At 41.5% G+C, this 72089-nt stretch overlaps 3 protein-coding genes across 3 annotated transcripts; all 3 read left to right on the top strand.

The window, feature by feature from the left end:
• Nucleotides 1–31688: 31688 nt before the first annotated feature.
• Nucleotides 31689–41529, top strand: LOC130929899 (fibronectin type III domain-containing protein 7-like). Its single transcript, XM_057857518.1, has 9 exons — nt 31689–31926; nt 32004–32261; nt 35172–35432; nt 35510–35770; nt 37795–38064; nt 38162–38419; nt 40720–40980; nt 41052–41307; nt 41388–41529. Exons 1-9 carry the CDS (start codon nt 31740–31742, stop codon nt 41527–41529), a joined length of 2154 nt encoding a protein of 717 aa, XP_057713501.1. The 5' UTR covers nt 31689–31739.
• A 9276-nt stretch (nt 41530–50805) lies between these two features.
• Nucleotides 50806–62345, top strand: LOC130929898 (fibronectin type III domain-containing protein 7-like). The gene is made up of 11 exons (XM_057857517.1): nt 50806–50944; nt 51030–51287; nt 51360–51623; nt 54926–55183; nt 55394–55654; nt 55735–55992; nt 56068–56328; nt 58023–58280; nt 58435–58698; nt 62007–62270; nt 62341–62345. Exons 1-11 carry the CDS (start codon nt 50806–50808, stop codon nt 62343–62345), a joined length of 2490 nt encoding a protein of 829 aa, XP_057713500.1.
• A 3113-nt stretch (nt 62346–65458) lies between these two features.
• Nucleotides 65459–71343, top strand: LOC130929896 (fibronectin type III domain-containing protein 7-like). The gene is made up of 6 exons (XM_057857516.1): nt 65459–65586; nt 65686–65946; nt 69336–69626; nt 70535–70774; nt 70849–70890; nt 70973–71343. Exons 1-6 carry the CDS (start codon nt 65574–65576, stop codon nt 71251–71253), a joined length of 1128 nt encoding a protein of 375 aa, XP_057713499.1. The 5' UTR covers nt 65459–65573; the 3' UTR covers nt 71254–71343.
• The last annotated feature ends 746 nt before the right edge of the window (nt 71344–72089 follow it).

Raw genomic sequence — 72089 nt, 5'->3', positions numbered from 1 at the left:
TTCTTATCATTGTTATTTTTATTCTTATTATTATATTAACTCTACTTTTGATTGAAAATTTTACAAATTTTACGAAATCATGAAGAGGGGTTTTAATATAAAATTACTCTAACTTGTAACTGTAACATCTTTTAATAACTACAAGTCTTTCTATCCGTGGATCACTTTAACAGAAAGAATGTTAATAATGCCATTTGTGGATTTATTGTTATAATAAACAAATACAATACTTATGTAGAGTATGTTGTATGTATATATGCGTCTTGTCTTATCTTTACATTCCAACAATAATTTACAGAAAAATATGGCATATTTTAGAGATGGTTTGAATTACGATTAATTACTATTAATTAATTTTTAAGCTCTGATTAACTCGATTAAAAATTTTAATCGTTTGACAGCCCTAAATAATACCTGACTAGCCGCTACAAACAACGCCCAGTTGCTAGTTGCTACAAACATACGGCCGCATACGGCTACGGTAGATATCACATATATGTAGAACTAGATGCGAAATAACAGACGACAGCGGCGTTAGAACATCTATAGGGAACTAGATGCAAAATGACACACTTGCCGGCGTTAGTAAACAGCCGCCATCATAAAGCAGTAGACTTCTCTAGAAGGCTCTGTTGCAGCGAACTTATTTAACTTTTTATCTAAAATACTCCTAAATCGGAAAAATCTACACTTAAATCTATCTTTAAATGATGAAGCAGTTTTAAAACTGACATGTCGAAAGTAGACAGAATGGAAATTATGGAATAACGGGAGCAATTTTAACAACGTTAACCGTTGATTTACAACATTAAATTAATTGGATGTAGTTTAAAGCTACCGATACAAAATGGGGACTTGAGTTTTATTATTCACTGTTATTAACTGTTAACTTCATACTGAAATAGTAGTTTGGTTTAGCCTGAGAGGATTTTTGAAAAATTTGGGAACTAAAGTACAAAACATTTAAAGCAGAGTGAGGGGGCATCAATAATCGATTTATAATCGAATCGGAGCCTCTGAATCGTAATCCTAATTGAATCGTTAGGTGCCCAAAGATTCCCACCTCTATCTGAGGCCTTCAGAAAGAAGACTGTACACGCTTATGAGTCTGGTAAAGGATTTCAAAAGATCTCAAAAGGATATAAAATCAGCCATTCCACTGTCCGGAAAATAGTCCACACGTGGAGGACATTAAAAAAAAACTGCCAACATGCCCAGGTCTGGCCGTCCAAGCAAGTTCACCCTGAGAGCAGACCACAAGATACTAAAAGAAGTCTTCAAAAACCTTAAAATGTCATCACGGAACTTACAGCAGGCTCTTGCTACTGTTGATGTGAAAGTGCATGCCTCTACAATCCGAAAGAGACTATGCAAGTTTAACCTTCATTAGAGGTGTGCAGGGAGGAAACCTTTGTTCTCCAAGAAGAACATGAAGGCCGGACTGAAGTTTGCCAAAGTGAATGTAGACAAAGACCAGGACTGGAACAATGTTCTTTGGACCGATGAATCTTAAAATTGAATTATTTTGACACCACAACAGAGGACATGTTTGGCGTAAACTGAATACAGCATTCCAAGAAAAGAACATCATACCAACTGTGAAGCATGGAGGTGGAAGTGTCATGGTTTGGGGATGCTTTGCTGCAGCAGGACCTGGCCAGCTCACCATCATAGAACACACCATGAATTCTATCGTGTATCAAAAGGTTCTTGATGAACATGTCAGAGCATCTGTGAAAAAAATTAAAGCTGAAGCGAAACAGCACCCTGCAACATGACAATGACCAAAAACATACCAGTAAATCCACCAAGGACTGGCTGAAATGGAGAGTCCTGGAATGGCCGAATCAAAGCCCAGATCTTAATACCATTGAGATGCTGAAGGGGGACTTGAAACAGGCTGGAAATGCAAGAAACTCCTCCAACATCTCACAACTGAAAGTATTCTACGTTGAGGAGTGGGGCAAACTTTCTTCAGACCGATGTCAAAGACTGGTAGATGGCTACAAAAAGCGTCTCACTTAAGTTATATCAGCCAAAGGGTGTAACACTAGGTGTTAAATGGTAGGGTGTCCTAACGTTTTCCTCAGTTAGAATATGCATTTTTTGTTTATATAATTGCTAATGCTAATTTTTGTTGTTTTCCTGCAATTAAGTCACTTTCTTTTCCAGAGAACAAGAACTGAATATTTCATGGGATGTCCTAAATTTTTCACATGACTGTAGATGTATGTCCACTGTGAGAGACATAATCTAAAAGAAACATCCAGAAATCACAATGTATGATTTTTTTAAACAATATATTTGTGTGATACTGCTGCAAATAAGTATTTGAACACCTGAGAAAACGAATGTTAATATTCGGTATGCTAGCCTTTGTTTGTAATTACAGAGGTCAAACATATCCTGTAGTTTTTCACCAGGTTTGCACACACTGCAGGAGGGATCTTGGCCCACCCATCAGTCAGTTTTCTGGGCTGTTGCTAAGAAACACGGAGTTTGAGCTCCCCCCAAAGGTTTTCTATTGGGTTTAGGTCTGGAGACCGGCTAAACCATGCTAGAACCTTGTTATGCTTCTTACGGAACCACGCCTTGGTTTTCCTGGCTGTGTGCTTCGGGTTACTGTCATGTTGGAAGACCCTGGCACGACCCATTTTCCATTCTCTGACTGAAGGAAGGAGTTTGTTCCCTAAAATCTCACAATACAGAGGCCCAGTCATCCTCTCTTTAATACAGTGGACTTGTCCTGTCCCATGCGCAGAAAAACATGATGCTTCCACGCCCATGCTTCACAGTAGGGATGGTGTTCTTGAGATGGTACTCATCATTCTTTTTCCTCCAAACACAGTTAATGGAGTTATTACCAAAAAGTTCTATTTCCCCTCTCATCTGACCACAAAACCTGCTCCCATGACTCCTCTGCATAATCCAAATGGTCATTGGCAAACTTATGACGGGCCTTGGTTTAAGCAGGGGAACCTTATGCGCCATGCATGATTTCATACTATGACATCTAGTGTAATGCCAACAGTAACCTTGGAAACTGTGGTACCAGCTCTTTTCAGGTCATTGCCGAAGTCCTGTCGTGTAGTTCTGGACTGATTCCCCACCTTTCTTAAGAACATTGAGACCCCAAGATGTGATATCTTACATGGGGCTCCACTCCGATTGAGATTGACCGTCATGTTGAGCTTCTTCCATTTTTTAATGATTGCTCCAACAGTGGACCTTTTTTCACCAAGCTGCTTGGCAATTGCTCCGTAGCCCTTTTCAGCTTTGTGGAGGTGAACAATTTTGTCTCTGGTGTCTTTGGACAGCTATTTGGCCTTGGCCATGTTACTAGTTCGAGTCTTACTGATCGTATGGGGTGGACAGGTGTCTTTATGCAGCTAACGACCTCAAACACAACCATCTGATTCAGGATAATACATAGAGTGGAGGTGGACTTTTTAATAGGCAGACTAACAGGTCTTTCAGGGTCAGAATTATAGCTGATAAACAGGTGCTGAAATACTTATTTGCAGATGTACAGTGGGGCAAATAAGTATTAATCAACAACTAATTGTGCAAGCTCTCCCACTTGAAAATATTAGAGAGGCCTGTAATTGTCAACATGGGTAAACCTCAACCATGAGAGACAGAATGTGGAAAAAAAAAAAACTGAAAATCACATTGTTTGATTTTTAAAGAATTTATTTGCAAATCATGGTGGAAAATAAGTATTTGGTCAATACCAAAATTTCATCTCAATACTTTGTTATGTACCCTTTGTTGGCAATAACGGAGCCCGAACGTTTTCTGTAACTTCACAAGCTTTTCACACACTGTTGCTGGTATTTTGACCCATTCGTCCATGCAGATCTCCTCTAGAGCAGTGATGTTTTGGGGCTGTCGTTGGGCAACACGGACTTTCAACTCCCTCCAAAGATTTTCTATGGGGTTGAGATCTGGAGACAGGCTAGGCCACTCCAGGACCTTGAAATGCTTCTTACGAAGCCACTCCTTTGTTGCCATGGCTGTGTGTTTGGGATCAATGTCATGCTGAAAGACCCAGCCACGTCTCATTTTCTATGCCTTTGCTGATGGAAGGAGATTTTCACTCAAAATCTCTCGATACATGGCCCCATTCATTCTTTCCTTTACACAGATCAGTCGTCCTGGTCCCTTTGCAGAAAAACAGCCCCAAAGCATGATGTTTCCACCCTCATGCTTCACAGTGGGTATGGTGCAATTCAGTATTCTTTTTTCCTCCAAACAAGAGAACCTGTGTTTCTACCAAAAAGTTCTATTTTGGTTTCATCTGACCATAACACATTCTCCCAGTCCTCTTCTGGATCATCCAAATGCTCTCTAGCGAACCGCAGACGGGCCTGGACGTGTACTTTTTTCAGCAGGGGGACACGTCTGGCAGTGCAGGATTTGAGTTCCTGGCGGCGCATTGTGTTACTGATAATAGCCTTTGTTACTGTGGTCCCAGCTCTCTGTAGGTCATTCACCGTTCTTGTTATCGTTTTAACGCCACGGGGTGAGGAGGGAGTTGAAAGTCTGTGTTGCCCAACGATAGCCCCAAAACATCACTGCTCTACAGGGTGACCCAAAAAAAAGTTTACACCCAGTTGACTGCTTGTTTAAAAGCCATTGAAACATATCTAAATAGGTTGTCATGCTTAAGTGATTCATTAAGGTCACTCAATGCAGCTGGTAATCTCTCGTCTCTACAATTCCTGTGCTTCTGCTGAAAATGAAGAAAACTTTTTGCTGTACCTGAATTGCTGCGTGCCGGTCTGACACCTACTGAGATTGCAGCAAATCTGAGAATATCCAAATGTGCAGTCTACAAAGTTAAAAAGAAGCTGAAGGATACTGGAACAGCCTCACGAAAACCTGGGTCTTGAAAACCCGATCTGTGCGGACCAAAAAGTTGATTGACAAGGTGATATGTGGCCAGCCCAGAGTCCAGATCTCAATGCCCTGGATTACAGCATATGGGCAACTGTGGAGGACAGTGCCTGTAAGAAGCCACAAACTTCTGTGGCAGCCTTGGAGAGGTCCATTGTTAGATCTTGGGAAAAGATGACAGCATCCTACATAAAGAAGACCTGTCAAGCGTTCCGCAGGCGCCTGGAGGCTGTTGTGACACTTAAGGGAGGACACATTGAAAAATAGAGTGTACTGTACATGTTCTTTACAATAATGTATAATTTGTGATTAAATTCTAATTCTAAGATGAATAAACATGGCATTTAAGTTGTATTATGGCAGTGTAAACTTTTTTTGGGGTCACTCTGTAGAGGTGAATTGCATGGAGGAATGGGCCAAAATACCAGCAACAGTGTGTGAAAAGCTTGTGAAGAGTTACAGAAAACGTTTGGCCTGTGTTATTGCCAACAAAGGTTACATAACAAAGTATTGAGATGATCTTTTGGTATTGACCAAATACTTATTTTGATTTGCAAATAAATTCTTTAAAAATCAAAGAATGTGATTTTCTGTTTTTTCCACATTCTGTCTCTCATGGTTGAGGTTTACCCATGTTGGCAATTACAGGCCTAATATTTTCAAGTGGGAGAAGTTGCACGATTGGTGGTTGACTAAATACTTATTTGCCGACTGACTGCGTGCACCGAACCGTAATGCCCGTGCCGTGACGGTATGGGACAAATACAAACACTGTTACACTCTTATTGCGCTATTATTCATGATTATTGTTTCACAATGTTGAATAACCATTTTATTTAAATGCAATCTACTTTCATTTTTCTACAGATTGTAGTATTGTGTCGGTGACATCTCCTTCGGCGTCCTCGCTGAACATCCAATGGCGCGATGACATTGGAGGTTCAGTCTATTTACTGGACTTACGAGTGGTCAACTCCACCACTATTGCCCCTGTGGTGGTGATGCCGTATTCCCCCAGCACTATGAGGCTTATTCAGGGTTTACGACCTGGCCACGTGTATCTGGTCACGCTGAAGGTTTTTGAGTATTACAATGTTGTGTGCAATGATACCCTACAAACCATGACAGGTAAACCACATCCATCACCAGACTGTAATATTCTTAAGACAGTTCCTCATATTCAAAGTCTTCTTACCTTCTTACAGTACCCGCGAAATCTCAGATCACATATTCCATGGCTATTTCAAGTACTACTATAATATTTGAGTGGTCAAGTGTATTTGGGGCTGACAGCTACATCCTGTATGTCGAAGAGTTGTTCAGTTCCCCTCTGATAAAATACAACCGGACCTTCACCGTTTTGAACGGGCGAATAGATGATCTGAAATCATCTACAACGTACAACTGTTACATTTACGCCTCCAACCAAGCCGGAATGGGAGCCAGGAGTAACATCAGGACGATCACCACGTGTAAGGTTTTATTGCAAAAGTCTATTTTTATTCACATGTAGTAACGTTTTGATTCTGTTTCCCTAGTGGTGCAACCGCCAACTGGTGTCACTCTCGTCTCGACGGGAATTAACTCGATTCTAGTGTCGTGGGACCTGGTGTATAAGGTTCTACTTTATCAAGTGACTCTGACCGACAACAATCCCAGCAACATGCCTGTCATCAGGAACACTACGTTCACATCCATGGCGATCAGTAATCTGGAGCCCTGCTCCACCTACACGATTGGAGTATCATCGGTCAACGTGTTCTTGGTACCAGGGGAGCCTTCCAATGTCACGCACACAACGACCAGTGAGTATGCAATAACCTCTCGTCATCGTCTTCAAAATCTGTTCAACGACAAAATATTTTCGTTACCGTCTTTGTTGAGGAAAACAGTGTGGCAAACTAATTTAAATTCACAGCAGAAGGATAAAAAAAGCTACAGGATTGTACGTTTTTCGAACTACACAACAGGCTGACTCGGGAGCACCTCTGCTGGTTGTAGCCATTTAACGCACTCTATTTTGCAATGATCAGATAATCACTTCCACATGTTCCATAGACTCCTAAAGACTATGTTCATACATACCGCAGGTCTTAAATCGGATTTTTTTGTCTTTCTGCATGCCTGTTCAGACGACCATTTTCAGTCGCGGCCCAGAAAAGTGTTGCGCATGCGGAGAGTACGAATAATAAATGCATCATAAAATGGTGCAAAGTAAAGTGACCCGCATGAGCAGATGTAGAAAAAAATATGTCACCAGAAAGAAGTGCCAACATGTGCAAGCATAATTAACATGGTGGTCTGTGACATAGCTGTCCATGGATTTAAGGAGAAACTCTTGAGCTAGGAAGTCATTTTTGTCATTTTGTTGAGCAATGGCAGCACTACTTCATCGCACGAATTCACCCGTTGCTAAGTAATACAAATTAACATCATTAGCGGTCGCCCGAATTCTGACTTGGGAGACCTTAGAGTTCAGACCGGAGCCACATTCACAGAAAAATGTGGCCCAGATCGAATTCAAACCCACATATGAAAGTGACCTCAATCGCAGTGGCGCCACCAGGTGGTGGCCAGGGGTGGCCCCGGCCACCCCTATAAATTGGTTGGCCACCCCGCTTGCCAGTATATCATTAGATTGTTATAGCATCAGTTATGCATTCCATCCCAAATAAAGCATTTATTTTGTTTTGTTAAATGTAGGGCTGTCAAATTTATCACGTTAATGGGCGGTAATTAATTTTTTAAAATTAATCACGTGAAAATATTCATTGCAATTAACGCATTCGCTGTACGACTCATTCACGCATTGCCGCAAACAGCCTACAATGGCGCCGTTTTACTTATATACAGAGATAAGAGGCAGAGTGGAGTAGATACAAGCATTCATTGGGGCCGTGCTTTTAACTGGGAAAAGCTTTGTCATCTCTCCCACAGCACCTATAAATATTGTGGGAAACGACGTGGGATGAATGACAGGAGTTGATCTTTTTCTTCATTTAGCATTTGCAGCCACCACACACAGTCATGGTTGCACCACTTCCCATCATGCATTTGGGCAGAACAGTTAAGTCGCTACAGTATAATTTACTGAAAGCTCAACAAATACACTAGATGGCAATATTTAGTCACAATATACAAACTCACATTTATCCTTTAACAATTACAAGTCTTTCTATCCGTGGATCCCTTTCACTGAAAGAATGTTAATAAAGTTAATGCCATCTTGTGCATTTATTGTTATGATAAACAAATACAGTACTTATGTACAGTATGTTGAATGTATATATCCGTCTTGTCTTATCTTTCCATTCCAACAATAATTTACAGAAAAATATGGCATATTTTAGAGATGGTTTGAATTGCGATTAATTACGATTAATTAATTTTTAAGCTGTGACTAACTCGATTAAAAATTTTAATCGTTTGACAGCCCTAGTTAAATGTACACAGTCTGCCTAATTTTTACATAACACAATAAAACAGAATTGTTGTGGAACTCAAAATGTTGACTGGACAGTTATGGACTATGCACATTAAATCATTAGTAACATCAAATATTACACAGTACACCAAAGTATATCAGTAACCGTGACCTTAAGTCTTTCTGATAGTTTTCCCCTGACCTTTTTACTGCAATAATATAATGAAAACCTGAAATTATGGCTTTTAGTTTTGGCCACCCCAATATTTTAAGTGGCCCCATGTGGCCACCCCTATGAAAAATTTCTGGTGGCGCCACTGCTTAATCGGATTTAAAATGGTCCACTTCTATGTGACATGTACCGTTCAGACCGTCAAATTAATGCCTTACTGAAGTCGGAAAAAAAAAATTGCGCATTAAGAAACGCGGTATGAATCTAGCCAAAAATAATCGTCTGATTACAAGTGTTTTACAACCACATTTCTATAAGAAATGCAATGTCTCTAATTGCTTTGAATGCTTTCTAACAGCAATGGCAGAACCCTGCATTTGCAAACCTTGTTTTGCGGATCCATGAAGGATCTTAAATCATGACCTGGTAGTCCTTAAGGCTAAGGGCGCTTTCACAATTGCACTGTTTGGTCCATTTTAAACTAAACTAACTCTAAACTTGTCCAATCAATGAGGGTGCCTTTCGTCCACCTGATTCTACTCGAAAAGTTCGGTTGGCGAAGTGTGAATCCTGACCCTTTTCAACAATGCATATGCAAGAGTTGTTGCGGTGTAGCTCTCCAACTGGACCTGGTCCTCTTGGTCTAATGTGAAAGTGCCCTAAATCTCTGCTGTCCAAGTAGCCAAAGAGGGATTAACCGGTTTCACTCTTCTTGTTTAGCTATAAATCCAGTGACATCTATCGATGTGGACTACAGCTGCGCCAGCGGCATGGTGACCGTAACATGGGATTTGGCATTTGGCGCCAACTTATATCGGGCCACGGCTGTGGACGGCACCGGTGAATCCCTTAACTGCACTTCTGACTCCAACAGCTGCCATATTGTCATGCTCAAGTGCGGAGAGAAGTACCGAGTCCACGTGACAGCAATATCAGACGACTGCGAGAGTACCGCCAACACCTCCACCCTGTTCGAGACAGGTGAGCGCTCCCTTCTCATTTGTTACTTTCGCACGCGTAAAGCAGCAGATTGATTTGATCATCTGATAAGTTGACCCAGTGGGAGGCTCTTTCACTTCCTCCTATTGTATCGTACATTTTTTTCTCACAGACACACCCTCTCGTTCGTTACTAAGAGTAGACACTCAATACCTTCAGAGTTCTTTACAGTAAAGTTGAAGTTAGGGGAATATCTCAAAGGTCGGTTATCCTAAGGACACCATTTTGTCTCCAGTGCCCTGCGCGCCAGCTCACACGACGACGAGCCACGACTGTCCCAGCAATGTGATTCTCTTCAGCTGGGAAAAAACGAATAACACCTTCTTCTACGTGGCAATGGCCGTAGACAACCACGGCGAAATGACAGAGTGCAGGACACAAGACAGCTCCTGCATTTTCACCAATAACGAGTGCGGTCAGTTCTACACGTACACTGTGTATGCTGTAAGCTCGGAGTGCAACAGTGAAGTCAGTCAACCAGAGTTTGTCCGGACGTGTGAGTATGATAAGAGGATGGCTTTAGAACATATTGCCCACTACTTTCTAACTCTATAACCCTTTCTCACAGCTCCTTGTCTTCCCACAAATGTAAAGACTGCGGCAGAGTGTCTCTCTGAAACTCTGATCACTACCTGGGACTCAGCCGCAGGAGCTCTGGCCTACACTATAGAAGCACAGGGCAACACGGGAGACACCTACAACTGCACCTCCTCTTCCAACAGCTGCGCCGTAAGCGGTGTGCCTTGTGGGGAACACCTCAGCGTGTGGATCGTCGCCTCCAATGACAATTGCACCACTGACAGGGTTCTAGGAGAGGTGGCGCAAACTGGTATGTGCTGGCTAGGTGGTATACACAAGATTCTCAATAGGGGTTTGGACTGGACTTTGAATTGGCTGAACCGTGAAATTGCCCTCACACTTTTTGATAAACCTATATGCCATTTGGGACACAGAAACTATGGAACTGAGGTTTTTCAATGACTACGGGTACTCCAAACTCCGCAAACTTTATGCCAACACCCAAACATCTACCTCAGTTCTAATGTTTTAAGAACTTTCTTTAGACCAGAACAAACAAGAGTCCCTTTGCGAATCCCCATTACCAGAATAGATGACAATAAGCAAACAAATGAGTAGCAACTACTGAACACTCCAAATTGTCCAAATGTAACCGGTTTGGCATGGAGCGCAACACGATCCCTACCCCTCATCCAGGTCAGAACTCACACACGCGCCGCACGATGCGTCCAGCATGGCAGGCAACTGTGCTAACCACGAAGCAAAAAGACCAGTTTAGTAGCGTTATCTGCCAGCGCACCCTCTTGAAGGCATCGGGAGGAAGATTTCTGTGCACCGCTCACAACGGACACGCGTGCACCCGTTACACTCTGCCCCCGAAACCTTCACTGCCGATCCGGGTCACGGCACCAATGTAACCGGTTTTGCATGGAGCCGCGCAATGCGATCCTTCCCCCTTGTCTAGGTCAGGACTCGCATCCGTGCTGCACGACGCGTCCAGCATGGAAAGTGAGTGTGCTAACCGCTACACCAAAAGCCCAGTCTAACAGCTTTAGCTGCCAGAGCACCCTCTTGAAGACATTGGGAGGGAGGTTTCTATGCACTGCTTTCAACAGACACGTGTGCCACCGTTACACAAAGGTGTGAGTGCGTGCGTGGATGGTTGTCTGTCTCTTTGGGTGTAGTTACAACTACCCGGTTTGGCCCGGACCACATCAAAAAAGTTTGTGATGCGCACCTTTTGGGCTTGTGTGAATACAAACCAGCGAATTCTGGTCCAGACCAAACCGGCAGTCAGAAACCTGGCTGCAGAGGTGGTCTCAGTTTGCTTTAAAGCACGGGTGGGAAAACCGGTCCTCAAGGGCCACAGCGGGTCCTGGTCTTTGTTACAACTGATCCAGCACAGGCAGTTTAACCAATGAGGGGCCCGGGCAAACAAGCAGCACCTGACACTTGTAAGACACCAGATTGGTGAAAAAAATGTCCTTTTGATGGGTTGTAACGAAAATCCGCAACCACTGGGGCCCTTTATGGAATAGTTTGCCCACTCCTGCTTTAAACCATGGTGCGGTTCGCTATAGGTGTGAAATGGACCAGAAGGTGGTCAGGACCATAGCTGAAATCACATACTTTTTGCACGTAACAGGCTTCTGTAGCAAGGAAATGTTGTTTGGGTAGCATCACAGTCTGACACAAGCCAGGGAACAAACAGACCCATGAACTCAGATCACACACAGTTCTGGAGCTTTATTGTGGTTGATTAACAAGGCAGGAAAAAGTCATGGCATCCAGGGAAGTCTGGAGGGTGTTCGAGCAGGGGGGGTCAGGCAAGGCAGAGGCACGTACTGGGTCCGTTTCCAGTTGCAGGCTGAGAGTCCCTGAGGTGCTGAAACGAGGCAGAGGAATAGACAGGGTATGAGCTAGAGCAGGGGTGGCCAACCCTGGTCCTCAAGAGCCGTAATCTAGCTTGTTTTCCATGTCACCCTCCTCCAACACACCTGAATCAAATTATCAGGATTGTTATCAGGCAACTGCAGAGCTTGCTGATGAGCTGATCATTTGATTCAGGTGTGTTAAAGGAGGGACACATGGAAAACAAGCTGGATTGCGACTCTCGAGGACCAATGTTGGCCACCCCTGAGCTAGAGGCTGAGATCCAAAAAGGTCACAAATTATATCAAGGATCGGGAAGGCAAGACGACAGGTAACGATTGTTAAGTTGCTGAAAGTGCTAATAAAGGCACCGCTCGTAAGTTGCTGAAAGTGCTGACAAACTCGCACTGAGGCAAAGGGCTGAGAGTGTATAAGTAGGGAGGCTTTGATGATGATCAGGTGTCCAGAACAGGTGGGTGGAATGAGGGCTAATGACTGGGGAAGGAAAGAAAAGACAAAAACAAGCAGGTCTGCTGCTGTGCTCTAACACAGTCTGTAGTTAGCAGTACGTCAACTAATATGAGTCGGGGTTCAACATGAAGCAATGAAAAGCGGAATGTCCACTGTCCTTGACAAACAAACTTGGCATCGAAGGCCTCTGATGCTCCAAAATTCCCGCAAACGCTTTTAATTGGATAAAAACAAATCATTATGAGCAGGTTTGGAGTACTCAGGGCGGCCGTGGCGAAGTTGGTAGCTGGAGTTGTCCTTGGACAGCGGTTCGATTCCTGGCTATGACTGCCCACTGTCGAAGTGGCCTTGGGAAAGGCACCGAACCCTAATTTGCCCAAATGGGTTGGCAGCGCCTTGCATGGCAGCAGCACCATTGGTGTGTGAATGTGTGCATGAAAGGGTAAATGTGTGCTAATGTAAGGCGCTTTGGGCATGGTAACCATGTAGATAAATGTGCTATATACAGTGCCTTGCAAAAGTATTCGGCCCCCTTGAACCTTGCAACCTTTCGCCACATTTCAGGCTTCAAACATAAAGATATAAAATTTTAATTTTTTGTCAAGAATCAACAACAAGTGGGACACAATCGTGAAGTGGAACAAAATTTATTGGATAATTTAAACTTTTTTAACAAATAAAAAACTGAAAAGTGGGGCGTGCAATATTATTCGGCCCCCTTGCGTTAATACTTTGTAGCGCCACCTTTTGCTCATATTACAGCTGCAAGTCGCTTGGGGTATGTTTCTATCAGTTTTGCACATCGAGAGACTGACATTCTTGCCCATTCTTCCTTGCAAAAAAGCTCGAGCACAGTGAGGTTGGATGGAGAGTGTTTGTGAACAGCAGTCTTCAGCTCTTTCAACAGATTCTCGATTGGATTCAGGTCTGGACTTTGACTTGGCCATTCTAACACCTGGATACGTTTATTTTTGAACCATTCCATTGTAGATTTGGCTTTATGTTTTGGACCATTGTCCTGTTGGAAGATAAATCTCCGTCCCAGTCTCAGGTCTTGTGCAGATACCAACAGGTTTTCTTCCAGAATGTTCCTGTATTTGGCTGCATCCATCTTCCCGTCAATTTTAACCATCTTCCCTGTCCCTGCTCAAGAAAAGCAGGCCCAAACCATGATGCTGCCACCACCATGTTTGACAGTGGGGATGGTGTGTTCAGGGTGATGAGCTGTGTTGCTTTTACGCCAAACATATCGTTTTGCATTGTGGCCAAAAAGTTCAATTTTGGTTTCATCTGACCAGAGCACCTTTTCCCACATGTTTGGTGTGTCTCCCAGGTGGCTTGTGGCAAACTTTAAACGAGACTTTTTATGGATATCTTTGAGGAATGGCTTTCAGCTTGCCACTCTTCCATAAAGGCCAGATTTGTGCAGTGTACGACTTATTGTTGTCCTATGGACAGACTCTCCCACCTCAGCTGTAGATCTCTGCAGTTCATCCAGAGTGATCATGGGCCTCTTGGCTGGATCTCTGATCAGTTTTCTCCTTGTTTGAGAAGAAAGTTTGGAAGGACGGCCGGGTCTTGGCAGATTTGCAGTGGTCTGATGCTCCTTCCATTTCAATATGATGGCTTGCACAGTGCTCCTTGAGATGTTTAAAGCTTGGGAAATCTTTTTGTATCCAAATCCGGCTTTAAACTTCTCCACAACAGTATCTCGGACCTGCCTGGTGTGTTCTTTGGTTTTCATAATGCTCTCTGCACTTTAAACAGAACCCTGAGACTATCACAGAGCAGGTGCATTTATACGGAGACTTGATTACACACAGGTGGATTCTATTTATCATCATCGGTCATTTAGGACAACATTGGATCATTCAGAGATCCTCACTGAACTTCTGGAGTGAGTTTGCTGCACTGAAAGTAAAGGGGCCGAATGATATTGCACGCCCCACTTTTCAGTTTTTTATTTGTTAAAAAAGTTTAAATTATCCAATAAATGTTGTTCCACTTCACGATTGTGTCCCACTTGTTGTTGATTCTTGACAAAAAAATTAGATTTCATATCTTTATGTTTGAAGCCTGAAATGTGGCGAAAGGTTGCAAGATTCAAGGGGGCCGAATACTTTTGCAAGGCACTGTAAGTACTGTCCGTTTACCATTTACCATTACTCTGGACCGCAGTGATTATTTACTCCCTGATTTTACAGTGTTACCCCACTCAGACAGTTTAGTCCAATGATCGAACAACTTCTGCACTTGTATAGTTTGTTGTGAAATCCTGGGTCGCTTGCTCAAATTGCAATGTTAAAAGACACCGCATCAAAAATTTTGGTGCGGACCAAAGAAAGTGAACTATTGCTCTTCCTAGTGTGAATCCGCCCTATGTGCGCTGCGACTGGCTGGTAACCAGTTCAGCGTGTACCCTGCTTCCTGCCTGTTGTTAGCTGGGATAGGCTCCAATATCCCCGCGACCCTCGTGCGGCGAGGATAAGTGGTTCAGAAGATTAATGAACGACTGAGTATCAACTAAGGTATTTCAGAGTTACATTGAGGTAATCCATTATTTCCATGCTGTTCCATTTCTCCAGTTCCTTGCACGCCCACCATTGTCTCAGTATCAACCGACTGCAGCCAAGACTCGGCAGAAATCACCTGGACAACAAGCGTCGGGGCTATATTTTACAGTGCGATCATTCAAGATTTAGACGGTAACACTTACGACTGTTATTCAATGGAGACTCAATGCATCGTGGAAAACCTAAGATGTGGAAAGAATTACACGGCCCACATTATCGGAACCAATCTCAAATGTAACAGCAGTGCAAGTGATGAGATTGCATTTACCACAGGTAATAATCGACTATGAATGTTCCATTGGTATAAGAAATACACTTGCACATATTTACTTTGTCGCTCTCTTCCCCATCCTTAGCGCCTTGTCCTCCTAATAACATTGAAGCATTCAGAGATTGCGATGCGAACCACGCTCTGATAGTCTGGCAGAACCATCTGCCAACAGGAAACTACACTGCGACCATTGAAGACCAGGATGGAGCTCAACTCAGCTGCAACAGCGACACTGTCAACAACTGCAAAATCCCTGATCTACCTTGCGGGAAGAGATATGACGTTACTGTTACTAACAACGATGGATACTGCCCTTCCACATCCACATCAATCACAATGGACTCAGGTACTACAGGAATTGCTTTTTGAGATATATACTGTAACTGCTAAAAGTTATATTTGATCTCATATTTTTTTCAGTTCCATGCGGCCCAGAGGATGTTGTAGCCGAAATAATATGCCCTTCAGGCGAGCTGATATTGACCTGGAGCATCCCTAACCCAGCAGAGAACTATACAGCCACCGTTTCTAGAGGGTTTGGTCAACCCATATACTGCAACTCCACAGAGACCCAGTGCACCAGCGGAGAATTGGCTTGCGGAAGCACTTACTCTGCGACCGTTGTAGCACTCACTGGGTCGTGTCAGAGTATGCCAAGTAATGAGGTCATCGTGCAAACATGTAAGAACTCGAGTCATGCTGAGAGAAACAAAATTTCTTTTGCTTCTTAAAATCAAAGGACAAAATGTTTAGATTTTATGACCCTTTTCAGTAGGGGAGGGAAACTCTGGGTACCTCATGATACGATTTGCGATACAAGGTTCACGATGTTGGAATTTGACCTTTCAGCCAGATTGCCGGAATTATGCCAGCCAAACCACGCTACCGCAATTGCAACAACCCGTCCAAGCGGCCAAACTCGCGCGTTCACCTTAGTTTTAACCCCTTGTAAATTGACAGCAATCAGACAGCAAGGAAAAAACAGCAAACAGACCCAGACGAAGGGGAAGGCTGGATCCAGGGTCACCAAACCACAGGTCAACAAAAGATTCCCATGATTAGATGGGCATTCAGTCTTTTAAAGGCTCTGGTGAGGCGGGCTGTGGTCCGGAAGAAGGGTGTGTTTGGGCGTTGTTTAGGGTTATTGTCTGTTGTGGACTGGGCAGGAGAATTTGGGCATTACCGTTGTCAGGGCAACGAGATTTGTGGATTTTGCCAGCCTCAGCGCCGTGCGAGTGCTGAGTGTCAACTTCTCAGTCGCGGATTCCTCCATTATAGAACGAAAAGTGGTATTTGACAAATGGCAAAATGTCTTTTGGCATATGGCAGGTTTTCATGTATATGGCAAAACAGCTTTTGGCATATGCCATTTTTTGGGTATATGCCATTTTTGGGGGGCATATGGCATGTTTTTTTTTTTTTTTTTGGTATATGGCTTTTTTTTTTTTGGGACATATGGCAAAATGGCTTTTGGCATAGGGCATTTTTTCTTATATGGCATTTTTGGGGGCATACGGCAAAATGGCTTTTGGCATATGGCATTTTTTTGTAAATGGCATTTTTGGGGGCATATGGCAAAATGTCTTTTGGCATATGGCAGGTTTTTTGGGTATATGGCAAAATAGCTTTTGGCATATGCCATTTTTGGGGGGCATATGGCAAAATGTCTTTTGGCATATGGCAGGTTTTCATGTATATGGCAAAACAGCTTTTGGCATATGCCATTTTTTGGGTATATGCCATTTTTGGGGACCATATGGCATGTTTTTTTTTTTTGGTATATGGCTTTTTTTGGACATATGGCAAAATGGCTTTTGGCAAATGCCATTTTTTGATATATGGCATTTTTGGGGGGCATACGGCAAAATGGCTTTTGGCATAGGGCATTTTTTCTTATATGGCATTTTTGGGGGGCATACGGCAAAATGGCTTTTGGCATAGGGCATTTTTTCTTATATGGCATTTTTGGGGGGCATACGGCAAAATGGCTTTTGGCATATGGCATTTTTTTGTAAATGGCATTTTTGGGGGCATATGGCAAAATGTCTTTTGGCATATGGCAGGTTTTTTGGTATATGGCAAAATAGCTTTTGGCATATGCAATTTTTTGGGTATATGTCATTTTTGGGGGGCATATGGCATGTTTTTTTTTGTTTTTTGGTATATGGCTTTTTTTTTTTACATATGGCAAAATGGCTTTTGGCAAATGCCATTTTTTGGTATATTGCATTATTTGGGGGGCATATGGCAAAATGGCTTTTGGCAAACGCAATTTTTTGGTATATGGCATTTTTGGGGGGCATATGGCAAAATGGCTTTTGGCAAACACCATTTCTAGGGTATATGGCATTTTGGGGGGGGGGCGTATGGCAAAATGGCTTTTGGCATATGGCATTTTTATGGTATATGGCATTTTTGGGGGCATATGGCAAAAAGGCTTTTGGCATATGGCATTTTATTTTAGGCCATGCACGACCATGCCATTGACGGCCATGCACGTCCAAATTCCCCATTCATTTTGAATGGCAAAAAAACGTGTGGTTGTGGTTTTTGACAGTACACTTACTATTACAACAATTTTCTGTCATTGAAAATGAATGGGAAATTTTGACATTCATGGCCATCAATGGCCTGGCCTTACTTGAGTGCCAGTTTAACGTCAATGCACTGTAAAAGCCATTTTGTCATATACAAAAAAAAAATACAATATGCCAAAATCAATTTTGCCATATACAAAAAAATGCCAAATGTAAAAAAAAAAAAATGCCAGATGCCAAAAGCCATTTTGGCATATAGCAAATACCACTTTTCGTACTTGGCCCTACAGTATATTTTCACACCCCTACTTTTAAGTTTGAAAAGACTTTAGCTGAAATTGACTGTCTTCCATTCTTTCGTGTAAACTTTCTTGAAGTTGTTTCACTTTTTCCTTGTCTTTCAGTGCCATGCCCGCCTACATCAGTTGTTGCCGTACCAGCGTGCGCACCTAATCCTGTTGCTGTGCATTGGATGGCCAGTGATAGTTCCACATCTTACACTGCCGCTGCTGTGAGCAGTGAAGGTTATTCCTCAGAATGCATCACCAATGATACGACGTGCCACTTCAATTATCTCATGTGTGGGGAGGTTTACACCATCAGTGTGGCAGGAGCGAGCGACAATTGCACAGGTCTCCAGGGAGACTCTGTCATGCTGTACACAGGTAACAATCTGACTTGCAGGTAGGTCATTGCGAGCAACGACATTCACAGATTCCCCTCCTGCAGAGCCTTGCACACCAACCAACGTGGCCAGCCAGCTGGACTGCGTAGCTCACACCTCTCATGTTTGGTGGGATTCTGATCCAAATGCCGAGAGCTACACTGTGACAGCCACCAATCCGGATCAGACGCTCACCTGCGTCAGCTCGACCCCCAATTGTACACTGACAAACCTGCGCTGTGATCACGACTATTATATTTCCGTGATGGCCACTGATGGCAACTGTGTTAGCAGCAACAGCGTCCCCATCTGGCAAGCAGCAGGTAATGAATGCCAGCTATTGTACTGATATACTGTTTGTCACGAAAATACATTGAGGCATGAACATCCGCACGGTTACCGTATTTTTCGGACTATAAGTCGCGGGGGGTTTTCATAGTTTGGCCAGGGGAGCGACATATGTGTGATATCATTAATACATTAATATATCATTTCTCTTGTTTTTTTGTTATACTAAACCGTAAGCGGGTTTGCAGAGTTGTTTAAAACAGGGTAAGATTTCGACAGATATCAGCAAATCTCATTAAATACTTTTTAATGAAACTTTAAACTAATTTGATGCCCCGCTGCTGATTGTTTCACACACAAATTGCAAGTAGAGTTGTCCGATAATTACTTTTTACCCGATAAACGATATCCCAAAATTGTCCAACTCCAAAAAAATCCAATACCGATATCAAACCGATACATATATCTGCGGATAGGCCAATAGTGTATTTCCAAAACTGAAAAAGCAACTCTTGAAATAGTGCATAAATAAATACCCATTCAGTATTTCAATTACGCTAGCCAAAAAAAACATTTCCTGATTTGATGATAAAATGATACTGCAATTGATACATTTGCCATATTTTTCTTAGATTCATAAAAACGTCTTCTTTGTCTTTTTTGATTTGTCTTCTTATTCCCCGATAATGTCGGTTGTTGGTTTAGGCGCATTAAATCAATTAATTAAAGAAATTCAAAAATATATTAAAAAAACAGAAATATAGAAATGCCCAAAACTTAAAAATAACAATAAAAATAAAACAAAATCACTAAATGAAATTTGAAAAAATAGAATTAAAAAAAGAAAACAAAAAAGTAAAATAAATCATGAAAAGATGTAACTAACAAAGAGAAGGAATCAAATTAGATAAATTAAAAATTACAAAAAAGAAATACATGAAATCAAAATCAAATAAAAATAAAAATACACGAAATCAAAAATAAAAAGGATTTTAAAAATAATCGAATGAAAAAAATAACATTTACAAATAAGAATTAGAAAGGAAAAATATGAAAAGAACATGTGAAATGAAAAATAAATTTTAAGAAAATCCAAAATATTGTGAAAAATTTAAAAAAGAAAAAAAGTAAAATAAATTTTAAATTATAAAAAGATGAAAAACAATACAAAATAAATAACAAAAAGAAATCAAATTAAAGATAAATTACAAAAAAGTAATACCAACATGAAACCAAAATTAAAGTTTTAATAAAAGAAATACACTAAATCACAAATAAATAATAGATTTAAAAATATAGTAAAATTTAAAAAAAAAAAAAAAAAAAAAACTTTTACAAATAAGAATTAGAAAAGAAAAATATGAAAACAAATACGTGAAATCTAAATTATTATTTTTTTAATTACATTAAATCAAAAATACTGTAATTTCATGAAAATAAATCAAATAAAAAAGGGTGCGAAAAACAAGATTAAATAAATAAAATTTTAAAATAAGAATTAAAAAAGAAAAATAATAATAAAAGAACATTACAAAAAAATAAATTACAAAAACGAAGAAAGAAATAAAAAATAATTCAAAAATTTTAAAAATAAAATAAAATAACATTTTTAATATATAGACAGGTAGTTCCCGGGTTACGACGTACCCGACTTACGTGATTTCGACTTTACGATGCCAGAGTCTCCTCCGCCATTTTGGCTCCAGTTGTTGTTTTTGGTCACATAAACAGTACCTTATTGTACCTCACAGTGTCTTATTTTTTACATTATTAATATGACGCGTTCTGTCCTTACTAAACGTGAAGTTGTTCAGCTTTACAGGTAGCAGACAAGGCAATTGTGCTTTTCGAAGCTTTGACGTCCTTCACTTTTGACCATTTGTAAAGCCGTAACACACATAGGTACACTTATTTTCAAAACGACACGCATTTTAAAAATAAAACACTTGACACAAAACAATTTGCGTTCAAACGTCCACTTAGTCTGATCAATATATAAATTTAGTAGATTAAATTAGCCTAATTTGCCTAACAAAAGTCTGCTAGCTTAAATGCTGCGACTGCTAACATATTTAAAATTCTCATAGCAAATCGCTCACATGTAACTCCACAAACTGTTGCTCTAAACCTAATTACAAATGCATAAACAAACATATATTAGCTGAAACAACTTACAGCTTTATGTGGGCCAAACATGTTCGGAACTTGTTCGGAACCACGGGACTACCTGTACTTGAGTACAGTTTTTAGATGACTACTTTTACTTGAGTAATACTATTTGGAGTACCGGTATTCTGACTTGACTCAAATTTTTGGCTACTCTATCCACCTCTGCTTATATTCCAGTGCAACTTATGTTTTGTTTCCTATTACTGCCCATTTTTTGGCTGGTGCGACTTATACTCAGATAGAAAAGTACGGTACTTAGTTTCCGCTAAGCTGCAAAGTTGAATAGTTATAATAAAACTTTGTAAACCAGGTCAATTCCTATTTGTCTAATGTTAAGTGAACCCCTGTGTTTTTATAATCTCAGTACCGTGTGCTCCAGAGGAAATCAACACCACCGTGTCCTGCAACACCAATGACGTAATGGTCAGCTGGAGCAATTCTTCATGGCCACTCAACTACAGTGTCACCGCCACTCCTCTTTCTGGAAATATGATATCGACCACTTGCCACACTAACACCACTTACTGCAGTCTAAGTGGTCTTTACTGTGGACAGACTTACGATGTTTCTGTAAAAGGTTGCCACGGCGATTGCCCGGGACCGTACAGTGTTCCACGAACCATCATGACAGGTATTCCAATGTGCAATTTAATCACCCTCCATGAAGTTGGCCCCCCAACAGACCCAAATTTATATAAACATGATGTCAATAGTTTGTGATTCATTTATGCTGTAAAAAGTTTCGTTTGAGCTGCTATCGTTTTTAAGATATTTACTAGGGTTGTTCCGATCATGTTTTTTTGCTCGCGATCCGATCCCGATCGTTTTAGTTTGAGTATCTGCCGATCCCGATATTTCCCGATCCGATTGCTTTTTTTTTTTTTTTTTTTGGTCCCGATTGAATTCCAATCATTCCTGATAATTTTTCCCGATCATATACATTTTGACAATGCATTAAGAAAAAAATGAATAAAACTCGGACAAATATATACATTCAACATACAATACATAAGTACTGTATTTGTTTATTATGACAATAAACCCTCAAGAGGGCATTTCATGCCACTTCATTCTGGAGGGTATCAGCAAAAGGTTGGACCCCTTACATGCGTGGCCGTTTCGTAGCTTTGCCGTTGCAACGACGGGCAGTCATCGCTCCAAGTTGGCAAGCTTTGTTTACATCATATGCGTGTTGCACATTTATGCCGTGAGGTGATGTGTTTGTTTAGCATCTGTGGGATGTGTTGTAAATCCGATTGAGTGTAAAGTGCTTAGTTGCCGCCACGTTTTGTGGCCAAATTGACCGCGTGTGTGTTGAGAGGAGTACTTCCGGGTTGTACACGCACATCCGCGCCCACTACCACCTTTGCAATTTTGTGCACTTTGCATTGTTTTGGAACATTGGCACTGATATGCTGTTAACTAGGGTTGTTCCGATCATGTTTTTTTGCTCCCGATCCGATCGTTTTAGTTTGACTATCTGCCGATCCCGATATTTCCCGATCCGATTGCTATTTTTCCCGATCATAAACATTTTGGCAATGCACTAAGAAAAAAATGAATAAAACTCGGACGAATATATACATTCAACATACAGTACATAAGTACTGTATTTGTTTATTATGACAATAAATCCTCAAGATGGCATTTACATTATTAACATTCTTTCTGTGAGAGGGATCCATGGATAGAAAGACTTGTAATTCTAAATGTGACTTTGTATATTGTGACTAAATATTGCCATCTAGTGTATTTGTTGAGCTTTCAGTAAATGATACTGTAGCCATTTAACTGTTCTGCCCAAATGCATGATGGGAAGTGCAACCATGACTGTGCGTAGTGGCACCAATTGACATATCTTCTCTGCGTTGGGAAAGAACATAGGGTGTTAAGAAAAATATCAACTACTACCTTTCTTCCCCACATTGTTTCCCACGATATTTCTAATTGTTGTGAGAGGGATTTTAAGGCCTTAGCCAACTAAAAAAAGGCTCCAAAGACTGCCAAAATTCACTCTACTCATTTTACGCTGCCTTTTAGCTCAATATATAGGTTAAACGGCGCCATTATAGATTGAACGCGACCATGCGTGAGTGGGTCGTGCAGCGCATGCGTTAATTGCGTTAAATATTTTAACGTGATTAATTTTTAAAAAATTACCGCCATTAACGCGATAAATTTGACAGCCCTACTTTAAGCCAAAACTAAAGACTCTGGATGAATGTAAGACATTTTGTCTGTAACGTTAAATACAATTACAAAACGATTTAATTAAAGAAAATATATTTATTTAAAAAAGGCATGGCCGATATTTTTTTGCCGATTCCGATACTTTGAAAATGACGTAATCGGACACGATCGATCGGGACATCTTTAATATTTACAATTCTTTATAGGTCAATCTGAAGTCAACCAGCCCCCCAATTTGATTAAAAAATGGCTAAAAATTAGGGCTGTCAAACGATTAAAATTTTTAATCGAGTTAATTACAGCTTAAAAATTAATTAATCGTAATTAATCACAATTAATCGCAATTCAAACCATCTATAAAATATGCCATATTTTTCTGTAAATTATATATATATTCTGTAAAATAAATTGTTGGAATGGAAAGATAAGACACAAGATGGATATATATACATTCAACATATGGTACATAAGGACTGTAGTGGGCATTTCACTCTACTGTCATTTTAATCTGTCTATGCTGTCCTCACTCCGAAGCGTCTAATTTTTCCAAAGCTAGACAGCTAGTGAACGACGCCTTAATAATCAGACTTCTTCCTTTTTCATCTGATTTATTAATAAAATGGCCTCAAACCATTGTCCTCTTTAGACCGTCATAAAACTACAAAAAAAAAAGTACACAAGCATTGCATTAGCAACTACGTTAGCTTAGCACGCTATACAGGTTCACTAAACATAAACAAAAAGCGTCTCATACAAAAAATATAACATTTCGCTTACTAACATAATATGTACATTCTTTACAACAACCATACTTACGGACAAATCTTGTCCAAGGATCATATAAGCACAACATTATCAGCCCGAGACGTCGTGCAGCCATATTGAACTGGACTGAAAACAATACACCATGTCGCAAAGCGACCACAAGAGTTCGCTGTTGGACAGCACAAAAAGCCTTGCTGTAAAACTTACCAAAAGGCAGAATACTTTCTGAGCGGGACATGTGCGTTAATTGCGTCAAATATTTTAACGTGATTAATTTAAAAAATTAATTACCGCGCGTTAACGCGATAATTTTGACAGCCCTACTAAAAATGTAAAAATAGTGTCCCCCGTTTATGCTTCGTCTGTGCTATAAAAAGTTTCATTTGTGCTGCTATTGTTTTATAGCATCTTTTCTGTATTCAACTCCCGCCGCTGACGGAGCGTACCAACTCTTTCAATAACAGAGGGGTGTCCCAACAACTCGCGCAAACAAAGCACAAACATATGGCACCCCTTTGGGTTCATTTTGCAGTAACTGAGGGGCTTGAGTTATTAATCTGAAGTGATGACATGACTCGCAGGCCCCCATTTACTGAAAAATAGATCCGAAGGGGTGCCATTCGTTTGTGCTACGTTTGCGCTACTTGTTCGGACAGCCTTCTGTTTTTGAGCGAGTTGGCACGCACCGTCAGCAGCGGGAGTTGGATACGGAATAGATGCGAGTGATGTCATCACTCAACAGTAATATCTTAGCAGCACAAACAAAAAACTTTAGAGCAGAAACGAACCATAAACGATTCAGACCAAGATAATCAAAATGGGGGGCTGGTTGACCTCAGATTGATCCATAAAAGAATTGTAAATATGTTAAAGGGAACCACGGATACAGTGCCCTCCATAATTATTGGCACCCCTGAAAAAGATGTGTTTTTTTAGTTTCTAATAATTTTTTAAAATTCAAATAATATGGGACCTTAATGGAAAAAAAAGAGAAAAATCCAACCTTCAATACAGGTGCATTCATTCAGTGGGGAAAAAATCCCACATAAAGAAAAAAAATTATTTGACATCAAATAATGTGTGTCACAACTATTAGCACCCCTGGTGTTAATACTTTGTACAACTCCCTTTTGCCAACAAAACAAGGTCTGGGGACTGAGATGGCCATGGGAGGAGCTTGATTTTGTGTCTGGTGAACCTTTTCTGTGTAGATTTGGCCATATGTTTAGGGTCATTGTCTTGCTGAAAGACCCAGTGACGACCCATCTTCAGCTTTCGGGCAGAGGGCAACAGATTTTGATTTAAAATGGCCTGGTATTTCAAAGCATTCATGATGCCATGCACCCTAACAAGGTTCCCAGGGCCTTTGGGACCGTGTGTGTTTTGGTCAGATGAGAAAAGCTTGTGAAGAGTTACAGAAAACATTTGGAATCCGTTACTGCCAACAAAGGGTACATAACAAAGTATTGAGATGAACTTTTGGTATTGACCAAATACTTATTTTCCACCATGATTTGCAAATAAATTCTTTAAAAATCAAACAATGTGATTTTCTGTTTTTTTTTTCCACATTGTCTCTCAGGGTTGAGGTTTAACCATGTTGACAATTACAGGCCTCTTTAATATTTTCAACTGGGAGAACTTGCACAATTAGTGGTTGACTACATACTTATTTACCCCACTGTAAGTTTGCATCTGATAGGGGGCCAATTTCACGGAGTTAAATTAATCATGAAAAGATTAAGTTTGAATAAAAGTATTTAAAAATGAATTGTATTTTTGTCTTTCCAGCTCCATGTGCACCTGTGAGCTTGGAAGCAATGACAAATTGCGCTACAAACTCTATATGGGCCTCCTGGAATGCTTCATTGGGGGCGACTTCCTATACGGCCACTATGATGGGACCACATGGCTCCGTTGAAATTTGCGAGACATCCAACTCTACATGTTCCTTTACTAATATACAATGTGCTACACAATACAGTATTAACGTCATAGCACACGACGACTACTGCAGTAGCGCCTCTGCTCAGATAACAGTGACCACCGGTACGTTCTAAAATGATGATACTCAATGTCAAGGGCGTAGGTTTGCATAGGGACGGTAGGTACATAACACTACCAACTTTTCAGGATGCTCAAATTATCCCCACCAACGTTTAAGCAACCTAATTTGCATAATATAATGACTTCAGTTATATAGGTCATTTACGGTAGATTGTCTTCCTATATGTTGTAAGGATAGAATTGATTCTACCATTATTAAGTGAATTACAGTACTTTCATTATGTTCAGACTTAAACTGACCCCTTTTCACTCGCTGAATGTGCCAGTCCATTTTTTCCCCTCAAACGCACGTTTGATTGGCTGATGACTTGACCCCCCCCCCACACACACACACACCCATTCACAGCCAGACAGAAATACAAAATGCCGCCGCCTCCGCCCCTTTCAAAGACGAAGGATATTACAAGTTATTTTCTGCCAGCATCAGCCACTGTAAAAAATGTAAAAATATCTCAATGTTGTGGAGGTGGGGAACACTCCACTAATTTTCTATTGCTAGAGTCAATTTCACTCACTGAGATTTCTTGAAAAAAGACAAACGGCTAGCTGAAAATAAACTTAAGACTTATTTTAGGCAAAAAGTTTGTATATTTAATCTTAAAAACGTGTTTGTCTGAAATGTTCTTAATTGAAGAATATTTTTCAAAACATTATTTGAAAGATTTTTTTCTTGATTTAGGTGAAAAATGACCAACTTTTAGATGTATAAGCTCAATACGAACAAATCGTAATATTTACTTAAAGTGGAAGAATCTGACGCATTAATCTGTTAACTAGGCTTTGATGCTCAAAAAATGAATTTGACAAAAATTATCAAATTATAAGACGTTATAAATTTGCTGTGTGAAAGTTAGTATAGGTCAGTACTTCTCAAATAGTGGGGCGGGCCCCCCTAGGGGGGCGCAGAGCGATGCCAGGGATGGCGTATGTGACCTCGGGGAACTATTTTTCTGCCATACTAGAATAATGTATCATTTTCAAAGTATGCGCAGTATTTTTGAACAAAACAAGAGCACACAGCAAAGAGCACTGGAGATATGATGAGCTAAGACGAGGAAATATGACTAAGCGTATGTAGCATTTGGCTTTGACTTTTAATACAGTGGGAGACGAGAAAAGACCAGTCTGTGTCTAAAAATGTTAGCAACGGACAACAGGAAGCCACATCAAATAAGATGTCACTTATAAACATTAGATCCCACTCACATTGATAAGCCACTTAATTTTTTTCAGCCAAGACGTACCGAATATTGCCAACAATCGTACCGCTTTGTTTCGCAGTGTTACATCAGTAAACCAGCGAGCACTGTTAACATCATATAAGGTGGCATACCAAGTTGCTCAGTGCAAAATAGCAAAAATAAAAACTGTCCCACTGTCCAATGACACTATTATTTTTGTTCGATTATTTTTTGTTTTTACGGTTAAATGGTTATTTGAATTTCTTAGTATTTATTGATTGATTTTATTAAAATGTATTTTTCACTATTAGATGGTCAAAAATGTACCCTGAATGTATTTTTACAGATTGGATGTGACTTTTCTTTTTTTTTTTTTTTTTTTTAATTCAGGCAAAGTGATGCACTTTAAGTCTTTTCTATACTTTATTGTAAGTTGAGCTATATATTTTTTCTATAATATTAAAAAGAACACAATATTATGCAGAGGTATACTTATATTAATAATTTATAGGCAAATGATACAAATTACAGTGGTGGCAGAGAGTTGTGTGGGGGGGGGCCGTGAAACGTTTACGTCTTCCTTGGGGCGTAACAGAAAATAATTGAGAAGCACTGGTATAGGTCAATACAGATTTATTTTGCATTAATCATTTCGCCTATCAATTAATTAGGTTCATATTGGTGAGAAATCTAGCCCTGACCCCCATTCACCAAATATGTTTGGTCTTATTAATGTCCCGTCCCCAGCAAAAAGTGTACATGCAGGTTATGCTGTTATATCGTCCCTGCCAAATTAAGACCAAACCTACGCCCTTGCTCAATGTTACACAGAATCTAACAATTTATCCTCCTGGTACATCTTCCTCAAGGACCATGCGACCCAGTCAACGTGACTGCCGAACTCCAGTGTGGATCTAATTCAGCTACAGTGTCTTGGAATGCAAGCGACGGGGCTGTGGCGTACACGGTTCTAGCCTACGGCCCGCAGCATCAAACATCCTGCTGGAGCAGGTCGAATTCCTGTCAGTTGTATGAGTTGCAATGCGGAGAGACATACAATCTGATTGTACTAGCTGAAGATGATCAATGCAACAGCACGGGAGACTCGCAGACAATGTTGATGACAGGTAATGAAATATTAAATTCAAATTTGAGATTGTGAAGGGAGACACATTGTAAACCAGAGGTGTCAAACTCATGTTGGTTCGCGGGCCACATACAGTTGTGGTCAAAAGTTTACATACACTTGTGAAGAACATAATGTCATGGCTCTCTTGAGTTTCCAGTTATTTCTACAACTCTGATTTTTCTCCGAAAGAGTGATTGGAACAGATACTTCTTTGTCACAAAAAACATTCATGAAGTTTGGTTCTTTTATGACTTTATTATGGGTTAACAGAAAAAGTGATCAAATCTGCTGGGTCAAAAATATACATACATGGATCTGAAAAAGCGAATCATTGACTTGAACAAGTCAGGAAAGTCACTTGGAGCCATTTCAAAGCAGCTGCAAGTCCCAAGAGCAACAGTGCAAACAATTGTTTAAGTATAAAGTGCATGGCACTGTTTTGTCACTGCCACGATCAGGAAGAAAACGCAAGCTATCACCTGCTGCTGAGAGAAAATTGGTCAGTATAAAAAAAGTCTGAGAGAAACGGACTCACGAAGACGAGAGCAGAGCAGGAGTGGGGAAGACGCCGTTGCAACCGCAATGCTAGGTGGCTCCAATAATACCTGACTGTAGCCATAGCCGACAAACTACGCCCACATGACACGGTAGATATCATATTACAGTACTAGATGCCAATGACAGACACTGCTGCATTGCCAACATGTTTTAAGGACTATATGCGTTAGTAAACAGCCGCCATCTTAAAGCAGTAGACCTCTCAGGAAGGCCCTGATGTAGAGATCCTTCCTAGCGAACCTAAGTTTTTTTTATTTTATTTTTTTTAAATCTAAAATGCTCCTAAATGGGCAATCTATCTTTAAATGATGAAACAGTTTTAAAACTTACACATGTTTAAAGTAGACAGAAGGGAACTAATGCAATAACGGGAGCAATTTTAACAACTTTAACAATTGATTCACAACTTTAAATGACTTCCACACATAGCAAAGGTTACTAGCTAGTTATCGCAATACCCTTGTGTCTAGTTAAGTGGAGGGTAAAGAATTGGGCTAGGGCCAATTGTCCCCCAAACCCTTTAAGCTTCACATTGTGTGACCTGTTTTTTTTTGTGTTTTTTTTTTTTTTTTTTTCCGGAGGGGGAAAAAAAAAATTATCAGTAGTTACTTTGCCAAGTAACTAATTACTCTTACATTCAGGTAACAGTTACTAACGCAATTACTTTTTGGGAGAAGTAATTTGTAACTGTAATTAATTACTTTTTTAAAGTAAAATTAACAACACTGTTGGCCACAATGCCCAGCAATATGTTTGGAGGAGAAAAGGTGAGGCCTCTAACCCCAAGTACACCATGCCTACCGTCAAACACGGTGGTGGTAGTATTATGCTGTGGGGCTGTTTTGCTACCAATGGAACTGGTGCTTCACAGAGAGTAAATGGGATAATGAAGAAGGAGGATTACGTTCAAATTCTTCAAGATAACCTAACGTCATCAGCCTGAAGATTGGGTCTTGGGCGCAGTTGGGTGTTCCAACAGGACAATGACCCCAAAAACACATCAAAAGAGGTAATGGAATGGCTAAATCAGGCTAGAATTAAGGTTTTCGAATGGCCTTCCCAAAGTCCTGACTTAAACCCCATTGAGAACTTGTGGACAATGCTGAAGAAACAAGTCCATGTCAGAAAGCCATTAAATTTAACTGAACTGCACCAATTCTGTCAAGAGGAGTGGTCAAAGATTCAACCAGAAGCTTGTGGATGGCTACCAAAAGCGCCTAATTGATGTGAAAATGGCCAAGGGACATGTTACCAAATATTAGCGCTGCTGTATGTATATTTTTGACCCAGCAGATTTGATCACTTTTTCCTGTTCACCCATAATAAAGTCATAAAAGAACCAAACAAACTTCATGAATGTTTTTTGTGACAAAGAAGTATCTGTTCCAATCACTATCAGAGAAAAATCAAGAGTTGTAGAAATAACTGGAAACTCAAGAGAGCCATGACATTATGTTCTTCACAAGTGTATGTAAACTTTTGACCACAACTGTATACAGTATAGCAATTAGATCACATGGGCCAGACTATTTTATTTTTGCCCATTAAGTGAACTCACTGGCTGCTATTGACAGTGATCAATGTCCAATCCATTTTGACTTCGAGGAGCGAATAAACAAATGAACGAACGTCAATGGCACTGGAAGAAGGGCTCTCACAGCCAGTCTATCCAGTGTAAGTGAATTGGACATCTGTTGTTGTCAATGGTAGGCAATGAGTTAATGTCGGGTCACTTCCATGTCATTAAAATGTATATGACATGGGAAATGAAATTTTAAATAGCATTATTATTGGAAATAAAATATATTGAGACAAATCAATGACATAGAATAACTAGAAACTGCAATTTCTGGAGAAATTACGATGGGGCTTTGCTGTGATAGATATAGATCTATTAGGTCACTTCCAGTTGTTTTGGGGACATTTCGGGTACACTTTTGGGGACACTGTTGATATAAGGTCACTTTCTGTTGATAATTTGACTTACATGGCTGTCAATGGCATTGACATGCATGGCTGTCAATGGCTTCGGCTTACTTGGGCGCGAGTTTAATGTCAGTGTTCTGTAATTAAGTATATGGCCAAAAATCAAAATCACACATTTTTTTGCTATTGAAAAAGAATGGGAAAATTTGGACGTACATTGCAGTCAATGGCATGGACATGCATGGCTGTCAGTAGCATAAAATTACTAGTGTGCCAGTTGAATGTCAATGGGCTGTTATGGGAAGTGTATGTTAAAAAAATTAAAACCATACATGTTTTTCTGCAATTGAATGGGAAATTTGGACGTACATGATCGTCAATATCATGGATGTGCATGGCTGTCAATGGCACTGATTTACATGGGCCCCAGTTGAATGTCGATGGTAATCTTTCTGGTCAAAAACCACAACCACCTGTGTTTTCCTGCCATTATAAATGAGTGGAACGCTGTACATGGCCGTTAATTGTATTCCCATTAGAAATGAATGGGCAAATTTTTGGATAATTTTGTGGAAACAGTAAATTTTTTGCCAATTCTGCATGAACTTTTATGCTTTTATGTAGAATTCTTGCTCATTTTAATTAATTTTTGTTGTTTGTTTTATTGCTTTACAACTTTTAATGACAACACTTTAACGGCTAGGTCTTTAATTTAAATGGGAAGTTCAGAATGTTTTACATTAAGCTTAATCTTTGAGTTAGCGGGGGTTTAATTAGTCAGCGGAGTTGAGTTCAACAAATTCCATGCAGTTTGTCAGTTCTATGTTAGTTTCAGGGCTACGGAGTGGCTAAGCTAGCACATGAAAAAGGTGTATAGTATAAAGGTGCTACAATGTACAACCCCACGGTCCGTATATTTGACACCCCTGGTGTAAAGCTAACATTTAATTCAATTAAAAAAAAATAAAACCTCACTTTCATTTTCTCCCAGCGCCATGCCCACCATACATTGAAACTAGCACCCAAATCTGTGGCGCTAATTCCACCTCCGTGTCCTGGACGCCTATGGCTGATGCCACGGGTTACACAGTTGATGCAACATCCACAAGTGGCCACTCAGTTTTCTGTAGTTCAGTAAATTCATCTTGTGAGCTCATGGATTTAGAATGTGGGAAGACCTACACAGCCACGATCGTGGCCATGGGAAGTCAGTGTGATAGTCCTCCTGGGCCAAGCACTGACATTACCACAGGTGGGTGCATTGTAGAAGGATATTTACCTTGTTTATTGCAGCAAATATTCACCTTGTTTGAATTTGTTGGTTTACAGCTCCTTGCCCTCCAGTCCTCGTTTCCAAGCAGTATATGTGTGACAACAACACAGCAGTGATCAGTTGGAGCGACGCATCTGGAGGTCTCAGCTTCCACGCAGAGCTAGCCGGAGATGGCTATCAGGACAGTTGTAGGACTACAAATACAAGTTGTGTCATTCATAATCTTCCTTGTGGCTTGGAGCTTGGTGTTACTGTTCAGGCTGAGGGAGCAGAGTGCAATAGCACCCCTAGTGTTTTTCAATCACTCCAAACAGGTAAGTTGCAAACAGTGTTGTTATTGGCAGCCATTTTAGTTTTTGTTTTAGTCTTAGTCGATCCTTTTAAAAATAGTGCGATCCCTAGTTCTTATCCCCTGTTTTAAATTGACGTTTTTATTTAAAAAGATAAAAAAAAGGCTGATTTAGATTCAGGTATTCCCCGGACATAAGCGGATTTTAAGGGGGGGGCAGGGGGGCTAGGCCCCCGCTGGTGGCCGAAAAGTGTCACTGCAAGAAATTGACTTTCATATATATATATATTAGGGCTGTCAAAATTATCGCGTTAACGAACGGTAATTAATTTTTTAAATTAATCCCGTTAAAATATTTGACGCAATTAACGCAAAAATGCCCTGCTCAAACAGATTAAAATGACAGCACAGTTAAAGCTGTACTTGTTGTTTTTCGGAGTTTTACTGCCCTCTGCTGGCGCTTGGGTGCGACTGATTTTATAGGCTTCAGCACCCATGAGCACTGTGTAAGTAATTATTGACATCAACAATGGCGGGCTACTAGTTTATTTTTTCATAGAAAATTTTACAAATTTTATTAAAACGAAAACATGAAGAGGGGTTTTAATATAAAATCTCTGTAACTTGTACTAAAATTTATCTTTTAAGAACTACAAGTCTTTCTATCCATGGATCGCTTTAACAGAATGTTAATAATGGTAATGCCATCTTGTTGATTTATTGTTATAATAAAGAAATACAGTAGATGTGTACCGTATGTTGAATGTATATATCCATCTTAATAATTTTACATAATTTACAGAAAAATATGGCATATATTATAGATGGTTTGAATTGCGATTAATTACGATTAATTAATTTTTAAGCTGTAATTAACTCGATTAAAAATTTTAATCGTTTGACACCCCTAATATATATATATATATAAATATACAAAAGTTCTAAAACAATAAAACTGCAACAAAAATGAATGAAATGAACAAAAAAAAAGAAAAATTATAATGGTTCAAAATTATTTTTCGAACAGATCATGTGACTAGCACCTTAGACGGTCATTTGCTTTGCATATAATTTTCCAAAAAAAAAAAAAAAAAAAATTAGGGAAGGGCAATTTTATTCTTCAAATTATTTTTTTCTTTGATTGAAAATATTTTTTTTGATTGAAGCAAATTTTGGGGGGATTGAATGATTTAGACACCAATGTCCCACCCATAAATGGCCTAAACACAAAAAGGATTGCTTCAATCAAAGAAAACTTTTTCAATGAAAAATTAAGTGTTAAAATGCAAATATTTCAATCTCAAATATTTCTTTTGCGTTCAAAAACCTTTTCTATGATTGAAATTATTCTTTTTTTTTTATTGAAGTGATTTTTCATTTTGAAAATATATATATAAATATATATATAACATATATATAACTTATAACTTATAACTTTAAAAAAAATAAATAAATAAAGACAAAAACAATCTGGCCAAAATGTGGGCCAAACGCAAATCAACATTACTTCAATCAAAAAGGTTGCTTCAATCAAAAAAAACTTGACTCCAATCAAAAAATAAATAAATAAAAAATAAAAATAAAAAAAAAAGCTTTCACACGCATTTTATTTGAGTTTCAAATTTATTTTTGCATTCAAACACATTTTATTTTGATTGAAGCGACTTTTTTTAATTGAAAATATATATTTAGTTTAAAGCTTTTTTTTTTTATTGAAGCAACTTTTTTTTGATTGAATAATAAAGACACAAATCTACCTCCATATGGCTCCGCCCAGGGGATACAATTTTTGACTGGAGTAACTACATTGGCACGACATCGGCGGATGTACCATATTCAATGGTTGACGATCTTGGCAAAAACTATTGCCTCAGCAGCCTGATTCGGAATTCCTTCAAGAATGATGGGAAACAAAAAACGCTCATTGTCAACTTATTATTATAAATATTCTTGTAAGTTAATTTTATTGCTGACACTGCGTTTCGGGGTCATCAACATGTTGTGCCCCCCTTGCCCCAAAAGTCAAACTCCGCCTATGTACCTGGGTTACAAACGGGTTCCGTTCCTACGCTGGCGACGTAACCCAAACTTTCGCGTAAATTGAAATGAACCCTATTTTTAAAAAAATGAAAAAAAAAAAAAAAAAAAATCCCAAAACCATTCGATTTTGTTTAATGATGGAGGATACACCGCCCTCTGGTGGCAGCATTGGGTCTGGCTGGACTGTCATTCAATAATGCTTCCATACAGGAGCACTTAGACGTGACACATGCATAAAGGATAGCTGCGCTCTGGTTTGGCCCACATAAGGCTGTAAGTCGTTTCAGCTAATATATGTTTATGTATGCATTTGTAATAAGTTTAGAACTACAGTTTATGGAGTTACGTGTGAGCGATTTGCTATGAGAATTGTAAATACGTTAGTATTCGTAGCATTTACGCTAGCAGAGTTTTGTGAGAAAAATTAGCCTAATTGAATCGACTAAATTTACATATTTATCAGACTAAAAAATAATAATAATAATAAAAATAAAAATAAGGTCGTAACCCAGGGACCACCTGCATAGGTCAAATTTCCAAATATCGGCCGGACGATATATCGGTCTATCTCTAGTTCAATGTTTTTTAAGGATTTTTGACAAAATACATTTAATAACTTTTAATGCTTTTTAATGACCCCATAAACCCTGTGTTAAAGCCACGACTGCCTATATCGGCATTAGGCGTATTACACGTATTCAAGATTCTCATAGCAAATCGGGCGGTGTATCCTACACCATGAAAAAACTTTGTGAATATTTTTTTTTCCTCCGATTTTACGCGAAAATTCGAGTTACGTCGCCAGTGTAGGAATAGAACTCGTCCATAACCTAGGGACTACCTGTATTTTACCATATCTACATGTTCATTTATCACTCTTCCCCATTTATTCCAGCCCCGTGCGCCCCAGAGAACGTAAGCGCCACACTGGTATGTTCCAATCACTCAGCCCTGGTGTCATGGGTGGGAAGCCACAGTGCTGTTGAATACACAGTGACGTCTACCGGGCAAGATGCACACACACATGAATGTCATACCAATACTACAAGTTGTCAACTATCAAACATCCACTGCGGCGAAACATACGACGTCGTGGTCACGCCGCACTCTGAGTCGTGTGCTGGAACACCGAGTCAAGTCTACAGCTTCCAAGCAGGTTTGGAGTCACCATCAATCTCAGATGATGCTACATTGGAGAAAACACTCAATTCATCTTTACCTCTGTTTCTCCAGGTCTTTGCCCTCCAAGCAATGTAGCTATATCTTCACCGTGTGAGGATACCAGCACAGTGTCTTGGTCCAGTGTAGCCGGGGCCGAGATGTACATAGCCATAGCGGTAGCCGATGATGAACACTCTCACAATTGCACCTCCAGTGTTTCTACCTCATGCCAGTTCACTGACCTTCACTGTGGGGAAAACTACTCAGTCACCGTGGTCACCGTGGACCGCGGTTGCTGGAGCGAGCCGAGTTCTGCAGTAGTAATGCTCACCGGTGAGATTAACTGCCCAGATATTTGTATAAACACACATGCAAGAATCAGATTTTTAGCACATGCAGATTGAAACTGAATGTCTCTTTTATAGTCTGTACAGTCCCAAAGGACAGAAATCAAATTTTTGCAAGACCATTTAAAACCACATACCGGAGGTAGTTTCATATCAGATATGAACGAGATGCTTCTCAGTCTGAACAGCTCAGATGGGATTTGACTGTCTCTGACGTCACTCTATGCTGGGTGACGCTTTCACACAGAAATCTGTCAGGTGTGTCAATAGCGGCTTTCACTGTAGGAACCTATCCGCAGTTCCTAGAACCATTTGGCGGACAACGATGTCAATTTTGCGTGTTCGCACATTTAGGAAGTAGGAGCCAGGAATTCGAGTTCCGAGAACCATTTTAGTTCCTAATTCCTACTCTGCGGTAGGGACTTTAAGTGGGGCCGTAGGAACTCGATTGCGTAGGTGTTTGGTGATTCGCTGAAATCATCAGCGACGCCTTTGGGGGTGTCAAACGATTAAAATTTTTAATCGAGTTAATTACAGCTTTAAAATTAAATAATCGTAATTAATCGCAATTAAAACCATCTATAAAATATGCCATATTTTTCTGTAAATTATTGTTGGAATGGAAAGATAAGACACAAGATGGATATATACATTCAACATACGGTACATAAGTATTGTATTTCTTTATTATAACAATAAATCAACAAGATGGCATTACCATTATTAACATTGTGTTAAAGCGATCCATGGATAGAAAGACTTGTAGTTCTTAAAAGATAAATGTTAGTACAAATTATAGAAATTTTATATTAAAACCCCTCTTCATGTTTTCGTTTTATAAAATTTGTAAAATTTTCAATCAAAAAAATAAACTAGTAGCCCGCCATTGTTGATGTCAATAATTACTTACACAATGCTCATGGGTGCTGAAGCCTATAAAATCAGTCGCACCCAAGCGCCAGCATAGAGCAGGCAAAACTCCGAAAAACACAACAAGTACACCTTTCACTGTGCTCTCATTTTAATCTGTTTGAGCGGGGCATTTGTGCGTTAATTGCATCAAATATTTAACGGGATTAATTTAAAAAATTAATTACCGCGCATTAACGCGATAATTTTGACAGCCCTTTTAATTTTTTAAATTAATCACGTTAAAATATTTGACACAATTAACGCACATGCCCTGCTCAGACAGATTTAAATGACAGTACAGTTAAATGCCCCACTTGTTAATTGTGTTTTATTGTTTTGCCGCCCTCTGCTGGCGCTTGGGTGCGACTGATTTTTTTAGGCTTCAGCAGCCATGAGCATTGTGTAAGTAATTATTGACATCAACAATGGCGGGCTACTAGTTTATTTTTTGATTGAAAATTTTACAAATTTTATTAAAACGAAAACATTAAGAGGGGTTTTAATATGAAATTTCTATAACTTGTACAAACATTTTATAGATGGTTTGAATTGCGATTAATTGCAATTAATTACGATTAATCAATTTTTAAGCTGTAATTAACTCGATTAAAATTTTTAATCGTTTGACAGCCCTAATATATATATATATATATATATACTAAATCTGTGTACTCTTACAGTCTCGTTGTTAGACACTGGATTTGCTCGCCGATGGAAACTATTCCCTTCAAACATGCAAGCCGCGGTGTCCTCGACGGTCTCCATTTCGTTGTTTTCTGTTTGACTTAGGTTTGGGTGGGTGTGGCGAGTAAATAATGCGCAGACTACAACGTCACAGCGGTTCGTATCAGGCGCAGTACCCATGTGCGAACGCAACTGCCTGGCAAAGGATAGTTCCTGCAACTACTGGAGAGGCCTGTAGTTAAAGGAACTAAGAATTCAGGTTCCTACAGTCCGAAAGCGGCCATTAATGTGGCCCAGTCTGAACAGGTCCAGATCTGATAGTGAACAGTCAGCCCTAAAAATCAAGATTTGAGAAGAAATCCCATTGGAATCAGATATCCCCACAGTCTAAACTTTCCTTCTGTGTCATGCCAGGTCTGTGTCCACCCACTAACCTTGTGGGCGAGGTCGCCTGTGACACCAATGCAGTCACCATTTCATGGGACCAGATTCAGTTGCCAGGGGTTTCCTACATCCTAAAATACGAGAAGCTCTACGACGCACTTCCCCCTTTAACATGGATGACTGCAGACACCTCACACACACTGACTGACCTGCAATGCGGACAGAGATACGCCTTCTGCGTTGCGTTTGAGGATCAGGCTTGCCACAGTAGCTACAGCCCTCCTATGGAATTAAGCACAGGTTTTTTGACCATTTCAGGTTTTAGAGTGTAAGACACAACAGCCACTTAAGATCAAGGTCCAAATCTTTTAACGGAGCATTTTCTTTCCGTATTCAGCTCCCTGCCAGCCCACAAACTTTGCTGCTCGTGTGGACTGCGGGATGAACCACGGTAACTTCACCTGGTTTGAAAGCAGCGGAGCAACTTTTTACACAGTGGAGGTGACGGGGGATCACGGCCACGTGGCATCCTGCTCTTCCAATGACACTTCATGCGCTGTCAGACTCCATTGTGGTCGCTCGTACTCGGCTTCGTTGGTGGCGTCCACTGAGAGTTGCAACAGCACTGAACACGCGGACATATATTTTGACTCGGGTAATGAAAAACTGCTTTAAAATAACTTCCATAACTGCTACAGGACTCTTTTTGTAGCCCTCACTGGTCAGGCTGCTCCATAGTTGGTGGAGCTGGTCATTTAGTGGAGTTAGTCCTGTTAGGTCTCTGCAATCTGGTGACTTTCTTGTACTGAATACACCAAAGTGAGTCCTTTCTGTGAAATGCAGATTGACAGGACAGTAGACGTGACATGACATGACTAACTCATGAAAGCCAAGACTTAATTGACTGCAGTTGTTTTGAAAAATTATTCAACCCCCACAATGGATAAGTGTTTTTGCAAGTATGACATCCATTTTTCATCTTGTTTATAATCACAACAAATAATGACATGTCAAATAGACAAATACAACTGAAATAACAAAAAGATTTTTGAGAATATTCCAATTTATTGCCTTTCTGTGATTACTTCATTGACAAAATTATTCAACCTCCCCCAAGTCAACCACTCTTAAGAACAAAGGTTTCCATCAGGTGTGGAGGAAAAGAGTCGATTTATGCTTGTTACAGGTTGTTTTATTCTTATAACTAACAGGAAATGATGACACAGAATTCGGGAATAAAAAAGAACAAAGAATTTACACTCAACAGACAAACAGAAAAGACAAGACATTGTTGGTACTAGGAGACAAAGAAAAAGTGCCTCGCGCCTCTCAGCTCCTACACTTTTTCTCCCCTTCTCCCTGGGGAGGGTCTCTTGCTTGAAATGTACAACCCCCCCGCCCTGATCAAACTACATACGCTGGTAAGAAGACAAAAATCGGCCTGTGTGAATATGTTAGAAAAGTAAGTGGCATTTTCCACGTGTGATTATTGTGAATAAATAGAAATATATTTCTACAGGAGTTGTCAAACAGCTGATGAAAACATCTGTAGTTGTGAACAGAACCCTAATGACTAGCAATTAAGCAGATTTAAAAGGACAGTGACACATGGCTCTTCTTAGCAGTAAATGATATCTTTACAACATGGTGAAGTCTAAGGAATGGACAAAAAACTTCAGAGAGGAAGTCATTTCACTTCATATGCAAGGATATGGATATAAAAAGATAGCATAAGGACTAAAAATTTCTAGAGACACAATTGGGACCATAGTCCGTAAGTTTAAAGCTAAAGGCACAGTGGAAACGCTACCTGGTCGTGGAAGAAAGAGGTTACTGTCTGCAACTGCTGTGCGATACCTGAAGCAAAAGGTGGAGGAAAATCCCCAGATGACAGCTGAGGTACTACGTCAGGACACGACATACAGTAGGAAGGTATTCAGGTTTCATCCCAGACAATAAGACGCACACTGCGAAATCAATCAATCAATCAATCAATCAAATTTATTTATATAGCTGATGGTTTCCATGCAAGAACTCTCAGGCTCACCCCTCTGCTGACTCCAAAGCACAAGAAGTATGGCAAAAAATCATGTGGGCGAACCACAAATGTTTTGAGATACTGTTTTCTGGAGTGATGAGACCAAACTAGAACTTTCTGGGCCAATGGATCAACGGTATGTGTGGAGGAGAAAGAATGATGCCTATAAAGAAAAGAACACCCTATCTACTGTGAAGCATGGTGGGGGGTCAGTCATGCTCTGGGGTTGTTTTGCTTCTTTAGGTACAGGGAATCTTCAGCGTCTGCAAGGTATTATGAATTCAGTTCAAAACAAAGAGATCTTCGATGCAAATGTTATTGACAAAGCTGAGGCTTGGGTGAGGTTGGGACCTTCCAATAGGACAATGATCCCTAAGCATACCTCAACATCTACCACATCTTGGTTGCAAAAGAAGTGCTGGACGATTCTGGAGTGGCAATCGCAATCACCAGACTTAAATCCCATTGAAAATCTCTGGTGGTACTTGAAGAAGGCAGTTGCAGCACGCAAGCCCAAAAATGTTAATGAACTGGTGGCCTTTGCCAATGAGGAATGGGCAAAGATACCTGTGGATCACTGCAAGAACTTGTGTCAAACTTTGTTGCATTGTTGCAAAGGATATTGCACTAAGTACTAAAGTTATACATACCTAAGGGGTTGAATAGTTTTGTCAATGAAGTAATCACAGACAGGGCGATAAATTGGAATATGACAAACTTTCAGAAACACTTGTCTTCTGTGAAGGGTTGAATAATTTTGAACACAACTGTAACTGGAGGCTCCAATACACCGCCGTTCACCTTGGTCAGCTGAGATACTTTCATAGACTATAACTGGCTGAACAGTTTACTGTATAAATTCCAACATTAATTCTCCATCATTAATTGAAGTTCTCTACTGAACTTGTCTCCAATAGCTCCCTGTCTCCCAGAAAATGTCCTAGCAGTAATGGACTGTTACACCAATGTGATGAATGTGAGTTGGTCCGAGACACCTGGTTCAGACAATTACACGGCCTGGGCCATCAGCTTGGAAGGACACAGAACTTCCTGCAACTCCACATACAACAATTGTTCCATCCAAGACCTGCGGTGCGGCCACATCTATGAGGTGGTTGTCACCTCTTCCTCCGTTCATTGTGAAATCATCGCTGGCTCTGACTACAAGGTCCAAGCCGGTGAGTCTAACCACACTTAAGTCTTGTTTGGAGCAAAACAGGTCCTATACGAGTCTTTTGTATGTCTGTAGCTCCATGTAAACCGGAGAACGTCACTGGGAATCTTAACTGCGGTGCTAACATTTTGAGATTGACGTGGGATCACACCACCTCACAAGCTCAGAACTTCACTGTAGAAGCCACATCAGCTTCAGGTGTTAACTCCATTTGTGAAACCAATGAGGGTAACTGCTCCTTCTTGGACCTGAGCTGTGGTCAACTCTACACTTTCACTGTGACGGGTCATACGAACGTCTGCATGAGTGAGAGGAGTTACCCGATGGAGATGCTAACTGGTACATCCCTTCAAAATTCCTCACGATTTTTGGTGCCGTACAAAACTAGTCTTCTTTTTTTTGGCTCCCTAGGTCCATGTCCTCCGAGCGAGTTGACCGCCGAGATGAACTGTACCACCAGAAAAGCTTTGGTTACCTGGAATACCGCCGCTGCAGCCACAGCCTACAGCGCCCACGCAACCTCCACCAATGGACACAACTCCTCCTGCAGTGAGATGGGAACCTCATGTGAACTTAGCAGCCTGGTCTGTGGACAGAACTACTCGGTCATGGTGGAATCGATGCATACTGGCTGCGCTGGGCCGGCTACTGCTCCGGTTTTGCTGACTACAGGTGAGATTGAGCAAGGAATGTTTGGTTTTCTTGCCATAAGCTTGAAGTCTGTGGACCAAAGTCCAAAGTACTGTACTAGTAAGAAACAGTGTTGTTTTTGACAGCCCTTTTGATTTCCGTCTTAGTCTTTTGGGCGGTAATACTTCTTAGTCTTAGTTCGGGCTGCAGCTATCGATTTTTTTAGTAGTCGATCAATCTATGAAGTAGTTAGTTCGAATAATCGAGTTATCGGATTAGAAACATAAAGAATTAAAATACCTAAGCTTAGCCTCAAATGGTATCAAAAATTAATGAGGATGTAAGTAAAACAAAAGAATTGGCTAACTTGGCTAACTAACTATAAAATGCTGACTATTTTTACAATGCTCTTAACAAATCATTCAAACACAAATTCCCACAAAAAACTGTTAAATATGCCTATAAATTGAATTACGAATGCGTTAAAAAAATAGCTAAAACAAAAACTTACATTATGTTGGTCTTAACAGGGAGCAGCTAGGTTCAGCCATGTCAAATGAGTTATGTCATATTCACTGTTGCCACTAGGGGGTAGTGTATGCACCCAATCAATAAAAATGAATGCAAACACCTTCAAGCAAACCTTTACAATGGCACTTTAATTAACACTAGAAAACCCAGCAGAGGCCGACTCGGCCTTTCCCGAGGCAAATGCTCCTAATATTCCCAAGCAATGGCTGATTTGGCCTCTCCTCCCCAAAAAACCCAGAAGTGCTTTTGAACTAGCAAGTCGTTGTCCGACAGACAGCAACGATTCATATGTAAAAACAACCACTAGACATACATCGTGTTGGTTTGCGGCCCAAACGTTTGTGTCAGTTCAAGTCAAGCTACATTTATTTAATTACATTTATTGATGACGAATGACAATTTTTACATTATTTTTAACTCTCTTCTCCTATACTCCACACACAACGACAGAAAAAAATGGCCCAAATGTGTGCATTGTTTTGAAGGGGGGAAAAAAGTGTCTTAGAACTGCAATTTGAACGTAAAGCAGGAATTGTGTCTATAGTTTAGAAGGACTGAATCAGGGGCATGGGGCATTAATTGTGGTCATTGTGTCTGAAGTTAATGTATGTGTAGCGGTTGCATTTCCATATGAATGGCTGTTGTCTGTCGGACAACGACTTGCCAATTCTCAAGCACTTGTGTCATTTTGGCCACCTCTGGGTTTTCGGGGGAAAGGCCATATCGACCATTGCTTGGGACTAGTAGGAGTACCAGAATTCTCTCTCTCTAGTTTTTGTTGACGAAAAGTAGTCCGAGGACACTCGCTGTTAGCATTAGCCTATTGTGAATGCTATGCTATGCTAATGCTACGAGTTTTCGTAGACCTTTAGAGGCTAAAGCAACATTGCATATTCTCCGTGTACAAGATAAGAAAAAAATCTTACCGTGTGTGCAAGCCTTAAGAAGAGAATAGGGTTGTTCCGATCATGTTTTTTTGCTCCCAATCCGATCCTGATCATTTTAGTTTGAGTATCTGCCGATCCCAATATTTCCCGATCCGATTGCTTTTTTTTTTTTGCTCCCGATTCAATTCCAATCATTCCCGATATTTTTTCCCGTTCATATACATTTTGGCAATGCATTAAGAAAAAAATGAATAAAACTCGGACGAATATATACATTCAACATACAGTACATAAGTACTGTATTTGTTTATTATGACAATAAATCCTCAAGATGGCATTTACATTATTAACATTCTTTCTGTGAGAGGGATCCACGGATAGAAAGACATGTAATTCTTAAAGGATAATGTGACTTTGTATATTGTGACTAAATATTGCAATCTAGTGTATTTGTTGAGCTTTCAGTAAATGATACTGTAGCCATTTAACTTAACTGCGAAGTGCAACCATGACTGTGCGTAGTGGTGCCAATTGATATATCTTCTCTGCGTTGGGAAATAACATAGGGTGTAAAGAAAAAGATCAACTACTACCTATCTTCCCCACATTGCTTCCCACGATATTTCTAATGGTTGAGACAGGGATTGTAAGGCTTTAGCCAATTAAAAAAAGGCTTCAAAGGCTGTCAAAATCCTCTCTACTCATTATACGTTGCCTTTTAGCTCTATGTATACGTAAAACGGTGCCATTATAGATTGAACGCGACAATGCGTGTGTGGGTAGTGCAACGCATGCGTTAATTGCGTTAAATATTTGAATGTTATTACCGCCGTTAACGCGATAAATTTGATAGCCCTACTTTAAGCCAAAACTAAAGACTCTGGATGAATGTAAGAAATTTTGTCTGTAACATTAAATACAATTAGAAAACGATGTAATTAAAAAAATATATATATATATTTAAAAAAGGCATGTCCGATATTTTTTTGCCAATTCCGATACTTTGAAAATGACGCGATCGGACCCAATCCATCGGGACATCTTTAGAGGAGAGGATACTGGCGAGTTGGGAGTGAGGGGGTGCAGCACGTCAAATGAGTGACACAAACAGACACTGCTACGATGCAGGCTAACTACATATAAAATGTCACACATTGTTAACATTGTGATAAAAACTATTACGCATTTGTTTCGTTCTTGTCTCGTCAGAAGAAAACTGGCATTCGTCTCGTTACGTTTAGTCTCCCAAAACACGTTTTTAACTCGGTTTGGTCTCGTCGCCGTCATAAAAAAGTGTTCTGTGACGAAATTTTTCGTTGTCTTTATCGTTGAAAAAAACAACTCTGGTAAGAAACTAAATCTATGCACTCACACTCTTTTTCCAGATCCCTGCATTCCCATAATTGTCTCCATCAACTACACTATAATTGATGCTGAAGTGATGTGGCAAGCAGCAGATGGAGCAAGTTCCTATTCCGTTTGGGCGGAAAACGACCAAGGCGGGGCAGCCAAATGTAACAGCACAGGAACCAAATGCCATCTGATGGGCCTACAGTGCAGTCAGATCTACAACGTGATCGTGACAGCTCACAACCAGGCTTGTGACAGTTTCGCTTCTGACACATGGCAGCTTAAGACAGGTGGGTCATAACACCAAGAATGGGTGAGTGCTCGGGATTTCCCAATCACATTTTTTTGCATGCGAGCCAAACTACCTGATTTTGAGGAGCTAAGACCCGGTCCGATACCTCGGAAATGTGTTTAGGGAAAAATAGCACATCCAACTGTCGCATTTTTCTACATTTTGAACTAAGCTATCCAACATTATGGGCATATAAAAGGGTCAATAACGATGAGCGAAAAAAATCCTTCTTTTTGTTCTCCACGGTTTCTTTGATTGGGGTAATTATAAATATATAGTGTAAAACGGTAAGGACACAACAATGGCAACTTTTCAGAATGCTCAAAAATAGTCCCCACCAACTTTTAAGCAGCCTTATTTGCATTATATAATGACTTCAGTCATATAGGTGATTTAGATTGTCTTCCCATACAGTATGCTGTAAGGATAGAATTGAACCTACAATTATAATTTTTAAAAAAGGCCTCTCCTACTAGGTTTTTTCACCGTAGAGCGTTGAAATTTGGGGAGTCGATACCTTGTGCAGAACTGCTCCAAAAAGTCTCTGCGCCGATGTTCCAAACCAAACAGGAAATCGGATATTTTGGATTGAGCGTGAATTTTATATTGAGTTACAGGGTGTATTTTTGAGACATTGGCACCTAGGGAGTTAGTTTGATCCTCCTCAAAATTAGTGAGACTGTTCATGAGACATATGAAATCTTAAGTTATCAAAATGGTGAGTTTTCATTCCTGGGCCTGACCTGGGCGTGGTGCCAAAGTCGACCATTTCTTTTTTTTTTTGGCAACATGCCAAATTCAGTAAATGACTAATAACTACCTGATACAAAGTTCACTCTTTTTTAATATCTGGCATGTATGTGAAGTATCCCAGCCTGAACACGACTGCATTGAACTATTACCCGTTATGCCTGGCACCCCCTGTTGGGAACAGTAAAGGCGCTTTTCTTACTAGACAGGCTCCTCCTACAAGGGAAAAAATCAGTTGACCTCAAACCTGCATCAGAGGAGCCTTAAGACATGTGTTCAGGTGCCTGATGAAAAATATTGAGGTTTCGTTGAAGGAGAGGAGTCCAAACAGCAAAGTGAAAATGACCGTCGCCATTTTGTCTCGCCACAAATTTTGAATAGTCATAACTTGGCAGACATATCTGCGTGAAACTTCCTGTGCCTGGTGAGAGTCGTAGGGGTCATTTGCATTAACTCTGCAGCGCCAACTATTGGCAACAAAAAGTCACTCATTTTACTTATACATGTCCAGTTCTTTTCAGTTTGGTCATTGTAGTTACAAGGCTTTTTGTAATACTACATTTACAGGCCCATGTCCACATGGCTCTGTCTGTTGCCACGGCGACCCTTTGTTTGCCATTCAAAGGAAGTTGATTTTTTCTCAGACTTAAATTTGGCACACTTGGTCGAATTTGCACAATTAGAAGATTCATTTTGATTTTGAATAAGGGTGTGGTTGCACAGTTCAGTAGCGCCTCCTTTTTTGTAGGACCCTCTTCAATAGGGATTTTTTCTCCTAGGTGTGTGAATTATTTCTAATCCCCAAAAAAGAGGCAAGTTTCGAGCAAGTTAGGTTCTCATGAGATGATGAGAGAAGGACGATCTGCCACCACCTTGACCTGCGTGCCGTCCGAGCCAAACTGCTAGGGCACATTCAGTCATGCTTGCAGGCCTAGTTCTTATTATTCTTTTTTAGGGGGTAAATGAAATTGGACAATTTGGAGGCCTTAACATGCTTGAAAACTCACCCAAATTTGCACATACATGCGGCTTGGCGTAAATTGGGGTAATTTTGTAACCTTGCAAAAAATCGTAACACTAACTAAGTAATCTTAACGCTGTTCTAGTCTTTCGCGGACACATTCAGACCATAGACGATTTAAACGAACACTGGTGGTTTGACTGACTCGGTAGATGCTGCTAGTTAAAGAAGATGGGGCCAGCAGAGGGTGATGATGCGCTATGATTTATTAAGCATGTCGGCGCTTACATATCAGAATGTCATGCAGATTGTGCATGCAAAAATCATATGAAGTCCATGGTGCTACCTTTATATAGAGTCTATGGTCGCTACTGACAGTTCGAATTGAATTGTTTGTTTATTTGACTAAGGAGGCGGAGTTTGGCTCCGGATATCTCCGGCCCACTTTAACCAATGGATGAGTGTGATAATATTTTCACCATTATCAAATCCTCTATGTGTATTTACTGTTTTCCAGAACCTTGTCCACCTACCAACGTTCAGGCCGATGCGGCGTGCGATCAATTCACAGCAACTATTTCCTGGGATTTGAGTGCGCTTGCGGTGGGTTACATTGGCTACATCTACGACCTATATGGATCCTACGAGTTCACATGTGAGGTTGGGGGAGCAGACAACAGCTGTGTCATCTCTGGACTCATGTGCGGCACCAATTATGGCGCGTGGGTCACAGCCTTGGGAGAGGAACACGACAGCGATGATAGCGAAGTGGTCACGTTCACATCAGGTAAAGACATGCTTAAAACACACATTGACCCTTGTACAATCTCAACATTTGATTTATACATGAATCATCAAGACTGGAAGTACTAGACAAGTTTTAAACATTATTATAACCTTTGTAAAGAGTATAAAATATAATGTTCTTCTCAAATCAACAGGTCCTTGCCAACCAAGCAGCGTTGAAGCCATTGTGGACTGTGAGATTAAGTCCGCTACGGTTTCCTGGCTTCCCGGCAATGGAGCTGTGTCTTACACAGCTGTACTATCAGCATCTTCGGGCCACGTGGCAACATGCACCACCAACCAGACCTACTGTCTACTAACGACTCTTCAGTGTGGGGAGGAGTACAGCATCACTGTGTCGAGTGTGTTTGACATCTGCGAGAACAGTGCCGTAATGCCGGGATACCTCACCACAGGTAATGTGTGGCCCATTCATTGTTACACAGGTAGAGCTACAATCGAAAATATATACAGATAGTCCCCGGGTTACGAACAAATTCCGTTCCCACCCTGGCGACGTAATTTCCGCGAAGATCTGAAAAAAAAGAAGAAGAAGAATTTTAAGTGTGGATATGTTGACATCCTATACTATGCTGCCTGATCACTAATCCAGGGACCAACAATCTGGCTACTGAAGTCAGTATTCATCTCGCCTGATGCAATCTTCTGATATGCTTGCAAGCATCACCATAAATGGGTTTGTTTTACACAGAAACTGCTGATAGTTTTGCCTCAGATAATCATGGACTTTCAACTGCCAACGCAGCAAGGCTCATGACCTATTTTGCAAGATCTTCAAGAAGAGTTAATCACCAAGCGTTCCAGACACACCTCCTTATCTGTATATAAGGAAGGCCGAGCCCCCTGTTTAGTGTGCATTTCTCTACACGGCTTGTTCTGTAACTAAATGCACCCAGAAATTTCTGAAATTAAAACTGTGCAGTATTGATCTCTTGCCCCAGTCTTCATTTAACAATCCAGTCTAGCCGTCTCACCTGAATTGAAAACGAACACGCGGAGGACCTGAAAGACTGCCTCCAACACTACCTCTAATTGATTTATTAAAAACAATATGTTTAACTATTCAAAATGTTTACTTTTCAGAGCCATGCATCCCGACGAATATCTCCATCCATTACTACATGAACGAATCTCGCGTCATGTGGGGAGCAGCGAGTGGAGCTTCTTCTTACGATGTCCAGGCTGTGACTTACCAGGGATTGACAGCTATGTGTAACAGCACTGGGACCCAGTGCAACATGACTGGCTTGCAATGCAGTCAGATCTACAACGTCACAATAGCCGCAAAAAATAATGTCTGCAACAACACAGTGATGTCCGAAATGTACCAGTTTATGACAGGTTAGTTCCCAACCAAGGGTACATTGCAAGAGTTATGCTGAAACATTTGATCATTTCATACCAAAATAAGTCCATTACAGCATGGGTCGGAAACACATGCCTCGTGAGCCACATCTGGCTCTCCGTCAACCGGTAATCTTAAATGTGGAAACAGCCGGCTGGCTTGACATGAACAAGCTGTGATGAGCTGGTGGTAAATTCACACATTGATCTTGGAGACTTCAAACATACTTCCAATTATATGGTTCAATTCAGTGTCCATTGGTGGTCCTACCATCACCAAGTTGGGCATTACAGAGCTCGCTTTGCTCGTTAAGTCTCTGCTCAGCCCTCCCAACTTAATGCCAAGTGAACGGGAATATATACAGTGGGGCAAATAAGTATTTAGTCAATCACTAATTGTGTAAGTTCTCCCACTTAAAAATATTAGAGAGGCCTGTAATTGTCAACATGGGTAAATCTCAACCCTGAGAGACAGAATGTAGAAAAAAAAATGAAAATCACATTGTTTCATTTTTAAAGAATTTATTTGCAAATCATGGTGGAAAATAAGTATTTGGTCAATACCAAAAGTTCATCTCAATACTTTGCTATGTCCCCTTTGTTGGCAATAAGGGAGGCCAAACGTTTTCTGTAACTCTTCACAAGCTTTTCACATACTGTTGCTGGTATTTTGGGTCATTCCTCCATGCAGATCTCCTCTAGAGCAGTGATGTTTTGTGGCTGTCGTTGGGCAACACGGACTTTCAACTCCCTCCGAAATTTTTCTATGGGGTTGAGATCTGGAGACTGGCTAGGCCACTCCAGGACCTTGAAATGCTTCTTACGAAGCCACTCCTTTGTTGCCCTGGCTGTGTGTTTGGGATCATTGTCATGCTGAAAGACCCAGCCACGTCTTATCTTCAATGCCCTTTCTGATGGAAGGAGATTTTCACTCAAAATGTCTCGATACATGGCCCCATTTATTCTTTCCTTTACACAGATCAGTTGTCCTGGTCCCTTTACAGAAAAACAGCCCCAAAACATGATGTTTCCACCCCCATGCTTCACAGTGCGTTTGGTGTTCTTCGGATGCAATTCAGTATTCTTTCTCTACCAAAAAGTTCTCCCAGCCCTCTTCTGGATCATCCAAATGATCTCTATCGAACCGCAGACGGTCCTGGACGTGTACTTTCTTCAGCAGGGGGACACGTCTGGCAGTGCAGGATTTGAGTCCCTGGTGGCGCATTGTGTTACTGATAGTACCCTTTGTTACTGTGGTCCCAGCTCTCTGTAGGTCATTCACTAGGTCCCCCCGTGTGGTTCTGGGATTTTTGCCCACCGTTCTTGTTATCATTTTGATGCCACGGTGTGACAACTTGCATGGAGCCCCAAATTGAGGGAGATTATCAGTGGTCTTGTATGTCTTCCATTTTCTAATAATTACTCCCACAGCTGATTTCTTTACACCAAGCGTTTTACCTATTGCAGATTCAGTCTTCCCAGCCTGGTGCAGGTCTACAATTTTGTCTCTGGTGTCCTTCGACAGCTCTTTGGTCTTGGCCATAGTGGAGTTTGGAGTGTGACTGACTGAGGTTGTAGACAGGTGTCTTTTATACCGATAATGAGTTAAAACGGGTGCCATTAATACAGGTAACGAGTGGAGCCTCCTTAGACCTCGTTAGAAGAAGTTAGAGCTCTTTGACAGCCAGAAATCTTGCTTGTTTGTAGGTGACCAAATACTTATTTTCCACTGTAATTTGGAAATAAATTCTTTAAAAATCAAACAATGTGATTTTCTGTTTTTTTTCCACATTCTGTCTCTCATGGTTGAGGTTTACCCATGTTGACAATTACAGGCCTCACTAATCTTTTCAAGTAGGAGAACTTGCACAATTGGTGGGTGACTAAATACCTATTTGCCCCACTGTAAATGATATTTATTTTATATCACAAACAGCCAAACAGTAAATATGGGAAAGGATGCTATTCCCTTCAATACATTGACACACACTGTATGGCTCTCTATTATATGTTGGTTGTTTTGGCTCTCCATCATAAAGGTCCCCGACCCCTGCATTATAGCAATATGGAAAAGGGAAAAAAAAAAAAATTAAATCGAACTGTGTCACTGTATTGACTCAAACTGAATATGTTTTTCCTGTCATTTTAGAACCATGTCCCCCTTCCAACGTTCAGGTCGATTTGGATTGTACAAGTCATACAGTTGCTGTTTCCTGGGAGCCGAGCGAGCTCGCTGTAGGTTACGTTGCCTTCGTTGATGATTATCATGGATACGCCATGACGTGTCAGACTGTGGACGAAAACACCAGCTGTGTCGTCCCGGGACTTATGTGTGGCGGCCATTATTACGCATGGGCCATAGCCTTGGGAGAGGAGTACAACAGTTCTGAAAGCAACAGTGTCTGGTTCTATTCAGGTACAGAAGCAACGCTAACCACAGGCGGAATGTAAAAATGTACCGTCTAGGAAGAAAATACAACATTTTCCTGTTGCTATCCTAGCTCCATGTTTGCCCACCAACGTAGAGGTTGAAGTTGACTGTTACTCCGATGGAGATGCAGTGGCATCTTGGGACCCTCCTTACAACGCACCAAACATTTCCCTGACAGCTAGCGGAAGTCTTCAAGTCTACTGCCAAGCTGAGAACAACCTTTGCAACCTGACAGGTTTGGGTTGCGGTGAAACCTACAACCTGAGCCTCACTGCTAGCAACAGCCAGTGCAGTGTCACCAAACATATGAGCTCGAACTTCACCACACGTAGGTTTAACGAAAAGCAGCAACACTCATGTGTTTAAAGACTGACTGCTAAAGCTAACATGTACTACGCAGGCCCATGCAAACCTCAACGTGTGGTTGTTGACCTGCCGTGCGGCTCGGAAATTGCTGTCCTTTCCTGGGAGGAAAGGCCTGAAGTTGAACTTTACATGGGAAGCGCTGTTTCAAGCTCAGGAGGGATGGAACACTGGTGTAACTCCACAGGTTCTTCCTGTGACTTCCCAGGCCTTTCATGCGGGGAAACGTACACCTTTACAGTCAAGGCACTGAGTCGCGGCTGCTGTAGTCAACATAGTGACCCTGTGTACATTCCAACAGGTACGGAAAATGTTACTTGACGACAGTAACTGCTAGGGGTGGGAATCTCTGTGTAGTAACTGTCCACAGCCACCCTACTTTAACCCTTCTGATTTGTATTTATCACTGGTAGACGTCTAATCCATTTGAGTGGGAGGGTGGCAGCGAATGAACTAATGTTCATTCGCTGCCACCCTCCCACTTCAAACGGATTGTGGACGTCTATGGCCGTCATTGTTGATTTTAGGTCCTTTTGGGGCATTTACAGGTCACTTTCTGTTGATTTTGGGTGACTGAAAATGATGTGACTCTAGAATGTCCCCAAAAAGAATAGGAAGTGACTCAAAATTAACAGGAAGTGAACCGTAAATGTCCCAAAAGCAACAGGAAATGACGTGAAGTGCCCCAAAAAGAACGAGAGACAGCGAAAACGAAAAGTGGTATTCGAAAAGTGGTATTTGGTAAGTGGCAAAATTGATTTTGGCATATGGCATTTTTTTTGCCATGTGGCAAAATTGATTTTGGCATGTGGCATTTTTTTTGCCATGTGGCAAAATTGATTTTGCCACGTGGCATTTTTTTTTTTTTTTTTTGCCATGTGGCAAAATTCATTTTGCCATGCGGCATTTCTTTTTTTTTTGCCATGTGGCAAAATTGATTTTCCCATGTGGCTTTTTTTTGCCATGTGGCAAAACTGATTTTGCCATGTGGCATTTTTTTGCCATGTGGCAAAATTAATTTTGCCATGTGACATTTTTTTTTGCTATTTGGCAAAATTAATTTTGCCATGTGACTTTTTTTTTTTTGCCATTTGGCAAAATTAATTTTGGCATGCAGCATTTTTTTTTGCCAACTGGCAAAATTCATTTTGCCATGTGACATTTCTTTTGCCACTTGGCAAAATTCATTTTGCCATGTGGCTTTTTTTTTTGCTATGCAGCAAAATGTATTTTGTCAAGTGGATGGATTGTGGTTGCCATGTCGAATTTACAGTGCCTTGCAAAAGTATCCGGCCCCCTTGAATCTTGCAACCTTTCGCCACATTTCAGGCTTCAAACATAAAGATATGAAATTCAATTTTTTTGTCAAGAATCAACAACAAGTGGGACACAATCGTGAAGTGGAACAACATTTATTGGATAATTTAAACTTTTTTAACAAATAAAAAACTGAAAAGTGGGGCGTGCAATATTATTCGGCCCCTTTACTTTCAGTGCAGCAAACTCTCTCCAGAAGTTCAGTGAGGATCTCTGAATGATCCAATGTTGTCCTAAATGACCGATGATGATAAATAGAATCCAAATGTGTGTAATCAAGTCTCAGTATAAATGCACCTGCTCTGTAATAGTCTCAGGGTTCTGTTTAAAGTGCAGAGCATTATGAAAACCAAGGAACACACCAGGCAGGTCCGAGATACTGTTGTGGAGAAGTTTAAAGCCGGATTTGGATACAAAAAGATTTCCCAAGCTTTAAACATCTCAAGGAGCACTGTGCAAGCCATCATATTGAAATGGAAGGAGCATCAGACCACTGCAAATCTACCAAGACCCGGCCGTCCTTCCAAACTTTCTTCTCAAACAAGGAGAAAACTGATCAGAGATGCAGCCAAGAGGCCCATGATCACTCTGGATGAACTGCAGAGATCTACAGCTGAGGTGGGAGAGTCTGTCCATAGGACAACAATCAGTCGTACACTGCACAAATCTGGCCTTTATGGAAGAGTGGCAAGAACAAAGCCATTTCTCAAAGATATCCATAAAAAGTCTCGTTTAAAGTTTGCCACAAGCCACCTGGGAGACACACCAAACATGTGGAAGAAGGTGCTCTTGTCAGATGAAACCAAAATTGAACTTTTTGGCCACAATGCAAAACGATATGTTTGGCGTAAAAGCAACACCCATCACCCTGAACACACCATCCCCACTGTCAAACATGTGGTGGCAGCATCATGGTTTGGGCCTGCTTTTCTTCAGCAGGGACAGGGAAGATGGTTAAAATTGACGGGAAGATGGATGCAGCCAAATACAGGAACATTCTGGAAGAAAACCTGTTGGTATCTGCACAAGACCTGAGACTGGGACGGAGATTTATCTTCCAACAGGACAATGATCCAAAACATAAAGCCAAATCTACAATGGAATGGTTAAAAAATAAACGTATCCAGATGTTAGAATGGCCAAGTCAAAGTCCAGACCTGAATCCAATCGAGAATCTGTGGAAAGAGCTGAAGACTACTGTTCACAAACACTCTCCATCCAACCTCACTGAGCTCGAGCTGTTTTGCAAGGAAGAATGGGCAAGATTGTCAGTCTCTCGATGCGCAAAACTGATAGAAACATACCCCAAGCGACTTGCAGCTGAAATTGGAGCAAAAGGTGGCGCTACAAAGTATTAACGCAAGGGGGCCGAATAATATTGCACGCCCCACTTTTCAGTTTTTTATTTGTTAAAAAAGTTTAAATTATCAAATAAATTTTGTTCCACTTCACGATTGTGTCCCACTTGTTGTTGATTCTTGACAAAAAATTAAAATGTTATATCTTTATGTTTGAAGCCTGAAATGTGGCGAAAGGTTGCAAGGTTCAAGGGGGCCGAATACTTTTGCAAGGCACTGTATTTGCCATGTGGAAAAATAAATTTTGCCATGTGGCATTTTTTTGCCACGTGGCAAAATTTATTTTGCTATGTGTAATTTTTTTGGCCATCTGGCAAAATTAATTTTGACATGTAACATTTTTTTTCCCGCCAATTTGCAAAATTCATTTTGCCCTGTGGCATTTCTTTTGCCATGCGGCAAAATTAATTTTGCCATGTGGCTTTTTTTGTTGTTGCTATGCAGCAAAATGTATTTTGTCAAGTGGATGGATTTTGGTATGTGTTTTTTTTTTTTTGAATGTGTTTTTTTTTTTTTTTTTATGGTATATGGCATTTTTGCAGGCCATGCATGTCCATGCCATTGACGGCTACGCATGTCCAAATTTTTCCATTCAATTTAAATGGCAGAAAAACGTGTGGCTGTGATTTTTGACCATACACTTTACATTACAGTGCATTGACATTCAACTGGCACTCAAATAAGGCTATGTCATTGATTCTGGGTGACTGAAAAGGAAGTGACTCTGGAATGTCGCATTAATTAATAGGAAGTGACTCAAAATCAACAGGAAGTAACATGAAAATGCCCTAAAATGAACAGGAAGAGACACTCAAATGCCCCAATCGAGTTACCACTGTATTTTCACACCCCAAATTACTGCAGTTGTACTTTCAACTTCTTTCTTTTGTGATAATCTAACATGGTGGCTTCTCTTCCCTCATCTCAGAGCCTTGCCAACCTGTGATTGTATTGGCTGAGGCAGACTGTCAGACTGAGGAACTGCAGCTCTCCTGGCTTCCTGCAAGCGGTGTAGTGCTTTACCTGATCACGGCCACAGGCAATCTGGGCTATGTGGAGAACTACAATGCGACGGAGACGAACCTAACCGCCTCTCTGCCATGTGGCCAGAACTACAGCATCATCGTACAAGGAAGAGGCAGCAGTTGCGACAGTGACCCGAGCAGCCCTGCCTTTGTCAAAACACGTGAGATGCTATTCCATAATATGCATACTGTGCTTTACTTATTTATCTTAAAAAAATGATTGCCGCACAAACAAAACTTTTTACAGAATAAACCAGCACAAACGTGGCACAAACGATTGACATCATTTTGGGGGCCAACTTCACAGAAGTTGAAAAATTTTCATTGGTTGAAAATGTATTTGATATGAGAATATGAATTTCCATCCGCAGCTCCATGCATTCCCCATCACGTGACAACCAATGAGCAGTGTGAGGCGAACACGGCATCTGTAATTTGGGGTGCCAGCGACGGTGCCAAAAAGTACGTCGCAGAAGCCGTCGGTCATGACGGACACAGCCACTTGTGTTATAGCGATTACACAAACTGTACCTGGGACGACCTACACTGTGGGGACGAGTATACTGTTCTGGTTAGGTCCATGGATGACTACTGCACCAGCCTGCCGAGCACCAGCGCTGTCATTTATATGGGTATTTACATTAAGAAAATATCTGATTTCCTCCACAAGATTCATGTAATAATCCAAATAACTGAAATGTATTTTTTCCAGCTCCCTGTTCACCCCAGAATGTCCTTGCCTCTGCGGATTGTGAAACAAACCTTGTCTCATTGAGCTGGGACGCTAGTAATGGATCATCGACGTACCACGTGTCACTCGAGACAGAATGGCAAATTGTGTGGCACGACACCAATGACACAAAAACATACTGGTCGGACCTTGGCTGTGGGGCAAATTACAGTTTTACGGTCACACCTCGCAACCTTTATTGTACGGGCATGAGTAGTATACCAGCTATCATCCAGACATGTAAGTCAAATTCTGGCAATGTCAAAATTACAAGAATATGTGTGGTTAGCTCAGTTCCATTTCTTGTTTCGTCAGGGCCGTGCCCACCTGAAGGTGTCTACGCTATGCATGATTGTCTTTCTGGTACCGCCAAAATCATGTGGCAACCCAACAGCGCGATGGACCACTACACAGCCATTGTGGACTCTCATTTTGGCATCTCCCAAACCTGCATGTCGTACTCTGACGAATGCGACGTGTTTGGACTGACCTGCGGTCAGAACCTCACTGTGTCCGTCACAGCATCCAACCGGCAATGTAATGTCACTTCTGTCGCGCAACACGGCTTACAGTCAGGTAAGGATTTTGTGGTGTTGTCTTACTTACAGTGGGGCAAATAAGTATTTAATTTAGTTCTCCTACTTGAAAAGATTAGAGAGGCCTGTAATTGTCAACATGGGTAAACCTCAACCATGAGAGACAGAATGTGGGAAAAAAACAGAAAATCACATTGGTTGATTTTTAAAGAATTTATTTGTAAATCATGGTGGAAAATAAGTATTTGGTCACCTACAAAGAAGCAAGATTTCTGGCTGTCAAAGTGGTCTAACTTCTTCTAACGAGGCTCCACTCGTTACCTGTATTAATGGCACCTGTTTTAACTCATTATCGGTATAAAAGACACCTGTCCACAATCTCAGTCAGTCACACTCCATACTCCTCTATGGCCGAGACCAAAGTGCTGTCGAAGGACACCAGAGACAAAATTGTAGACCTGCACTAGGCTTGGAAGACTGAATCTGCAATAGGTAAAACGCTTGGTGTAAAGAAATCAACTGTGGGAGCAATTATTAGAAAATGGAAGACATACAAGACCACTGATAATCTCCCTCGATCTGGGGCTCCATGCAAGATCTCGCTCCGTGGCATCAAAATGATAACAAGAACGGTGAGCAAAAATCCCAGAACCACACGGGGGAACCTAGTGAATGACCTACAGAGAGCTGGGACCACAGTAACAAAGGGTACTATCAGTAACACAATGCGCCGCCAGGGACTCAAATCTTGCACTGCCCGACGTGTCCCCCTACTGAAGCCAGTACACGTCCAGGCCCGTCTGCGGTTCGCAAGAGAGCATTTGGATGATCCAGAAGAGGACTGGGAGAATGTGTTATGGTCAGATGAAAACAAAATAGAACTTTTTGGTAGAAACACAGGTTCTCGTGTTTGGAGGAGAAAGAATACTCAATTGCATCCGAAGAACACCATACCCACTGTGAAGCTTGGGGGTGGGAACATCATGCTTTGGGGCTGTTTTTCTGCAAACAGACCAGGACGACTGATCAGTGTAAAGGAAAGAATGAATGGGGCCATGTATCGAGAGATTTTGAGTGAAAATCTCCTTCCATCAGCAAGGGCATTGAAGATGAGACCTGGCTGGGTCTTTCAGCATGACAGTGATCCCAAACACACAGCCAGGGCATCACAGGAGTGGCTTCGTAAGAAGCATTTCAAGGTCCTGGAGTGGCCTATCCAGTCTCCAGATCTTAACCCCATAGAAAATCTGTGGAGGGAGTTTAAAATCCGTGTTGCCCTACGACAGCCCCAAAACATCACTGCTCTAGAGATGATCTGCATGTAGGAATGGGCCAAAATACCAGCAACAGTGTGTGAAAACCTTGTGAAGAGTTACAGAAAACGTTTGGCCTCCGTTATTGCCAACTAAGGGTACATAACAAAGTATTGAGATGAACTTTTGGTATTGACCAAATACTTATTTTCCACCATTATTTGCAAATAAATTTTTTAAAAATCAAACAATGTGATTTTCTAGGGGTTTTTTACACACTTTGTCTCTCGTGGTTGAGGTTTACCCACGTTGACAATTACAGGCCTCTCTAACATTTTCAAGTGGGAGAACTTACACAATTAGTGGTTGACTAAATACTTATTTGCCCCACTGTACTTAGAAGATACTTATTCAACTGCATTGATTTTATAGTACCTTATTAGAACCTTACTGTATTTAGTTTTCTCTCACCTTTCTACAGGACCGTGTAGTCCCACTTATGTCTCTGTGGTGAAGGATTGTGCCAACAACACGGCCGCCGTGTCCTGGTCTGCAAGCGACGGTGCCTCACTCTACTTAGTGACGGCCTCCAGTTACCATGTCAACATCAGCCACCAAACCTCAGACCTCAACTATACTTTGTCTGATCTCATGTGCAGTAGCCATTATGCCATTCAAGTGGTGGCAATGGATGACAACTGCTCAAGTCTTCCCAGTCAAGTTGTAGAATTTGACTCAGGTGAGGGGGGGCTTATAGAAAAACCACTAATGACAGAGCTAACTATTGAGTTGGCTAAGATAGCTGCTAAATCTGAATTAAACCATTGACTTTGACTGTTGGTGTCTTGATAACTCAAAGAGATATTAAAATAAAAGCATATTTGTTTTCCTAGCCCCGTGTCCACCCCAAAATGTGAACACCCAGCTTAACTGCATGTCCAACAACTTGACGGTTTCTTGGGACTCCTTTGGGTACGCTGACTACTATCTAGTATGGGTAATTGACGACAACGGAGGAGGTGGTGAAGCCTTTAACACCACCAGAAATGAGTGTTCCACCAGTTACCTGAACTGTGGGAGTAGCTACACTGTCCAAGTCACAGCAGTCAAAGGAGATTGCCAGACCCGATCAAGTTTCAACCACAACATTTTGACAGGTAAACCTTACCGCCATCCGCATTTCCCTTTATCTACCATAGGTGTAACAAAGTACTCAAACTTGAGTTGAAAATAACTCAGTAAAGTAATAACTAAACTGAAAATTTGGCATCGAAAAACATCGCCCGAAAATTGCTAGTTTCCATTTTTGAGAGTTTACCACCGAATACGTAGTAGTCCTCTATTGAAGATGTCATCAAGACACGGTGAGAAATAACACGCTGGCCGACGCCGTCTCGCTAACACTACTGGCTCACAGCCAATATGTCCGCGTATCAGAAGTATCCAAACGCTGGAGCTGTTATATAAATCGGTTTATGTGTGTGGTTTCTTTATAATAAGAAATGGGACACCCTTACCATCTAACAATAACTCAAGTGCTAACATGCTTCTCCAAAACACAATACAAACTGACACAAAATTCTGTGGTTAAGTAGCTTAGCGCTCCATGCTAACGTCTCATCAACAAAGAATACAAACAATACAATTGGCTTCGTTTACTCACGTCTGACAGAGGCACACTGGATCTAACAACACAAAAGACAATCTAACTCTCGACACAACCAAATCTGAGTGTCACAGTGAACTCTCTCGCTCTTGCTTTAATCACTGGCTCCCGGGCAGAGCCTCACATTACACACAAACAAGGACCCGGCATCTGGTTCATCTGCCTCCTGGTACGCGAGTTCCTAAAGGCTCTGGATGTTGTGAGGCTGTCGTGGCGGACACACCTCTACAACATCGCATGGACATCGGGGACAGTTCCTCTGGATTGGCAGACCGGGGAGGTGATCCCCCTTTTCAAGATGGGGGACAGGAGGGTGTGTTCCAATTATAGAGGGATCGCACTCCTCAGCCTCTCTGGTAAAGTCTATTCAGGGGTGCTGGAGAGGAGGGTCCATCGGGAAGTCGAATCTCGGATTCAGGAGGAATGTGGTTTTTATCCCGGCCGTGGAACAGTGGACCAGCTCTACACCCTCGGCAGGGGCCTCAAGGGTGCATGGGAGTTGCCCAACCGGTTCTACCGTGTCCCTCGTAGAGTCCTGCGGCGGGTGCTTTGGGAGTATGGGGTACCGAGCCCCTTGGTAAGAGCTGTCCGGTCCCTGTACTACCGGTACCAGAGTTTAGTCTGCATTGCCGACAGTAATTCAGATTCGTTCCCAGTGAGGGTTTGACTCCACCAAGGTTGCCTTTTGTCATCAATTCTGTTCATAACTTTTATGGACAGAATTTCTAGGCGCAGCAGAAGCGTTCTGGGGGTTCGGTTTTGTGGCCTCAGCATTGCATCTCTGCTTTTTGCAGATGATGTGGTGCTGTTGGCTGAGTGTAAGGTGGTTGGAATGAAGATCAGCACGTCCAAATCCGAGACCATTGTCCTCAGTCAGGAAAGGGTGGCATGCCCTATCCAGGTCTGGGATGACCTCCTGCTCCAAGTGGAGAAGTTCAAGTATCTTGGGGTCTTGTTCACGAGTGAAGGTAGGAGGAAACGGGAGGTCGACAGGCGGTGCAGCATCTGCTGTGATGCGGACTCTGTACCTGTCGGTCCAAAAGGCAAAGCTCTCGATTTACCAGTCGATCTACGTTCCTACCCTCACCTATGATCACGAGCTGTGGGTCGTGACCAAAAGAACAAGATCCCGGATACAAGCGGGCAAAATACGTTTCCTTTGTACGGTGTCCGGCCGCTCCCATAGAGATAGGGTGAGATGCTCTGTCATCCGGAAGGGACTCGGGGTCGAGCCGCTCCTCCGCGTTGAGAGAGCCAGCTGAGGTGGCTTGGGCATGTGGTTCAGATCCCTCCCGGATGCCTCGCTGGAGAGGTGTTCCAGGCATGTCCATCCAGTGGGCAGCCATGGGGACGACCCAGGACACGCTGGAGAGACTATGTCTCTTGGCTGGCTTGGGAACGCCTTGGGATCCTGCCGGAAGAGCTGGTTAAATTGGCAGTCTAGGCTTCCCTGCTAAAGCTACTTAAAGCTGATTACGCGGTAGAAGATGGATGGATGGATGGATGGAACCCAGAATTATGTAAATCACCTGTAAGTGTGGATATGTTGACGTCCTATTCTATGCTACCTGATCACAAATCTTGGCACCGACAATCTCTCTCTCTTAGTGTGTCTAATTGCACCCAGTCTTGCGTGAACACACTCAGACATGTGATAGTCCTGCAGAAAAGTGGAAATGCTGCCCGGGGCTGCCCTAGGGACGACCCATGACACGCTGGAGAGACTATGTCTCTCGGCTGCCTTGGGAACGCCTTGGGATCCCGCCGGAGGAGCTGGTTGAAGTGGCTGGGGAGAGGGAAGTCTGGGCTTCCCTACTAAAGCTGCTGCCTTCGCGACCCGACCACTGATTAAGCGGCAGATAATGGATGGATGGATGGAGGATGGAACCCAGTTTTATTTAAATAGCCTGTATCTATGGTTATGTTGACATCTTGTTCTATGCTACCTGATCGCGGCCCCCTGGAAATGCTGCCGGGGGCCGCCCAGGGCCCTGCCTCAGCCAATTGGACAGGGGGGGGCGTCACACCTTGCCCCCGCAGCGCCTGCAAAGGAGCCACTGTCATCCCCCTAGGACCCAGGGCGGTCCCCCAGACCGGCTGGAGAGACTAGGTCCCTTGGCTGGCTTTGGAACGCCTAGGGATCCCGCCGGAGGAGCTGGTTGAATTGGCTGGGGAGAGGGAAGTCTGGGCTTCGCTGCTAAAGCTGCTGCCCCCACGAACTGACCCCGGATTAAGCGGCAGATGATGATGATGGATGGATGGATGGATGGATGGATGGATGGATGGATGGATGGATGGATGGATGGATGGATGGATGGATGGATGGATGGATGGATTAGTTGTTGGAGCCTTAATCCAGGACAAAGTGTATTTATGTTTCTGAATATGGGACACTTCCATTTTTCAGGAGACAGTTGGGAACCCTACCACTGATGGCATTGGACTGGGACGGACGAATGTACATCTCTTGCCCTTCCTCACTCTGAAGGCTGTCTGCGTGTACCTCATGGTCTCCCAGTGAATCTGTGCTTTTGGTGTTGGGGCTTTTTTTTTTTTGTAACCTGTCATTCCTCTTCTTTTTAAGGGGAGTGAAGGTTCAGGTTTTTTTTTTTTAACCACCACCCCTAACCCATATTGTTTCTTTCCACACTTTCCGGAGCGCTTTACATAGTTTATATTTTGCAGAAGTATCCAATCAGTACTCGGTATCGGCTGATCCTCACTCGGGTGCAAAAATAAGTGATTTGGACAACCCTACTTGAGTTCAGTATCTTTACTGCATTACTCTCCACCTTTCAGCACCCTGCCAGCCTCAAGGCATCCAAGGCAGCCTTGACTGCGTGACTAATTCGGCCTGGATCTCATGGAGTCATACACTGGGCGCCGACGGCTACACCGTGTCAGCCCTCGGGGAAGACGACAGCACGGCCAACTGTACCACCTGGACCAACACCACCTGCGAAGTGGAGGACCTGGCGTGTGGCCTTCTTTACAGCTTCAGCGTGATTGCCAAGAACAGCGAGTGTGAAAGTTATCCAAGCACCGACATCGAGTTGCAAACAGGTAAGGCAATGTTTTTATTAACCTAGAATTTCACAGTGGAAAATGGAAAGGCAACCCATGGTTCTTGCAGTTTAAACTAACATGTTGCTGAAAAAACCCTTTTCTCCAGCCCCCTGCTCACTCTCCGGCATCACGGCCATCCCTGAATGCCACAGCGCTTCCATTCTCGTCTTATGGGAGATCATGGAGGGCGGCGAGGGAAACACCGTTTACACCGCCACTGCTGAAGCCAGTGACCACACCTACTTGTCCTGTAATAACACCGGAACCAACTGCACCCTTGACGGGGCACGATGCGGCCTCCACTACACGGTCATCGTTTCCGCTTCGTCAGACCAATGCAGCAGTTTGAGAAGTCCACCTTATAAAATAAGCATGGGTATGTTTGTTTGAAATGTTGCGTGACATAGATGAACTAGAAAATGCATTTTCTGGGGAAATCGCGACCGTAGCTTTGCTGTGATGGTTGGTATATCGGGTAACTTGCTGTTGATTTTGAAGGATCCTGGACTTCTTGTAGATATACAGGTCACTTCCTGTTTATTTTGGGGCATTTCGGGTTCACTTCTGGTACATATTGGGCCAGTTCCTGTTGATTTTGAGGGATTCCCAGGTTACTTCCTGTTTGTTTTTTAGGCATTTCAGGGTCACTTCCTGTTGATTTTGAAGGATCTCGGACTTCCTGTAGATAGCGGGTCACTTTCTCTTTATTATGGGGCATTTCGGGGTTATGTCGGGTACATATTGGGTCACTTTCTGTTGATTTTGTGGGATCTCAGATTTCCTGTTGATATCGGCTTATTTCCTGTTTATTTTGGGGCATTTTGGGTTCATTTCCTATTCATATTGGGTGACTTCCTGTTGATATTTGGTATTTTGGGTTTACTTTGTTTATATATTGAGTCACTTCCTGTTGATTTTCTGGGATCTCAGTTTTCTTGTTGATATCGGGTCATTTCCTGTTCATTTTGCGTCACTTCCTGTTGATATTAAGGTATTCCAGGATTACTTCCTGTTGATTTTGAGCCGTTTCAGGGTCATATCCTGTTGATTTTGAGGGGTTTCAGTGTTTTTGTAGATACCGCTGTCTGGTCACTTCCTGTTTATTTTGGGGTATTTTGGGTTCACTTCCTGTACATATTGGGTCACTTCATGTTGATTCAGAGGGATCCTAGACTTCCTGTAGATATCGGGTCACTTTCTCTTTATTATGGGGCATTTCGGGGTTACGTCGGGTACATATTGGGTCACTTTCTGTTGATTTTGAGGGATCTCAGACTTCTTGTTGATATCGGCTCATTTCCTGTTTATTTTGGGGCATTTTGGGTTCACTTCCTATTCATATAAGGTGACTTCCTGTTGATATTCGGTATTTCGGGTTTACTTTGTTTACATATTGGGTCACTCCCTGTTGATTTTGAAGGATTTCAGACCTCCTGTAGATATCGGCTCATTTCTTGTTTATTTTGGGGCATTTTGGGTTCACTTCCTATTCATATAGGGTGACTTCCTGTTGATATTCGGTATTTCGGGTTTACTTTGTTTACATATCGGGTCACTTCCTGTTGATTTTGAAGGATCTCGGACTTTCTGTAGATATCGGGTCACTTTCTCTTTATTATGGGGTATTTCAGGGTTACGTCGGGTACATATTGGGTCACTTTCTGTTGATTTTGAGAGATCTCAGACTTCCTGTTGATATCGGCTCATTTCCTGTTTATTTTGGAGCATTTTGGGTTCACTTCGTATTCATATTGGGTGATTTCCTGTTGATATTCGGTATTTCGGGTTTACTTTGTTTACATATTGGGTCACTTCCTGTTGATTTTGAAGGATCTCGGACTTCCCGTAGATATCGGGTCACTTTCTCTTTATTATGGGGCATTTCGGGTTTACTTTGTTTACATATTGGGTCACCTCCTGTTGATTTTGAAGGATCTCGGACTTCCTGTAAATATCAGGTCACTTTCTCTTTATTTTGGGGCATTTCGGGGTTACGTCGGGTACATATTGGGTCACTTTCTGTTGATTTTGAGAGATCTCAGACTTCCTGTTGATATCGGCACATTTCCTGTTTATTTTGGGGCATTTTGGGTTTACTTCCTCTTCATATTGGGTGACTTCCTGTTGATATTTGGTATTTAGGGTTTACTTTGTTTACATATTGGGTTACTTCCTGTTGATTTTGAGGGATCTCGGACTTCCTGTAGATATCGGGTAACTTTCTCTTTATTATGGGGCATTTCGGGGATACGTCGGGTTCATATTAGGTCACTTTCTGTTGATTCTGAGAGATCTCAGACTTCCTGTTGATATCGGCTCATTTCCTGTTTATTTTGGGGCATTTTGGGTTCACTTCCTATTCATGTTGGGTGACTTCCTGTTGATATTTGGTATTTCGGGTTTACTTTGTTTACATATTGGGTCACTTCCTGTTGATATTTGGTATTTCGGGCTTACTTTGTTTACATATTGGGTCACTTCCTGTTTATTTTGAGGGATCTCGGTTTTCTTGTTGATATCGGGTCATTTCCTGTTCATTTTGGGTCACTTCCTGTTGATATTCAGGTATTCCAGGATTACTTCCTGTTGATTTTTAGGCATTTCAGGGTCACATCCTGTTGATTTTGAGAGGTTTCACTGTTTTTGTAGATATCTGGTCACTTCCTGTTTATTTTGGGGTATTTTGGGTTCACTTCCTGTACATATTGGGTCACTTCATGTTGATTTCCAGGCATTTCAGGGTCACTTCCTGTTGATTTAGATGGATCCTAGACTTCCTGTATACTATATCTTGGGTCACCTTATGTTTATTTTGGGGCATTTTGAGTTCACTTTATGTTCATATTGGGTCACTTTCTGTTGATTTGGGGGGACTTTGGGTTCAATTCTTGTACAGTTAGGTCACTTTCTGTTGATTTTAAGGCATTTCAGTGTCACGATATATCACCTTTTCGATATATTGTCTCACCCCGAGTTGAATGTGCAGTTTTAAATGAATGGGGATATATTTATATTTTGTCACGAAATGTGACTTAGTCCCAATCTCTCTCAGAACCGTGTCCACCTGGAGAGCTGAATGTCAGCGCTTCATGCGAGGACCACAGCGCCTTCGTATCCTGGACGCCCTCCCCAGTGGCCGCGACTTACAGTGTTGTCGTCGTCACGCTAATAGATGAATACACTACCTGCATTGGCTCCTACACTAACTGTACCTTGTCTGGCCTGATCTGTGATGAAGACTATGAAGTATATGTGAAAGCCAGCCACGAGAATTGCACCAGCGAAGCCAGTCATTCTGTGATGTTCAGCACAGGTACGAATATTTTATTTTGTATACACACAAATATGTTTCAAGAAATTGGAATATCAGTGCGCACTCACAAACAGCCTGTACTGATCCCAAATTATGCAGGTCCTTGTCAACCAGAGGGTCTGTGGGTCACCTTCCACTGTAATAATCAGTCCGCAGTGCTCTCTTGGACCCCCAGTCATAATGCTGTGGACTACTACGGCTGTGCTCAGGCAGACAGTGGAGAAATGCTATACTGTCATAGCACCGATCCCACCTGCACCATCCCCAATTTGGACTGCGGGACGCTTTACAGCTTCACTGTGCAGGCCTCGGACGGCACCTGCAATAGTTCACTGAGTGACCCGGTGGAGCGAGGAGCAGGTACAGACTCTTCAAAAACCTGATTTGTCCTCAAAGTGTTTTGCAGCAAAGCAAAATATAGTACATGATAAGTAAAAGGCAAGAAAGTACTATACAACTACAAACTGCAGATTCTGGAGAAATTACTCTGGGTCCTTGCTGTGTGGAGATACAGATCTTAGCCACGCCCAGGTATGCTTTGGGACATTTTAGGTACAATATAAGGTCACTTCCTGTTGATTTGGGGACATTTGGTGGACGTGTCCTGATCATATCAGGTCATTTGGGGACATTTTGGGGTTGTGTCCTAGTCATATCAGATCATTTGGGGACATTTGGGGGGCGAGTCCTGGTCATATCAGGCCATTTGGAGGACATTTGGGGGCGTGTCCTGGTCATATCGGGTCATTTTGGGACATTTGGGGGCGTGTCCTAGTCATATCAGGTCATTTGGGGGCGTGTCCTGGTCATATCAGGTCATTTGGGGGGGAGTGTCCTAGTCATATCAGGTCTTTTGGGGACATTTGGGAGACGTGTCCTGGTCATATCAGGTCATTTGGGGAATTTAGGGGGCGTGTCCTAGTCACATCAGGTCATTTGGGGGGCTGGTCCTGGTAATATCAGGTCATTTGGGGGAAATTTGGGGGCGTGTCCTGGTCATATCAGGTGTTTTTGGGACATTTGGGGGCATGTCCTAGTCATATCAGGTCATATGGGGACATTTGGGGGGCGTGTCCTGGTCATATCAGGTCATTTGGGAACATTTGGGGGGCGTGTCCTTGTCATATCAGGTCATTTGGGGGCGTGTCCTAGTCATATCAGCTCATTTGGGGACATTAGGAGGGCGTGTCCTGGTCATATCAGGTCATTTGGGGACATTTGGGGGGCGTGTCCTGGTCATATCAGGTAATTTGGGGACATTTGGGGGGCGTGTCCTGGTCATATCAGGTCATTTGGGGACATTTAAGGGGCGTGTCCTTGTCATATCAGGTCATTTGGGGGCGTGTCCTAGTCATATCAGATCATTTGGGGACATTAGGAGGGCGTGTCCTGGTCATATCAGGTCATTTGGGGACATTTGGGGGATGTGTCCTGGTCATATCAGGTCATTTGGGGAATTTGGGGGGCGTGTCCTAGTCATATCAGGTCATTTGGGGACATTTGGGGGGCGTGTCCTGGTCATATCAGGTAATTTGGGGACATTTGGGGGGCGTGTCCTGGTCATATCAGGTAATTTGGGGACATTTGGGGGGCGTGTCCTGGTCATATCAGGTCATTTGGGGACATTTAAGGGGCGTGTCCTTGTCATATCAGGTCATTTGGGGGCGTGTCCTAGTCATATCAGATCATTTGGGGACATTAGGAGGGCGTGTCCTGGTCATATCAGGTCATTTGGGGACATTTGGGGGATGTGTCCTGGTCATATCAGGTCATTTGGGGAATTTGGGGGGCGTGTCCTAGTCATATCAGGTCATTTGGGGACATTTGGGGGGCGTGTCCTGGTCATATCAGGTCATTTGGGGACATTTGGGGCATGTCCTGGTCATATCAGGTCATTTGGAGACATTTGGGGGGCGTATCCTGGTCATATCAGGTCATTTGGGGACATTTGGGGGGCGTGTCCTAGTCATAGCTGGTCATTTCCTGTTGATTTGGAGACATTTATTTTTTGCCTTTGAAAATGAACTTGTAATTTGGCCGTCAATGGCCGTCAATGGCATCAACTTACAATTGCGTCAATGGAATCCAAGTACTGTACATTGGCATCAATAGAATCGACAAACATGGCCGTCAATGGCATTAAAAAAAGTAAATGCCATTGAAAATGAATGGGAAATTTGACATGCATATGCGTCAATGGAATCCAAGTAAATTGGCATCAATAGAATTGACATACATTGCCTTCAATAGCATCTGTCTAAATTGGCTCAATGCAATGTTAATGCCATTGGAAATGAATGGGAAATTTGGACGTCCATGGCCGTCAATGACAACGACTTCCATGTGCGTTAATGGAATCTTGGACAATTGGGGGACAGGTATTGATATCTGATCATTTCCTGTTGATTTGGGGACATCAATGTAATATAAATTCCATTGGAAATTCCCTTGGAAGTGAACGGGTTCCCAAAGTTCCCAAATCCACTCAAAATGAATTGGATGTCTATTGCCGTCAATGGCAGCCAGTGAGCTAACGTAGATACCACTCTTATGGAAGATTGTGCTAATAACACAGTGATAACTTATTATTTTAAACCAGGGGTCCCCAAACTACGGCCCGCCTCCATATTTGGTCCGGCGTCCTGAACAATTAAAAAAAAAAAGTTTTTTTTAACTTGCGTTATTTATTTTCTGGCTTTTTATGTGAAGAACCCAGAGAGGGTTATTTGGTTATTAATTATTTGATTAATAGTGTTATAATATAATATGATATGATATATGATATGATATTTAGGGCTGTCAAATGATTAAAATTTTTAATCCAGTTGATCACAGCTTAAAAATTAATTAATCGTAATTAATCGCAATTCAAACCATCCTAAAATATGCCATATTTTTCTGTAATTTACTGTTGGAATGGAAAGATAAGACACAAGACGGATATATACAGTACATTCAACATACTGTACATAAGTACTGTATTTGTTTATTATAAAATCAACAAGATGGCATTAACATTATTAACATTCTGTTAAAGCGATCCATGGATAGAAAGACTTGTAGTTCTTAAAAGATAAATGTTAGTACAAGTTATAGACATTTTATATCAAAACCCCTCTAAATTTTTTCGTTTTGATAAAATTTGTAAAATTTTCAAACAAAAAATAAACTAGTAGCTCGCCATTGTTGATGTCAATAATTACACAATGCCCATGTTGCTGAAACCCATAAAATCTGTCGCACCCAAGTGCCAGCAGAGGGTGACAAAACGCCAAAAAACACAAGTAATAAATGGACATGACACTGTGCCGTCATTTTAATCTGTTTGAGCGGGGCATGTGCGTTAAATGCGTCAAATATTTTAACGTGATTAATTTAAAAAATGAATTACCGCCTGTTAACGCATACTTTTGACAGCCCTAGTTATATTATATATTTTTTTAAAAAAATTTAAATTTTATTTACTTTTGTTCCGTGAAGAATCCAGCAAGGGTTATTTGATTGTGGCTTTCTGAAAAACCATACATTTTTACATTTAGGCACTCCTGCAATCGTCACACTTTTTTTGTTAAAAACTGACCCCGGCCCCTCATCAGAAAAGGGAAAAGTTATGTGGCCCTCACAGGAAAAGGTTTGGGGACCCCTGTTTTAAACAGTGAAACCTTTTTCAAACCTTTTGGGCTCCAGAGTCTCGCCATATAACAACTTTTCAAAAGATCATGATTTTCTGAATTTCTCTTGTTTTTCAGCCCCGTGTCCTCCTGACGCTATTGATGTGTGGCCTATGGTGATGTACATGGAGGTCCAGACTTTACAATTCACCTGGACGGAAATAAGCTGCGCGGATGCGGAGTACCTGCTGAGGTTATCCGGGAACCTGCTCGGAGACAGCCAGGCCCAGTTTGAAGTGTCTTCCTACTGGACTGAAAGGACGGAGTTCGAGATTCCACTTCCCTGTGGTTCTTCCTATAGTGCCACAGTGGAGAGCAGGAACGTGGCTGGAGTTAGCAACCGGTCTGTGCCACTTACTGATACAACAGGTAGAACACTTTTACATCAAAGTTGTGTATTTTACAGGCTGTCTAGTCGCCAAAATCAAACACGTAACAGTAACGCGTTACTAACTAACACGTTACGGACAACACTGGTTATTTTGTCTAAAGGTTGTGCTACCAAGTATTAGGCTGAGGGTGCCAATACTTTTGTCTGGCCCATTTTTGGATTTTTGTCAAAAATGACCAGGATTTAAATTTTTTTTCCCATTCTCTTCTGTGTTTTTTCATTGCAAGCAAAATAAATAAAGATATCAATATTAATAAGCTATCCTTTACCACCGTCCTTGGAGGTAATTTATATTGCCATTTTTATGTCGCGATCGCGAATGCTACTCAGTGACAGCCAACGAACACTTTTAATTTTTTCATTAATAACAAATTTTAATTCTATAATTTTTTTACACTTTCCCCTTACGGAAGCTGTCTTTTACAACAGAATAGGTAACAACAGTGGCAGTCAGATACCATTTTAATTTTTGTCAGGTCATTCATTGTCAGACAGAAGCAGCACAGCAAAACGCCACGCTAAAAAATAAGTAAAAACATCAAAATGGCTTACCTCTTCAGGGCAACATTTTTTCCCTCTGAGTTTTTGGCTTCGGGAAACGTATGAAGAAAACATCCTTTATTTGCCGTAATGTCTAGAGTCGTTTCTACAAGTTCCATAGCAGCAGTGTTTACTCGGCATGTTATTTTTTGAAAGCTTACCGGAGAAAGTTAGCAGAAATAACATGGTTTATATGCGAGGGCGTGTTGAAAATGTCCGCGTTACGATGGCGACATCATGGTCTAAAAGTAGCATTTGTGCGGTACGCTATTGGACGTTGACTGCATCACGGTTGAAAGATTTTAAAATGTTTACTAACCTCTTAATTCCCTCCTTCCCACCTCAGCTCCATGTAAGCCTTCCATGGTGACCTACAGCAGCAACAGCTCAATTGCCAGAATTTCCTGGAACTCTTCCGTGTTTGCCACCATGTACAACGTGTACAAACACAATGTATCCCCCAGCTCACGGTTGTGCACCACTTCAGGCCTGTCCTGCTATTTGCAGCTCGACGTCATGTCAGTGGACCTGCTGGTCACCGCCAGCAACGCTGTCGGGGAAAGCGAAGGATCGAATGTTATAAACGGTAGGAGCTGATGTCTGCATATAAAAGTAGCTTGTAGTTTATCCATTGAGATTCTCACCAAGCTTTCCTTTCAGTAGTGATACACCATGTCAGAAAAAGAGACGTCAGCGAGACTGGTAAATTGCATGGAGTTAAGCCACTATAGTTCTCATCTGCTCTTATACTAACCCTGTATCTATTCCTTTGCCCAACCAACAGGGGACCTTTCAGCTCCTGAGGTGAACGTCACGCTGGTCACACCGACGACCATCATGGCTAATTGGACGCGAGTCGGTAATTACACCAGCTTCAAGCTGCTACTCACGCAGCCTCAGAGCAGCTCAGCGTCACCACTGGAACTGACAGTACTGGATTACAGCATCATCCTCCCTGGTCTGGATCCCAACTGCTTTTATTGCATCACCGTGTCGGGCAAGAACGGTGATGACGTTGGACTAGAGTCTGATCCTGTGTGTTTGGAAACAGAAGAAAGTAATTAGTCTATTGCTGTATATAACAAAAACATATCTACACACAACAAGCCTGATCATAATGTGACCAAATGAAATCACATGACATGGTATATAACTTTAGACCTAATATCACTCATTGATTTTGTACACTATTTGTATTGAAGCACACTTATACAGTTAAGTAAAAAACAAAATCCCTGAAAAGCAGACAATTGGACTTGAGTCACAAATTTGATGATTGGTAACTCGACTCAAACTTGACTCGCTTCAGCTAGGAGGGTCCGAGACTTGAGACTCGACTCGACTTGCGAGACAATTACTCGAGACTTGAGATGCTGACTCGAAAAACTTGGATCGTAGATTGATTCCCATTGACGGGTGAGCTGGGGAACAATGGTGAAGGCCTTGAATAACCTGTGACTCGACTCGATTCGACTCAACATATCCTCGTGACTCGACTCGACATAACACCGTGACTCGACTCCACACAATCTCGTGACTCGATTCCACTCCACATTATCCCGTGACTCGATTCGACTCAACATAACCTTGTGACTCGACTCGACATAACCTCGTGACTTGACTCGACATAACATCGTGACTCGACTCCGCATAATTTCGTGGCTCGACTCTACATATCGTCGTGACTCGACTGGACTCCTCATCACCTCGTGACTCGACTCCACATAACATCGTGACTCGACTCCTCATAATCCCGTGACTCGACTCGACTCGACTCTTGATAACCTCGTGATTTGACTCCACATAACCTCGTGACTCGATTGCACATAATCTCGTGACTGGATTCGACTCCACACAATCTCGTGACTCGATTCGACTCTACATTACCTCGTGACTTGATT

Source organism: Corythoichthys intestinalis, chromosome 14 (assembly GCF_030265065.1).
Source record: "Corythoichthys intestinalis isolate RoL2023-P3 chromosome 14, ASM3026506v1, whole genome shotgun sequence".
NCBI classification, from domain to species: domain Eukaryota; kingdom Metazoa; phylum Chordata; class Actinopteri; order Syngnathiformes; family Syngnathidae; genus Corythoichthys; species Corythoichthys intestinalis.
The sequence above is the reverse complement of the archived record's forward strand: the minus strand, read 5'-3'. Positions and strand labels throughout refer to the sequence as shown.

Bases quoted from the DNA above. Each gene is read 5' to 3' on its own strand.
- LOC130929898 (XM_057857517.1), top strand. From the start codon at position 50,806: ATGACGTGTCAGACTGTGGACGAAAACACCAGCTGTGTCGTCCCGGGA. The intron at 50,945-51,029 runs GTACAGAAGCAA...TTGCTATCCTAG, and splicing joins CAGTGTCTGGTTCTATTCAG to CTCCATGTTTGCCCACCAAC. The intron at 55,184-55,393 runs GTGAGATGCTAT...TTCCATCCGCAG, and splicing joins CCCTGCCTTTGTCAAAACAC to CTCCATGCATTCCCCATCAC.
- LOC130929899 (XM_057857518.1), top strand. From the start codon at position 31,740: ATGGCTGATGCCACGGGTTACACAGTTGATGCAACATCCACAAGTGGC. The intron at 35,771-37,794 runs GTGAGATTAACT...GTGTCATGCCAG, and splicing joins TGCAGTAGTAATGCTCACCG to GTCTGTGTCCACCCACTAAC. The intron at 38,420-40,719 runs GTAATGAAAAAC...TGTCTCCAATAG, and splicing joins GGACATATATTTTGACTCGG to CTCCCTGTCTCCCAGAAAAT.
- LOC130929896 (XM_057857516.1), top strand. The intron at 69,627-70,534 runs GTAGAACACTTT...TTCCCACCTCAG, and splicing joins GCCACTTACTGATACAACAG to CTCCATGTAAGCCTTCCATG. The intron at 70,775-70,848 runs GTAGGAGCTGAT...CTTTCCTTTCAG, and splicing joins AGGATCGAATGTTATAAACG to TAGTGATACACCATGTCAGA.